The sequence below is a fragment of the Cavia porcellus genome, unplaced genomic scaffold (assembly GCF_034190915.1).
Source record: "Cavia porcellus strain 051 isolate PalLab524CR breed Dunkin Hartley unplaced genomic scaffold, mCavPor4.1 scaffold_3, whole genome shotgun sequence".
NCBI lineage: Eukaryota > Metazoa > Chordata > Mammalia > Rodentia > Caviidae > Cavia > Cavia porcellus.
This window is the reverse complement of record NW_026947486.1, coordinates 56,233,153-56,305,241: the sequence shown is the minus strand read 5'-3', so window position 1 is coordinate 56,305,241 and position 72,089 is coordinate 56,233,153.

Genomic DNA, 72,089 nt, shown 5'->3' with positions numbered 1-72,089 from the left:
ATAAGAGGATTCTTATGTTCTTAAGAATTAAGAACATAAAAGAAGTAGGGACACAAACAAATGGACTACAAAAGCTATTCACAGAAATAATCCAAGAGAATTTCCCTAATTTAGCAAATGGTAAAGATACTCAGATGTATGAAGCATACAGGACCCCAGCCACCTACAACCCAAACAGAGCTACACCCAGGCATATAATAATCAAAATTCCAGAAATCCAATATAAGAACAGAATATTAAAAGCCATCAGAGACAAGAAACAGATCACTTATAAGGGAACACCCATCAGAATTACAGCAGACTTCTCAGCACAAACCATCAAATCACAAAGAGCATGGGGGGAAATAATTCAAGCTTTGAAAGATAATAACCTCCAGCCAAGATCGATATATCCTGCACAACTGTCCCTAGAAATTGATGGAAAAACAAGGTGCTTCCAGGATAAAGAGGAACTAGGGAAATTTGCAACCACCAATTCAACTCTACAGAGAATACTGCAGGATATTCTAAAAAAGGAAAATACCAAGATTCCAGAAATAGTGGCAGAGAGGCCACAATGAATGGAGCAGAAAGTGAAATGAAGAAGACAAACTGACAACAAACGACAGAAAAAAGAGCTCAACAGAAATGAGGCAGAGAAGATCAGATGGTAGGAACAGCTATTTTAGAGAAAACAAGACATCATAATAGCTAGTGCTGATTTAGTATCATCTTGTCTTGAAGTCCCATCAAACTTGTATGCTTCTGTCTCCATCAGTCTTAAAAGGTTGTATCTTATTGGATTTTATTATGTATGATAATATAAATAAAAACTTTTATAGACAAGGAGATTATACAGAAACCATTGTTCATTTTCTGTTAATTGGTTCTAAATACCCTGTAATAATGTCATTCTCTTGAATGGTTTTATAGTGTCTTGATATGTTTGGTGCTACAGTATACGAAGTTATACTCAAAGATTTCAAGGAAAGAGACACTATGGTAACTATTTTTATGTCAGGATATCCTGTGGTGAAACACTATTTTGCTTAAATGATTTATGTTTTGACCTGCACTGTTTTGTTGTTATGCCCTCTTTAATCTCAATCCCCTTTTTTTTAATTATTTACTTTTTTCTTTTTATCTTTTTAATTAAGGGAAAAATAAATTTAAAAAAATAGCAGGATACATTATAGTAACCTACTTTGATTTCCAATTAACTTGATTTGAAATCCTGTATTGCCCTCACCATCTTGTTTTGATTGATTTTCCTGCATTCTGCTTTGCTTGATAGTACCAGGTTCGAAAGTATAGGCAAAACTGTGAAGACAACAAGATTCACTATGATGCCCATTCTGGTTGACTATTATCTTCTTTTAAAGTCCTGTAATGTCTCCAATGATTTGGTTTTATTCTATACTGTTTTGTTCAATTTTATTATAACTGGAAATTCTTCTTAAAATAGCAAGAGGCAGTATGGTAACCATTGTTGATCACCTTGTATTTTGTTCTTACATTATCTATTATGTCCACCCTTTTGATTTGACCGACTATGTTCTGTTATGTCACATTTGGTTTTACTCTCTTCCAAAAAAGTAATAAGAACTGTGGGAGCAATGAAACCCAAAATGTGTAATAGTCATTGTACAAAAGAGAGGAAAAGAAAGTGCTCTAAAGGTTATAACTGCATATATGTTTAAGTGTATAAGATAGATAACCATATTACTGAGTTTTTTTGGATCATTGAACAAAACTGTTTGCACTCTCACTGTTTGAAAGTCCACTTTATATGCTTCAATTTTGTAACTTGAACAACTATTTCTTAAGATGAGAATATGTAATCTATTAAGTAGTGATTTCTTATTGTTTATTTTTTAAATTTTGTATTACTTGTACCCTTTTTATGTTTTTTTTTCTTTTTCTCCTTAAATTAAAAAAAAATAAAAAAGATCACCATGGTTCCAGGAACAGCAACAGAGGAGGATTGCCAAACAAGACATGCAAGTGATTGAAGGGGAAAAGTGTAGGGCCAACAACAGGAGGATAGCATGGCAGAGACAGACCAATGTATGCTGGTTGTAACCACTAATGTAGGTGGCCTCAGGTCAGCAATAAAAAGAAACAAAGGGAGAGTGGATCAAGAAACAAGATCCGTCTATATACTTTATACAAGAAACACATTTAACTGGAAAGGAAATTCATGTACTGAAAATCAGAGAGAGAACAATTGCTCCAAGTGACAGGAGACCAGAAAAATAAGCAAGAGTAACTTGCCCATCAACCACAGAACAGATAAGAAAGATATGCAGTGGAAAGCTACCCAGCTATAAGGTAAGATAATCTCAAGACTCCTGTAGGTAAACAGACTCAACTGAGATCATGTTCATGGATGAAACATTTCAAACTCATATGCATGAACTCTAGCAAAAGAAGCAGAAGGAATTAATGGGATCCAAAAGCAAAAATGTTATTTTAAGAGTGATAGGTGAGGAAACACCAGGGAGGAAGAGATGCTAACTACTGTTAATTTCTTATTGTCTTGTCTTGAACTGTGGTATTGTTTTAACAATTTTGTTAGGTTTGGTTTTGTTCTGTCTTGTTTTGTTAGATTTTACTGTCTGGTATTAGGAGCAGCTATTTTTAATATAATGGGATATATTACGATAATCTTGCTTTCCTATTTTCTTTGAAGTCTTGTAATGTTTTCATTCATTTGTTTAATATGATTTTATTGTTTTGTTTGATTTTATTATGTGTGATGGCATGAACAGCTATTTTGAAGAAAATAAGATGTTATAGTAACCATTGCTGATTTCCTGTTATCTTGCTTTGAAGTCCTATCACACTTTTGTTCATTATTTTTTTGATTGGTTCTATTCTGTTGTGTTTTAATTGATTTTACTATATGTGATGGTACGGACAACTTTTTTGAGGAAAATTAGATATTAGAGTAGCCATTGTTTATTTCCTGTTATCTGGTTTTGAAGTCCTGTAATGGTTTCATTCTTTTGAATGATTTCATACTATTTTGTTACATTTGCTGTTATTGTGTGTGAAAGTATGGTCAATCATTTTGAAGAAAACAAGAAACATTATGGTAACCACTGTTAATGTCCTGTTGTCTTGTAAACTGCTATGTTGCTTGCATTGTTCTGTTCTAATTTGCTTTGTTTTGTTCTGTTTTATTTTATTATCTTTAAAATTTTTTTAAAAGATAAACTGTTGCATCTGGCTTCCCTTACAACCAAAAAAGAAACACAATACCTCAAAGGCCTATTTGTATTTTAGAGGCAACACATTCTTCAATAAGGTGTTTTACTTTATTTACCAAATTACTCACAAATCTGCCACTTTTGAGAGGCCTCCAGAATAAGAAAAGATTCTGAAACAAATTTATGGTGCTGTATAGGCTGCTCTGCCATAGAGGCCATATGATCCAGCAGATCTAATGTGACTTAAAGTTCAGTAGCAATTAGAGATGAGATTTCTAGTTTCTAACCAGCTCCCAGAAGTGAATTTAAGCATAGATCTTTAAGAATTTAGATTAAGACTCTGCCATCATCTGAATACATCTACTCTTTCTCTGTTAAAAAACAGTTCTTGACCTGCTAATGGGCATTAGAGGAAACCAAATGCTTGAGAACTGAACACCAAATTTACCTTGCAAACTGAGTTGCCTATCATGAGCTGGGCAATGTTAGATCCACTGACTCATAAATTTGGATGTGCACAGCAACAATCCTAAATCAAATAGAAATGATATGCATTTGATTGAGGCAGTGTTGGGGACCACAAACTGTAAACTGACATGGTGTCAGTCCTAGGCTGTCATAGCCCTCCCTGCCTTGTGGACTGGTTTTGAAATTCAGAAATCACTTTTCTCTAAGCCAATGAGATTATCACTTGGGTGTGGGGATGGATCTTGGCTTATTTTTTATCATGTGAAAATTGCCAATTCTACCACAGCCTCTGCATTCCAGGAAAAAATTATATCCTCTCTCTTATACCAGCTAATAAAATGGTGACTAGCTGGAGATTCTGAGCCTTTTGTTCCTAGAGAGAAACTCATGGTCCCAGATCCCTGCTATGCAGCCCTCTACTTTGTCTCTTGTTCTTTATTTCTTTTACAGTGTTTTTCATAACCTGGTCAGGAGATTGCAGCCCACTGTAAGGGTCTCCAATTACTGGGGGAGGATCTTTGATAGTAGAGCAGGTCTAGGGGGTATAAATAAATTACATAAAGAAATTATCTAGATTCCCATGGCTACTAGAATTTGTCTACTCCTGCTATATTGTCTTCTATTTCCCAACATTTACCTATGACCTCATGAGCTGTACCATTGTATATGAATGATTCTGTTCATTGTGCAGGAACCCCCACAAGTGGACAGCTGCAGTATTATAGCCCCTTTTTAGGACATCCCTGAAGGACAGTACAGAAGGGAATCTTCACAGTGGGCAGAACTTGGAGCAATGTGCCTGTAGTACCTTTCTCCTGGAAGGAACAATGGCCAGATGTGAGACTGTATAGAGATTCATAAGCTATAGCCAATGGTCTGACCAGATGAACAGGTATTTGGAAGTAAAATGACTGGAAAGTTGGTGACCAATTTATTTTGGTAAAGAGCATATGGGTAGACTTCTCCATATCAGCAAAGAATCTAAAACTATTTATATCACATGTAGATGGTCCACAAAATGTGACCCCAGCAAGACTTTAATAATCAAGTGGATAAGATGACTCATTCTGTAGGTAATGGTCAGCTTCTTTCTTCAGCCACCTCTGTGAGTGTCAATGGCCTCATGAACAAAGTGGCCATGGTGGCAGGGATGGAGACTATACATGGGCTGAGCAACATGGACTCCCATTTACCAAGGCTGATCTGTCTCTCCTGGATGCACAATATGCCAGCAGCAGAATCTAACACTCATTCCTCAATATGGCACTATTCCCTAGAGCGATTAGCCTGTCACTTGGTGACATGTTGATTATATTGCACTGCTTCCATCATGGAAAGGAGTGTAGCTTGCCCTTACTGTCATAGGCACTTATTTCAGATATAAATTTGTCTTCACTGCATGTAATGCTTCTAACAAAATGACTATCTGTGGACACAAAGAAGGCCTTGTCCACTATCATAGAATTTCACTCACAACTGATTCTGACCAAGGAACACAATTCTTGCCTAAAGAAATGAGGCAATAGGCAATGCTCATGGAATTGAATGTGTTTACCATGTTCCTCACAATCCAGAAGTGGCTGGATTAATACAAAGTGGAAGGATCTTATGAAGATACAGTTACCATGCCAGTTAGGTGGCAATAGCTTACAAGGCTGGGGGAGTTCTCCAAAAGGCTGCAGATGCTTTGATTCAGCATTCTTTACATGGCACCATTCTCCCTTAGCCAAGATTCATGTGTTGAGAGATCAAGGGTTGGAAATGAAAATGATATCATTCACCATTCCTCCTAGAGACCCACTAGTAAATCTTTGCTTCATTTTCCCATAACCTTATGTTCTACTGGCGTAGAAGTCCTACTTCCAGAGGGGGCAAAGCTTGTACCAAGAAGTACAATAATGTTATCATTGAACTGGAAGCTAAAATTTTCCCCTGGCCATCTTGGTCCCTTCATGCCTATGTGGAAAAAAACAAAAAAAGTGAATTATGGTGTTGGCAGGGGTCACTTATCAATACTCTCAAAGGAAAATTGAATTATTATTCCACAGTTCAGGAAAGGGAGAACATACTTGCAGTGGAGAAGATTTCTTAGGGTGCCTTCTTGTATTGCCGTGTCCTGTCATTAAAGTCAGTGAGAAACAAAAGTAGTACTTCAGTTCATAAAATTAACTTTTTCCATGATTCGGGTAATAAACTGAATTGGATAAAAAAATTTTTCTAAAGAGATTAAGACAAAACAGAACATGACAGAGCAGATCAGAACAGAACAATGTAAACTACCCAGTATTTTACCAGAAGAAAACCAGTAAGTAACAGTAACTACCACGGTGTCTCTTTCTTTGAAATAGTTGAGTATAACTTAATATACAATAGTACCAAACATAACAAATAGTATAAAAACATTCGAGAGAATGAGAGTATGACAGGACTTTCACAACCAAATAACAGAAAACAAACAGTGGCTACTATATTATCTCAATTTCCACAGGAAACTTGTTTATACTTTCACATGTAATACAATCCAATAAGGTACAGCACGATGCAGCCAATGGAAACAGAAGAGCAAGAGCATGGTAGGACTTCAGACTAAGATGATATATCAGTACTGGCTATTATAATGACTTGTTTCCCTCAAATTAGCTGTTCATATGATACAGATAATAAAATAAAAAAAACAGGACAAACACTTTACAAGAGCAATCATTATGAGGCTTCAAAACAATGTAATGGGGAATCATGATTACCCTAAACTCTTATGTACTCTTACTAATTGTTACACTAGAGGACTACATGGCATTTACAAATGTGAGTTTGATTTATTTCACTTATGAGTATGGTCTCAAGTTGTGCCCATTTATTAGTAACTAAATGCGATCATTCTTTATAGCTGAGTAGTACTCCACTGTATAAAAATACCACATCTATTTTATCCATTCCTCAGCAAGGAAGTTTCCAAGATCTAGCTATTACAAATTGTGCTGTTATAAACATGGGTGCACATATGTCACTGTGGTATGATGTTTTCAGTTCTTCTGGGAATATGCCCAGAAGTGGAATAGCTGGGTGGAATGGGTCCTCCAATATCAGCTTTTTGAGGAATCGCCAGACTAACTTCCACAATGGCTGCACAAGTCTGCACACCCACTAACAGTGGAGGAGAGTTCCTTTTTCCCCACATCATCTCCAGCACTTGTTGTTGGTAGTTTTCTTGATCCTGGCCATTCTTTCTGGAGTGAGATGCAATCTCAGTGTTGTTTTAATTTGGATTTCTCTAATGACTAATGATGCTGAACATTTTTCATGTATTTATTTTTCATTTGTATTTCTTCATCTGAGAACTGTGCATTCATCTCAGATGCCCAACTTTTGATTGGGTCCTTGAGTTTGGAGTATTTGATATTTTTAATTCTTTATATATTTTAGAAAGAAGTCCTTTGTCTGAGGGACAATTCACTAAGAAATTTTCCCAGTTTGTGGGTTTTCTTTTTACTATGCTGGAGATTTCTTTTGATGTGCAGAAACTTTTTAATAAGAGGTGATCCCAGTTATTGATTCTGGGAAGTAGTTCCAATGCAGTTTGATTCCCATTCATGAATTCTCTACCTACCCCTACGTCTTCAAGATGTATACCTACCATGTCTTCCAATAGAGTTAGTGTTTCTGTTTTAATATTCAGATCTTTTATCCATTTAGATTCTAGTTCAGTATATGGTGATAGGCATGGGTCTAGTTTAATTTTCAGCATATGGAGAGCCAGTTTTTCAGGCACCATTTATTATAGAGACTGCTGTTTTTCCATTTAATATGTTTGGCCCCTTTATCAAAGATAAGGTGGTTGAGTATGTTGGAAGTTGTGGTTGTAACTTTTAGTCTATTCCATTGATTTTCAGATCTATTTTTATTCCAATACCATGTTGATTTTATTACAGTACCTTTGTAGTATAATTTAAAGCCAGGGATTGTGATACTTCCTGCCTTGCCTTTGCTGCTTAGAACTGCCTTTGCTATTCTAGGTCTCTTCTGGTTCCAGATGAATTTTAGGAGTGATTTCTCTAGGTCTATGAGATATGTTGATGGTATTTTCATTGGGATTCCACTGAATCTGTATAGCAATTTTTGGAGAATGGCCATTTTCACAATATTCATTCTCCCTATCCAAGAACAAGTGGTGTCTTTCCATTTTCTGAGATTTTCTTTCATTTCTTTTCTAAGGGTATTATAGTCTTCCCTTACAGATCTTTTACTTCTTTCATGAGATTGATTCCTAAGTTTTTCCTTTTTTTTTTAGATTCTGTGTTAAGGGTGTGACTTCTCTTATTTCTCTCTCAATGATTTTGTCATTATTGTATAGGAATGTTATTGATTTTTGAGTATTGATTTTGCATCCAGCTACATTGATGAATTTATTTATTATATCTAGGAGACTTTCAATGGAATTTTGGGGTTCTTCTATGTAGAGTATCATGTCATCTGGAAATAATGATAATTTAAGTTCCTCTTTTACCTATGTTTAACCCTTTTATTTCTCTCTCTTGTGTAATTGCTCTGGCTAGTATTTCCAGTACTATGTTAGTGGTGATTAAGGACGTCCTTGTCTTGTACCTGATTTTAAGATAAAGGCTTTCAGTTTTTGTGCCTGATTTTAAGGTAAAGGCCTTCATTTTTAATATGAGGCTGGCTGTTGGTTTGTCATAGATGACCTTTATCATATTGAGGTAAAGACCATCCATTCCAATTTTCTGTAAGGTTCTTACCATGAATGAGTGTTGGACATTATCAAAAGCTTTTTCTGCATCTATAGAAAGGATCATGTGATTCTTACTTTTGGCTTTTTTGATATGATGGATTACATTTATTGACTTACGTATGTTGAACCATTTCTGCATGCCTAGGATGAATCCTTTGTGGTCGTGGTGTATAGTCTTCTTGATGATTTGCTGCATCCTATTTCCCAATATTTTAAGGAGGATTTTTGCATCTGTGCTCATTAGGGAGATTGACCTGTAGTTCTCTTTTTTAGTTGGGTTTTTTCAAGTTTTGGTACTAGCATTATATTTGTTTCTAGGAATGACTTAGGAAGAATTGCCTCCCTTTTGATTTCATTGGAGAGTTTGAGGAGTGTCTGCATTGTCTTCTTTTATTTCTTATAAAATTCTGCAGTGCATCCGTCTGGGCCTGGGCTCTTCTTTGTAGCTAAGGACTTAAATACATTTTCAATTTCATTGATAGAAATTGGGTTATTCAGCAGTTTTTCATCTTCTTGACCAAGCTTTGGTACTTTGTATGTTTCTAAGAATCTGCCTATTTGTTCTGTGTTATCAACCTTTGAGAGTAGAAGTTTTAAGAATATGTGTTGATCATCTTCTGTATTTCTATAGAGTCTGTAGTGATTTCACCTTTTTTGTTCCTTATTGCATGAATTCAAGCTGTTTCTTTCTTTTTTATAATTACGTTGGCTAGGGGCTTATCAATTTTATTTGTTCTTTCAAAGAACCAACTCTTTGATTCATTGATTCTTTGGATTGTTTTCATAGTCCCTACTGCATTAATTTCTCCTCTGATTTTTGTTATATTCTCCCTTCTTTTGGCTTTGGACATGACTTGCACTTCTTTTTCTAGATGATTGAGGTGTACCATCAGGTTGCTTATTTGTATTAATTGTTTTTCCTGATGTGGGAACTCAGTGCAATAAATTTTCCTCTGAGGATGTATTTCATTGCATCCCACAGATTCCGGTAAGTTGTATTTGTATTTTCATTTCCTTGTAGGTGTTGTTTAATTTCTTCTTTAATTTCCCCTGTGACCCACTGATTGCTCAAGAGTGTGCTATTCAATTTTCACTTCTTTGTGTGGTTTCTGCAATTTCTTTTATCATTAATTTCTAGTTTCATGCCACTATGATCTGATAACATGGATGGGATAATTTCAAATCTTTGCATTTATTTAAATATGTTCTGTGGGTTAATTTGTGGTCCATTTTAGAGAATGTCCCATGTACCACTGAGAAGAATGTATATTCTGATGTTATTGGATGGAATATTCTGTATATGTTTATCAAGTCCATTTGTTCACAAATGTGATTCAGTTCTGTTATTTCTCTGCAGATTTTCTGTCTAGTTGATCTGTCCTTTTGTGTCAGTGGTGCACTAAGGTCTCCTGTTATAATTGTGTTATTGTTAATATGATTTTTCATTTCTATTGATACTTGCTTTGAATAATTGGGTGCTCTGGAATTTGGTGCATATATATTTAAGATTGTTATCTATTCCTCTTTAATTTTTGCCCTAAAGGGAATATAATGACCTTCTTTATGTCTTAGGATCATTCTTGGTTTGAAGTGCACATTATCTGCAAATAGGATCACTATCCCCACTTTTTGGGGGTTTCTGTTGTGTGTAGTATTGTTTTCCATCCTTTGACTTTCAGTCTGTGTGTTTCTTTTTGGGTTAGATGGGTTTCTTGTAAACAGCATATGGTTGAATGTTGTTTTGATACATTCTGCCAGTCTGTTTCTTTTAATTGGTTAATTGAGATCATTTACATTAATGACTGTAACTGTTGTATATTGGTTTATTGTTCACATGTTATCTTTTTGCTGTTGCATCTTTATCTTTCCATACTGTTTAGTTGTCTGCCTTGTTTATTGCTTTTTTCCTATATGCATCTAAAATGTCTTTCAGTATACTTTGCAGGGTTGTCTTGTTGATCATGAAGTTCTTCAGCTGTTCTTTGTCATAGAAGTATCTTATTTCTCCATCCATTTTGAAGGACAGTTTTGCTGGGTACATCAGTTTAGTTTGGAAGTCATTTTCCTTTAGATCCTAAATACTTCACTCCATGCTCTGTTTGACTTCATTGTTTGTTTTGAAAAGTCTGCTGTGATTCTGATAGGCTTTCCGTTATAGGTCATCTGTCTCTTTTCCCCAACAGCTTTTAATATTCTATTTTTATGTTGGATTTCTGGGATGGTAATTATTATATATCTGGGTGTAGTTTCATTTTGGTTATGGCTATTTGCAGTTCTATATGCTTCATTAATCCTAATGTCAGTTTCTTCTATGTACATGGTTCCTAGGCTTTCTTGGGATGGGCTGGATGTTTGAAATTGTATTTTGGTCTTTCATTTTGTTATTTTCCTGCATTTCCATGTTTCAAGTGTTATTTCAAAGCTTCCTTTGGGTATATTAGAAGTTGTCTCCTATGTCCTGGGCTCCTGGGAATCCTCCGATAGTGTAGCTCCCTCCCTAGGCAGTGAGGCCCTGGAATTAAAAGAAGGTTGCCAGGCTCATCTCAAGTAGGCCTAAAGCCTCCTCATGCCACACAGTTCTCACCTCCGGCAACAAAGCTCCCCAGATTGAAAGAGGGCCACCAGGCATGTTCCATGCAGGCCTGAATCCTGCTAAGCCCAATCCAGTGTGGCTGCAAGCCGAGTGGGCCCACAACCACCTAGAGCACAGATCTCTAACTCTCCTGGTGATCAAATGTTGTGCAACCATTCACCTCTTTGGGTGGCAAAGCTCCCTGGGCTGGTCACCCCTATGGCCTAGGTAGGCCTCAAACCTCCTTCATAAGGCTGCTCCCTCCTCCATGCAGAGGCAGTAGTGCTGGTGCTCTCCAGGCCAAGAGAAGGTTACCAGCAAGGCACAAGCCAGTTCCCATGGCTCAGCTCAGCTCCCTCCTCCAGGCTGGGCTGCTGCAACATGCTCTCTGGGCAGAGAGAAGGTTACCAACAAGGCTGAAGCAGATTCCCATGGCTCAGCTCAGCTTCCTACAGTTCAGCCCAGCTCCCTCCTCCAGGCAGGGCAGTTGCAACATGCTCTCTGGGCAGAGAGAAGGTCATTGGCATTGCCCAAGAAGGTTCCGCAGCTCAGCCCAGCTCCCTCTTCGAGGCGGGGCAGCTGCTGCGTGCTCTCCAGGCAGAGCAAATTGGATGATAACTGAATCAATTTTTCCCATGAGGGTAACATAGGACTAACCATTGAATTCAATTCAATTTTCATTCAATTTGGTTTTCAATAAGAATCATGGAAAGAATTATGTTCATGAAACTAGGTACTACTGTACAAATCAGTCCATACAGAATAGCAAATGGTGCAGAACCTTGAGGGATGAAAATATTGGTCACTGCATCAGGGAAATAGCCAAGACCTTCTGAGGTGCTTCGTGAAGGCTGAAGGAAAATATGATGGATAGTACAATGAGAAAGTTCTAAATACTAGTAAGTAAAACCCTGATCAGCTACAGAAAGAAGGATTATAATTATACATTTCTATTTGTATACAGAATAGTTATAGTATGTTAGGTGTAAATACATACTTGTCTCTGTATCTGGAGACTGACAAAGAAATGTGTCTTATTCTCAAGTAGACAAGGGATGAAATGTGATAGTTAACTGACTGTATTAATTTGAATAAGAAATGCCTAAATAAATTGGTTCAACATAGTTCTTGTTGCAGAAGGCCCACTCTAGGGAGGATTGTCACTAGAATAATAATGACAGAAAATGAAGGGACAACAACAGCAACCAAAAAATAGAAACATGAGTAGAAAGGTAAAGAAGAACTCAAAAAAAAAAAAAAAAAAAAAAAAAAAAAAAAAAAAAAAACCAACTCCCTCAAAACTGATCCAGGGGAGCCCTGAAGAAAAAATCCAAAGCTATAGAGCTGATTTATTTGAAATGATGAAAAGGGATAAAAAGAAAAGATATAAATAATGTGTTCAGTGAGATCAAAAGAGATAAAATAATCAAATAATATACTTACTAAAGAAATCGTTCATAAAGTTACAGAAGACACTACTAGTTGAGCTCAGCAGAATGATACAAATTATGAATTACCAATTTGCCTAAGAATCAGAATCCATGTGAACAAATACAAATCCAGGAGACTAAAAATCTACTAAAGGTATGGGCTGCTCTACTGGCAAAACAATAATCAGAAACTCAAAACTAGAAGTCAGTACCAGTTAATGATAGACAACTTAAAAACAACAAATCATAAAAACTTTGTCTAAACACTACTAGAGGATGCCAAGAAGACTAAACTAACATAAATTAGTATTAAAGAAATATCACAAGACAAAAAATGGTTTAAAAAGACTGTTTACTGAAATAATAGCAGAAAAGTTACCAAATATGGAAAAATAATTTAACATAAATATAAATGATGTATATAAAACCTCAAATAGCCACAATCCAAAAAGATTCTCTTCACTGAGTAGGCCTGCAGTGGCCTCCCTGCTATCAGCCATGCTTGGCGGACTCTGGAGTTCTAAGCAAGCAAGCAGGAGCCATCAGTTCCAGAGGCTGCGTGGCCAGGGTTAAGTAGGCCCCGCACTTTCCCCCAAGACCAGCTAGTTTGGGACCCTCACTTGGCCCTGGACAGGGAACTTCACGGCTTTGGGGTGCACTGGGCCAATGTGGCAGGTCCTGAGTGGGCCTGCACCAGCCTCCCCCCTCCCAGTTGTGATTGGCAGACTCTGGAGTTCTAAGCAAGCAAGCAGGCACCATCGATTCCATAGGCTGAGCAGCCTGGGGTGAGTGTCCCCCACACTTTCCCCCAAGTCCAGCTAGGCTGGGACACTCACTCAGCCCCGTACAGGGAACTTCACAGCTTCCAGGTGGAAATGTGTCTTCTTTAGATTTGTTTGGCATCTCTGTCATTACTTTTATCCTTTCTTCTTTTACCTGGGAGATACTTTCTCTTTTGAATTCCTTTAAAGCTTCCTGGAGTTGCTTTGTTATTTTAGTTACTATTATTTCATGTATTTCAGTCATATGGCATATATTTTCTTCTGTATATATGGCATCTAGGCTTTCTTGGGATGGGTTGGATGTCTGAGATTGCATTTTGGTGTTTCATTTTGTCATTTTCCTATATTTCTGTCTTTCAAGTGTTGTTCCAAAGCTTCCCCTGGTCCTGTTATAAATTGTCTCCTATGCCCTGGGCTCCTGGGACTCCTGGTAGTGTAGCTCCCTCCTTGGGCACCGAGGCCCCAGCATTAAAAGAAGGTTACCTGTCACGGCTCAGGTAGGCCTAAAGCTTCCTGAAGCCATGCAGCATTCCCCTCTGACAGCAAAGCTTCCCAGGCCAAAAGAAGGCCACCAGGCATGGTCCAGGCAGGCCTGAATCCTGCTCAGCTCAATCTAGTGTGACTGCAAGCCATGCAGGCCCCCATTTGCCCTGAACAATGATCTGAAACTCTCCTGGGGATCGAATGTTATGCAACCCAACCTTCTTGTGTTGCAAGGTCACCCATGTGGTCTAGGTAGGCCTCAAACCTTCTCTGCAGGGCTGCTCCCTCCTCCAGGTGATGGCAGTGCTGTCCAGGCTGAGAGAAGGTCTCTGGCAAGGCCCAAGCAGGCCCACAGATCCCAGCTCAGCTCCCTCCTCCAGACTGTGGAAGCAGCTATGGTGCTCTCAGGATTGAGAGAAGGTTGCCAGCAAGGCCCAAGCAGGCCCACACCATTTCTTTTATTCTCATTTCCTTTTTCTATGCTTGGAAGTTTTCCTTAATTATTCCTCTGAATAGACTTTGTGTTTCATTTGCATTTACCCCTGCTTCTTCACTCACATTTTTTTTATTCTTAAGTTATAGATCCTCTTGTCATCTTCTAGCCTTTGTACAGTTACTTCTTGTTTCCTTGTTTTTTTAAGAGATCTTTCCTTTTGTGATCACATGTTGCAAACCTGTCTTCAAATTTTGATAGTCTATCTTTATTTTCTTTCAAGTAGTTTTGCTGAGTTTCAATGGAGTTTTTAATCTCCTGGCAGTCTCTTTGAATCTATTTCATGTATTCTAGATTTTTTATACTCTTCTTCAGAAGTGTCTCTCCTTTTTCTATGCCCCTCCATTCTTCCATCTGTGTCTTCTTGAATGATACTTAGCATTTCTTTTATTATTTTTCTTATAGCTTCCTTTACTTTTAGAATTTATGTTTTTAGTTCTTTTATAATGTTATGAAAATAATTCTTTATGTCAGATGCTGCTTTTTCAGACACTTGCAGGTGTGCAACCCCCGATCTCTTCTGTGTTTACCTTTCCTGAGCCAGTACTGTTTGGGGTGGAGGCTGGAGACTTCCTTTTGTTTCTTCCTTTTGTCATGTTTCTGATTTCTTCCACATGAGTGGATAATGGGGGTCCCTGACAATTCCCATATTGGCTTCGAATACTCTGAAGCATGCTGGATAGGGATCGCTATCCTCCCCAGTCTGCTGATAACCACTGAAGTACAAGAAGGGATGGGGCAGGCTGGCCCCTTCCTTCTGAGCTGGTCAAGCTCTGGGAGTCTTCACCACCTTAGTGTGTGCCACACAGATATGGCTGATTAGGGATAACTTCAGGGAAACCTCATCCTTGGCTATTGGATCATGCACAAGGGTGGGATTAAGTCCAAGCAATTCTCACCAATCTTGTCTGCACTAGGAGTGGCTGACTGAAGCTGTTGCAATTCTGGTTTTGGGCTTGTCCTGCCCAACTCCAAAATGTCACCCTGTCAATTGCCCACTCCCTCAGGAGGATTAAGTTCCTTCACACTCACCATGAGCTAGAGCAGATTTCTGAGCAAAGCTGGTGCTGTTCTCCACTCTGCTGCTCCCTGCCATGACCATGTCCTCCCACCAAGGCCCTCGGGCTTGCCAACCCCAACTTCACTGTGACTATGCATCTTCAGATTCCAGCAGCACTTTGTATAAGTGGGACTGGCTCTGGTGAGAGTGCATCTGGGTAGTCTTCTGTCCATGTTTTTCTTTCCTTTTTTTTCCCTTTAGTTTTTTTCCTGGGTTAAGAGGATCCATCTCCTTTCATCTGGTCTTCTCCAGGATGTTTTATTCCAGCATCTAAGCCATTTCTCTCAGATAGGCTCTTTATTTTGCTGCTTATTGAGCTGCCATCTTCCTCCCTCCTTTAAGTTGATTTTTTTGAGTATTTTGTCACAGAATTGGAAAGCTGTCATAGTCTTTAGCAATCAATAATGCCCTTCAAGATATAATACTTGCCTACCTCTTAAGCACAAACTCAAATCAATTGTGATTTGTACTTCCTAAACTACTTTTGGCATGTACACCTTTTTGTAGAAAATTATTTCTTGTTTTCAAAATTTATTTTTTCCTGAACTGTTTTAACCACAGGATCTTTGCATTTGTTCTCATTCCTTGGGATGTTTTTCACTCCAATTTCCATTAACTTTCTATCCACTTCATTGCTAGACTCATTTTACTCATCACATTGATATAGGGAATGACACTCCCAACCTACTATCTGGCTGATATGATTTTGTGTTTTCTAAAATTGAAGAATATATTTTAGGAAAAATGGAGATTAAGAGCAGAATATATTTATAGAGAAAGAAAGTTTCTTTCTGAGGGACAGAAGGAATCCTGAGTGGGTTGTCAAGGTCTCTGTCTTTTTAAAGGACTTTTATAGAGTAAAATCATGGGGTGAGATGGCTTCAAATGGATAAAAAGGGAACTTGTGACATAGACATAAGGTGGGACATAACTATGGTTAACCAATAAGATTAACTGCTCAGGTAAAATTAATTAAATCAGGAACAAAAGTTGAAGTTAGTCACATAGAAAGCAGGCATTCTTACAGAATGGTGATTCTTTGGGGGGGGTTGAGATGGTAACTCCTGACTTCCTCTGGGTGATAGAGAACTATTTAGAATACCAGTTTTTAGGATATGGGTGCATTTGTTTGATCTTTTGTCTTGAGCCTGATCCATAGCAGGAGGTGTCTATCTCCCCTACAGTTGCAAAGTATTTGGGCTTCTGCACTGTCTCCTTTGAGGACCTAGCCCCCTGTCATTGCCTATAATATTTCTAACTAATTCAGCTGCCTATAACAATATGAATGTTAATCTTTCATGGAGGTCTCCTTTGAGTCCTTAGATTGGTTAAATATTATCCATCTTTTCTCATAACACCAAATAATTTGCTTGACCAATCACTTACTATATGATCATTGTAACTGCAATGCTTATTTATATGTCTTACTCCAGTAAAATATAAATGTCCTGACAGGAGAATGTTTTGTATTATTTGATTTGATTTATTTTTGGTGCCTTTAAGAATATCTGGTGACTAGTAGGGAGAAAGAATGATTAAATTCATTTTTAGTTCTTTTTTTGCAAACGAGTTTGAAATCAAGATAGAGTTAACCTCAATATTCAGTCATATATGTAGTTAACAGTATGCTAACTTTACTACCTTTAATGAACTGATCTTATAATCTGGAATCACAACTAATCTTTGGTTTTAAGTATTTTTATATTCATACATCTTTCCCATATCAACAAGCTCTCACTTCTTAAAAGTATATTTTGCAAGAAATAGAGCTCAAAGTTGCTGTTAGTTTGGGATAGCTCAAGTATGCTTAAGTCCTTGAACCTATCATGGATGTAGCTATGATTACAGAACAGATATTTCCCACATTAATAGTCCTTATGTATGCATTAAACAACAAACCTACCATTCTACTTTTGCTTTTAGGGGTTATATTAAAGTTTTACCTTCATCTGTTATGTAAGAGAACACATAAAATTATAAAATATAGAAAAATTTCTGATATTTTTCCTCTCCTTTAGACAAAAAATTAAGTAAAACATTCAATTCCAGTTCATTACCCTGCTATAATGTTTTATTCTACATTCATAAGCATTTATTGAGAAGCCTGGTGCTTAGACCTCTTCTGAGTGGGACACACATTATTACAATAATAATAAATGGTTTCTATTTCAACATGTTTATCATTTAGAAAAAAAAGTCAGGTTCAATTTTTTAAGTAATATTTTATCCTTTTGTCAATAAGACCTTTAACCACCAGTATAGATTTCTAAATCTTTTGTCACAGCATATACCAGTAATGTGACTGGATACATATACATAATTGAAGGATGTTGTTTGTTTAATGATGACAGAGCTACTCATCTGTTCAGAGAAAACAGAGGTTAAATTCATATGAACTTGAATGGATAAACAGACTCCTCAGATGTCCCCAAATTTTCCATAGTGATTTACAGCTATTGATTGCAATATGATATAAGAAATCTATCAAGTATGAATCACTGATCTTTGTCAATCTAGTGGGCATTTCCATGCATTCTTGTCTCACTTATCCTTTCTACTCCCATTTGACAAAGGTGATGGCTGTTTTTATTCTTATTACCAAGTGCAGATTAATTAGGTTAAAAATCTCAATTAAATTCTTATCATTTATAGTGAGTATAGGTAATCTCAACTCAATTCACTAGATGTAGCAACTTTCAGCAAGACAAGCCTCTGTGTTATCCATGTTAGATGAAGGCAACTTGTTTTCTATAAGGGGATATGTAGTAAATATTTTCAGATTTGTAGAGTATACATAAATGAATGAGTATGTTTGTTCACACACAAAAAATCCCTGTATTTACAAAGAGAGGTGTTGGGTTAGCCTTGGCTTGTTAGCTATAGATAGCTATTGTCTGCTTACTTGTAGGGAGTGGAGCAACCACCCCACTGCTGTCTCCCCGCCTCTCCCTCATATGGGCACATAATGCACCTACATTAACCATAATCCTATCCTGCTCACGTCAAATACACAGACATGACGATGACCCATCAGAGATCACTCCATAGCCTCTTCCTGTCCCACCGGCCTGCCCCTGCCCTATAAAAGCCGTAACCACTTTCTCAATAATAAATGAGGCTTGATCGGACTTCCTCGACTTATCTCTGTTTCTCTGTCTCCTACCCTGCCTCTGTCAATCCTTGTTCTTTCCCCAGGAAAGTGCCCCATGGATCCAGATTGACCCACGGGCCAGGTCAAGTGGCACCCAATGTGGGGCTCCTGGCACAAAGGGCTCAATGAGGGAGCCGTCCTGAGACGTGCGTGTAAGAGTTTTGTGACCAATGCTACGCGGGAGCCTACCACACCACTAGAGTCATGGTAATGGACGGCGATCCTTTCCCTTTTTTTCTGGCATGGGTCAGGCATTAAGTGATCATAAATGCTTTGTGTCAGGTTTAAATAAAGCTTTAAAGACAAGAGGGATAAAGGCTAAAGAAAAAGATTTATTGCAGTACTTTCAATTTATTCATAAGGTTTGCCCTTGGTTCCCTTTAGAGGGCTCTATTGATGCAAAAAGATGGGAAAGAGTAGGAGATGCATTAAAGGATTACTATTGGGTCTTTGGCCTTGAAAAGGTCCCAGTTATGGCCTTTGCCTACTGGAACCTAATCTTGGATCTACTTACACAGTGCTGCTAAGACCTTCAAATTGACCTTCAAATTCACCATTCCCAAGGTGAAGCTGCCTTACGCACCTCCGCTTTGCCAACATTGCTCCCTTCAGGAGAGAAATCTAAACCTTCTTGCCCCTCCGATGAATCAAGTGATATGTTAAAAAAGCCCAAGATAGTGGCCCACCGCCATCCGTGCCCCTACCACCTGAGGCCCACCATAACTCTTTATATCCCAACCTCGCTCCTTTATAAGAGGTCAATTGGAAACAATTAGCAGAAGAAGCTAGCCAACATCACTCGGACCCTACCATAGCCCCAGTTTCCATAAAACCACTCCCTCACTACGATAAGACACCCAAATTGTTCTCTACCGTGTTCTCTACCGTGCTTCTCGACTTAGACTCAGAGATTCATGACTTGCAACATGTCCAATTAGAACAAGAAAAACAACGACTCATTCTGCAACTCCAAACTTTATGGATGAGCCATTTAGATGTCACCCCTAAGGTGGCACCAGCTTCTAAAATGGTGCTTGCCTCACTTCCACCACATCAGGGTGGGCCCCTCCCCAAAATGGCATTTCCAGTGATGGAAACAAATGTACCTCCCCAAGATGGCGCCACACAGCTGCAAGATGGTGCTGCGCTGCCAGCTCCACAGGTCATTAGGACCCATATGCCATTCACAGTGGCAGCTTTAAAAGAATTAAAGATAGCATTCGCCCAATATGCCCCTACAGCTGCTTTCACTCTTGCTGTTTTAGATTCTATGACCCAAGGTTGGATCATTCCAAATGAATGGAGGGATTTAGCCAAAGCTACTCTTTCCTGGGGCAATTATTTACTCTGGAAGTCTGAATTTATGGAACAACGTGAAAATATTGCTGAGATAATGCCACTAGACAAAACCCCTGGACCCTTCCCATGTTAATGGGAACTGGGGATTTTAACACCAAAGAGGCCCAAATGAGATATGATCCCGGCCTTTTTGCACAAGTTAATGCGGCCGCTACCAGAGCTTGGAGAAAGCTCCCCTCTGGGGTGATGTAACTTTCTCCCTCACCCAGATTAGACAAAAGCCAGAAAAGCCATTCTCTGATTTTGTTGACCGCCTCATACAGGTGGTCAAGTGCCTTTTTGGCACCATTGAAACTAATGTGGCCCTAGATAAACAATTAGCCTATGAGAATGCAACATCAGCTTGCCAAGCCGCAATTTGGCCTCATAAAAAGAAGGAAGATCTATCTGGCTACATATACCTATGCGCCGACATAGGCCGCACCTATCACCAGGGTCTAGCTATGGCCACTGAGGTCAAACAAGTCTTTCTTGCACAAAAATATAATGGTAAATGCTTTAAATGCAACCAATCAGAGCACTTTGCTCGGGACTGCCCTCAAAGCAAAAACAAGATCCAACAAACCCCACAAAAAAAAAAAAAAAAAAAAACAGGCCTCTGCCCTAGATGTAAAAGAGGGGATCACTGGGCCAATGAATGCCGGTGGAAAAGGATGTCCATGGTAGCCCTCTACCCCCGCAGGGAAACAGGGATCTGGATTGACTCGCAGGCCCGGTCACTTACTATTTATCTTAGTTAAGGGGCATCATCCAATTATAGTACATCTCTATGAGATTATATAGAGTCCTCTTGCCTCAAACCTGAGATATATATACAAAGCTACTTGCAAAACCACTCATTCCATTTCCCAAATTGCATTTAATTTGTACAATAGCAATCCCCAACATTTCTATTGAACTCTTGTGTGTATCAGAAAATTATGTTTAAAACAAAAAGTAAAAGTAAACAAGGTAAAGAGGGAGTCAAAGAGTAGTTTAAGCAGAGAAAACTATGCAAAGATCATAGTTTGAGAAAAGAGGTATTCATGATTGATACTTTTCATTGTTTAATGAATAATTGATGATTGATTCATTTATCATTTTTTGTTCTTGGGAATGAATCCAGCCTTTATATATATTAAGTAGGTGCTATCAGACTAAACCACATCATCAGCCACCCTCTTTTGTTATTCTTCATGAATTAAGAAAAACAACTGATACTCTACCATGTACTGTGTTGCTAGCATTTTCTCGATTCAGATATTCAATAAATTACATGAAATATTCAATATCTTATAAAATAAGCTTTGTTTTAGATGATTTTGCATAAGTGTAGTTTAATGTAATTGTTCTGAGTACATTTAAAGTAGACTTTGCTCAGCTATAATGTGAGGTAGATTAGGTATATATGCATTTTTGACTTACAATACTTTCAATTTATAATATGTTTATTGACATGTAGTTTTGTTGTTATCCAAAGAGCATGTGTACAGTTGATACTCCAAGAAGAGAGATCATCCCCGGAAGGTTGAATCAGTACGATTCAAGTTTGAGTCCAGCCTGGGCAACTTAGTGATTTAGTGAGATTCTATCTCAAAATTTAAAAAAAAATAACAAATGAGGGGCTGGGAAGCAGCACAGGAGAAGGGTTTGGGCTTGTCATTGTTTATGTCTGTGGTCCTCAGGCCTCAGGAGTTTAAACTGTGCATTTGTTATTTGGTCATTGTCTAGTGCTTGTATTGATGGTGTCAGTGCTCCACCCACAAAGGGGTGGAGCCAGGATGTGATGCAATGGCAGGAAGAAGGTGTGTCTTGCTCTTTGCTGATTCCTGCTTGCTGTTTTGCAACCACCATGAACTGCAGCCCAGCCATGCCTACCTGCCTTGGAGCCAACTGAGTGTGGACTGAAACCTCCAAAAACTAAGAAATAAACCTTTTGTTTCCCAACTTGGGCTTCAGGTATTTTGTCTCAGCAATGAGGAAGAAGTAACTAAGACAGGGTTCAATCCCCAGGACAAGAGAGGGAGAGAGAAAAAAACGGTAGGAATGCTGGGAGGAAGGGAGGCAGAAGGAAAAAGAGAGAGACAGAGAGAGAGACAGAGAGAGAGAGAGAGAGAGAGAGAGAGAGATTTTGTCTCTTTTTTCTGAACATGATTGAATAAAGTTTGTAGCTTTTGCTTCCATTGGCAGTCACTTTGCTACACAGAGGCTAGCCAGTTTTAACATATGGCTACATTGTAGAGAGGTTAGTACAAAGCTGGAATAAATTTAGGTATATTATAAAATGGGAGTAGTTACCAATTTCTGTCATACTTTGAGCCTGCCATACTTTTGGATCCCCAGTATTGAGTCCAAAAAATCCTTTATTATTAAAACTAGTTTGAGTTAGAGTATTCTGTGTCTGAGTCAACAGAATCCTAATAGAGTATTTAATGAACTGAAAGAAATTTTGTATAAAACTAAGGAAGAAACAAGATGGTGGAGAAGTATGCAGAGGCAAAATCTTGTGGATCTTGATTCTCCTGGCATCATATGTTAAACTTAGAATATCCATATAGAAAGAGTACTCCCAAACAGGCAGGCAAAAGAAATGAATGCAAAAAGTATGTTTATGACACGTAGAGCTTTATTAATCTACACACTATCTCTTAGTCCATTTAGGCAATAATATTTGAAATTACCAAGATAAATATAGGTATAGGTTTTTAACCCAAAGATAAATGAAATAATGATACATTTTTTTAAAAATCTACATATAAGAACATATAAAAACTTAGTATAGAAGTAGCTAACAAGAAGAAAATGTGAAAATATTGATGCAAAATGAACTTATAGGAGATAAACTAAAGTAACACCACTGAAACATCTCAGACTGAATCAACAAAAATGCAGCTACTTACAATTTATGAGAGACATATAAAATGAAATGACTTCATAATTTAATATGAGCAAATTATAACAGAAACTCACAGATGATAATAAGATTCAATAAATGAGAGAGTATTATTTTAAATTGATAAAAGTGTGTATGACTTACAAAAATAAGAGGCATCTGGCTTTATATAATATAAAAAATGTGGCCAGGAACTATCTGCCTTTTTCACATGCATTCACTAATTTAATATTCAGAATATCATTTTGATCAGACAGTTGAATGCAGATGGCTGTGCTTTGAGTGAACGAATTGGGGATGACAATGCCCAATGTATGCAACAGTGTTGCTCCCTGATTGACATGTTTTGAAATTTTGGTGTAGATTTTTTTCTTCTTTTTAGCCTTGAAATAAAATGGATTTGGAAAAAAAACAAAGCAACAACAACAACAAAATTTTTGAGATAGAAATGGTTGTCTTTCTGGTTTTACAAATAAACTTAAAAGGACACAGAGAAATTAAATAACTTACTCAAGGTTCTTACTGTTGAGGGCACAACTGAGATCTGAATACAGGCCTTTCTGGCTGGAGAACCTCTGCAACATTACACTAGTATATGAAATGTTAGTACCAATCAAAATTACCTGGGCTGCTTACTAAAAAGTGTAAACTTTTGACATCACCTAGGATGTACCCTAGAGCTTTGAAATTTGCATTTTAACATGTACTCCTGTTGATTCTTATGAATGCTGAAATTTATGAGCTACTCCATATTCTGCCTGCAAGAAAAATGGAAGAAACATGATTGAAGTAGAAATCTTTAATCATTCTTTCTACCTTAGACAAAGTAGAAAAAAATAAAGGGTTTAAATATTAATCAGGCTGTTATCACAAATTGAAAACACTATGGGATACTGTATATTACCTTCAAATAACAATTTCAAACCTTTGAAATTGATTGCACATTTATTCTGAAAAGAAAATAAGTTTCAAAAAATACTGTAAAGGCCATATTATTTAATTACAATATACAACTAAAATTTTTAAAAGTTAAGGAAAAGGATAAAATTAATTATAACTTCAAAAACACATTTCTAAATAACATTGTGAAAACATAAGACTATAACTGTAGAACTATACAAATACAATAGTCATGGAAACTTGAGTCCATTAACCAATAGCATCACAAATGTGAAAGAAAATGATAAGTATAGATGAGGATATATAGCCAACAAAATTCCCTTCCATTGCTGATGAGAATGCACAGTAGATGAAATCACTTTCAAACTGATTTGTCAGGTCAGTCCCAGAAACTGAAAGCATGCAAGGTGATTTTCAGCACACTCGCACTTGGGGAAAGATTTGGACTATCACTCTTGGCCATTAAGACCCTGCCCAGTGTCCCAAAGCACCAGAGATTGCACAGAAGGTACCCATGGGCCTGACTGGACCATGACCTCCATTCAGTCCTGGGAGCTGAAGGCATGTGAGGTGATTTCCAGGGCATGCAGGGGAAGCTTTGGAACATCACTCAAAACCTGGAAATATAGGGAAAAGACAAAAAATGAAAGATCAAAATTCAATCTCAAACCTCCAGCCCATCTCAAGCAAGCCTAGGAGCCATGTACATAGAAAAAAGTACCACTCAGGAATTACACCTGAAATTCCTAAAATGATAGCAACTTAAGTAAAGAAACAACTCCTAGAAGCTATAAGAGAACACAAATTGAGCTGAGCCAGCCACAGGGAACCTGCTAGGGTCTTGCTAACCACCTTCTCTCCACTCAGAGAGCACACGGCAGCTGCCCCACCTGGAGGAAGGAGCTGGGGTGAGCCGCGGGAACCTGCTCGGGCCTTGCTGAACACCTTCTCTCATCTGGATGGCATGCCACAGCTGCCCTGCCTGGAGGAGGGAGCTGAGCTGAGCTGGGGAACCAGCTCTGGCCTTGCCTGTGACCTTCTCTCAGCCTGGAGAGAACCAGCACTACTGCCACTGCATGGAGGGGGGAGCAGCCCTGCGGAGCAGGTTTGAGGCCTACCTAGGCCATAGTGGTGACCTTGTATCAGCTAGGGGAGCTTTGCCACCCAAGGAGGTGTATGGTTACACAATATCCGATCCCTGGGAGAGTATGAGATCCTTGCTGTAGGTGGTTGGGGTACCACTGGGTTTGTGGCCACACTAGATTGGGCTTAGTGGGATTTGGACCAGCCTGGACCATTGCCTGGTGGGCTTTTTCCATTCCGGGAGCTTTGCTGCCAGAAGGGGAAGATGTGCAGCTTGAGGAGGCTTTAGGCCTACCTGAAATGAGCTTGGCAACCTTCTTTAAATCTGGGGGTCTCACTGCCTAAGGAGGGTGCTACATTTCAGTAGGAGTCCCAGGAGCCCAGGGCATAAGAGACAATTATCAACACGCCCAGGGGAAGCTTTGGAATAACACTTGAAACATGGAAATATAGGAAGATAACAAAATGAAAGACCAAAATGCAATTTCAAACATCCAGCCCATCCCAAGAAAGCCTAGGAGCCATGTACATGGAAGAAAATACATGCCATATGCCTTAAATACCTGAAATAATAGTAACTGAAATAAAGAAGCACCCCAGGAAGCTTTAAAAGAATGCAAATGAGAAATAATTTTCCAGATAAAAGAAGTGACAAAAGTAATGATAGAGATGCTGAGCACCTCTAAAGAAGACACATTTAAAAAATCAAAGGAACAAAACAAAAAGATGGAGTCCCTGGATGAACAATATAGGAAACAAACAGAGTACATAAAGCAGATTCAAAGAGACATACAGGAAATAAAAAATTCCATTGAAAGTTGTCAAAACTGACTCAACGAAAGTGAAGATAGAATTTCAGGTCTTGAAGACAAGATTGCAGCTAGTGAACAAGAAAGGAAAGATCTCTTAAAAAAACAAGGAATCAGGAAATAACAATACAACAGCTGTAAAATGAATCAAAGAAAAACAACATAAGATTGATAGGGATAAGTGGAAAAGCAGGGGACAACACAAATGATACCAAAAGGCTATTCACAGAAGTCATAGCTGAAATTTTCCCAAACATCAGAATGGAAACTGACATTAGGATTAGTGAAGCATATAGAACTCAAGTAGTCATAACCAAAATAAAACTACAAGCACTGGAGATTTAGCTCAGCAGCATAAGCGCCTGCCTTGCAAGCAGGCAGTCGTGAGTTCGATCCCCGGTACTGACAAAAAGGAAAAAGACAAAATAAAAATAAAATAAAAACAAATAAAACTACAACCAGACATATAGTAATCACCATCCCAGAAATCCAACATAAAAATAAAACATTAAAAGCTGTCAGAGAGAAGAGACAAATGACCTATAAAGGAAAGCCTATCAGAATCACAGCAGACTTCTCAACACAAACAATGAAGTCAAGAAGATCATGGAGTGAAGTATTTAAGATCTAAAGGAAAATGACTTTCAACTTAGACTGATGTACCCAGCAAAACTGTCCTTCAAAATGGATGGAGAAGCAAGGTACTACCATGACAAAGCACAGCTGAAGAACTTCATGATCACCAAGCCAATCCTGCAAAGAACACTGAAAGACACTTTAGATGCACGTAGGGAAAAAAACCAATAAACAAGATGGACAACTAAACAATATGGAAAGATAAAGATGCAACAGCAAAAGCATAACATGTGAACAGTAAACAAATATATAACAGTTACAATCATTAATATAAATGATCTCAATTCACTAATTAAAAGAAACAGATTGGCAGAATGGATCAAGAAACAACATCCAACCATAAACTGTCTATAAGAAACCCATCTAACCCAAAAGGAAACTCATAAAATGAAAGTCAAAGGATGGAAAACAGTACTTCATGCAACAGGAGCCCAAAAAAGCAGATGTACCTATCCTGTTTGCAGATAATGTGAACTTCAAACCAAGAATGATCCTACGAGATAGAGAAGGTCATCACATACTGGTTAGGGGAAAACTTCAAGAGGAAGAGATAACAGTCTTAAATATATATGCACCAAATTTCAGAGCATCCAGTTGTACAAAGCAAGTATTAATAGAAAAGAAAAATCATATTAACAATAATACAATTGTAACAGGAGACCTTAACACACCATTGATATATAAAGAACATATAAAGAAATAAAAAAAATCAGCCCCCCATAATTTAAAGACATAATCCAGAAATGGGCATCTGATATGAATATGTAGTTGTTATATGAGGAAATACAAATGGAAAATAAATACATGAAAAAATGTTCAGAATCACTAGTCATTAGAGAAATGCAAATTAAACCCACACTGAGATTCCATCTCACTCCTGAAAGAATGGCCAGGATCAAGAAAACCACCAATGACAAATGCTGGAGAGGCTGTGGGGGAAAAAGGAACTCTCCTGCACTGTTGGTGGGAGTGTAGACTGGTGCAACCATTGTGGAAGTCAGTCTGGAGATTTCTCAAAAAGCTGGGATTGGACATCCCATTTGTCTCAGCTATTCCACTTCTAGGCATATTCCCAGAAGAACTGAAAGCATCATACCACAGTGATATATGTGCACCCATATTTATAGCAGCGCAATTTGTAATAGCCAGATCTTGGAAACAATCTAAGTGTCCATCAGCTGAGGAATGTATAAAATAGATGTGGTATTTTTATACAGTGGAGTACCACTCAGCTATAAAGAATGATCACATTGAGATATTTACTAATAAATGGGTGCAACTTGAGACCATATGCATAAGCAAAATAAATAAATCTCACATGAATAAATACTGTATAATCTCCCTAGTGTAAGAAATAGTACGAGTACATAAGAGTTTAGGGTATTCATGATTCCCCATTAAATTGTTTTAAAGGCTTATAATGATCGCAGTTGTAATTGGTTTGTTCTGGTTTTTTGATTTTCTTATCTGTGGTGGCATCAACAGCTAATTTGAGGGAAACAAGACATTATAATATCCAGTGCTGATATAATATCATCTTATTCTGAAGTCCTACTATGCTCTTCCTCTTCTGTTTCCATTGACTCTAACATGTTGTACCTTATTGGATTATATTATGTGTGAATGCATAAAAAATTTTCCTATGATAAATGAGATAATATAGTAGCCATTGTTTGTTTTCTGTCATTTGATTCTGAAAGCCCTGTCATACTCTCATTCTCTTGAATGTTTTTGTACTATTTTGTTATGTTTGATACTATTGTATATAAAGCTATATTCAACTACTTCAAAGAAAGTGACATCATGGTAGTTACTGTTAATTATGCGTTGTCTTCTGGTGAAATACTGTTTTGCTTACATTGTTCTATTCTAATCTGCTCTGTTATGCCCTGTTTTGTCTTAAGGTCTTAAAAAAAAAAGAACACAAATCAGAAATAATCTCCCAGGTAAAAGAATAAATGATAAATGTAGTGAACGAAATGCTGAACACATATAAAGAAGACAGTTAAAAAGTTAGGGGAACAGTGCAAAAAGATGAACAGTATAAGAAACAAAAAATGCATGAAGCCGATTCAAAGAGATACACAGGAAATCAAAAATTCCATTGAAAGTTGGTAAAACAGCCTCCACAAAAGTGAAAACAGAAATTCAGACCTTGAAGACAAGATTGAAGCTAGAGAACAGGAAAGGAAAGATCTTTTAAAAATAATAAGGAATCAGGAAATAACAATACAACAGATGCAATATAATGCAAAGATAAACAACCTAAGATGGACAGGGATAAACAAAAAGAAGGGACAACACAAATGATATTAAGAGGCTATTTACAGAAGTAATAGCTGAAAATTTGCCAAAAATGATAATGGAAAGTGACATACAGATCAGTGAAGCATATAGAACTCCAAATATCCATAACCAAAATATAACTACACCCAAACATATAATAATCACCATCCCAGAAATCGAACATGGGAACAGAATATTAAAGGCTGCTATAGAGAAGAGAGAGATCACTTATAAAGGAAATCCTATCAGAATCACAGCATACTTCTCAACGCAAACAATGAAGTGAAAAAGAGAATAGAGTGAAGTATCTCAAATCCTAAAGGAAAAGGACTTCCAACCCAGACTGATGTCCCCTGCAAAACTGTCCTTCCAAATGGATGGAGAAATAAAATACTTCTATGACAAAGAACAGCTGAAGAATTTCATAACTACCAAACCAGCCCTGTGAAGAATACTGAAAGACATTCTAGATAGACATGGAAAAAACACCAAGCAAGGCAGACAAACAGAATGGAAATGTAAAGAAACAACAGCAGAAAGATAAATCAATAATAAACCAATATACATCAGTTATAACCATTAATGTAAATGGCCTCAATTTACCCATTAAAAGAAACAGGCTGGCAGAATGAATCAAGAAACAATATGCAACCTTATGCTGTATACAACAAATACATCTAACCCAAAAAGAAAATCATAGACTGAAATTCAAAGGATGGAAAAAAATACATGCAACAGGAACCTGAAAAAAAGCAGGGATAGCTATTCTGTTTGCAGACAATATGAACATGAAACCAAGAATGATCCTAAGAGATAAAGAAGGTCAACATACTAGTTAAGAGAAAACGTCAAGAAGAAGAGATAACAATCTTAACTATCTATGCACCAAATTCAGAAGAACTCAACTACACAAAACAAATATTTACGGAAATGAAAAATCAAATAAGTAATAAAACTATTATAACACACAGGAGATGTTAACACACCATTGACACAAAAGGGCAGATCAACCAGAGAGTAAATCAGCAAAGAAATAGCAGACCCAAATCACACCTGTGAGTAAATGGACTTGATATACATATACAGAGTTGCCCACCCAACAATATCAGAATATATATTCTTCTCAGCAGCACATGGAAATTCTCTAAAATAGACCTTATAATAGCCCACAAAACATACTGCCATAAATGCAAAAGAATTGAAATTATCCCATGCATGTTATCGATCATAGCGCCATGAAACTAGAAATTAATGATAAAAGAAACTGAAAAAACTCCACAAACACATGGAAATTGAACTACAGCAATCAGTGGGTCAAAGAGGAAATTAAATAAGAAATTAAACAATACCTACAAGCAAACAAAGATACAAATTCAACTTACCAGAATCTATTGGATGCAGTGAAATCAGTCCTCAGAGGAAAATTTATTGCAGTGAATTTCCACATCAGGAAAACAGACTGAACACAATAACCTGATGCAACACCTCAAACATCTAGAAAAAGAAGAGCCAGGCAAGCCCAAAGCCAAAAGAAGGGAAGAAATTACAAAAGTCAGAGCAGAAATCAATGCAATAGAGACTAAGAAAACAATACAAAGAATCAATGAATCAAAGAGTTGGTTCTATGAAAAAATAAATAAAATTGATAAGCCCATAGCCAACCTTATTGAAAAAGGAAAGAAAAAACTCAAATTCATACAGTAATGAATGATAAGGTGAAATCACTACAGACCCTGCAGAAATACAGAAGATCATCAATACCTTTTTCAAAAACCTCTACTCTCATAGGCTTGATAACTCAGAAGAAATGGACAGAATCTTACAAAACTGTAAGTTACCAAAGCTGTGTCTAGAAGATGTAAAACTGCTGCATAACCCAATTTCAATTAATGAAGTTTAAAATGTAATTCAATCTTTACCAACAATGAAGAGCTCAGGCCCAAATGGATTCATGTGGAATTCTACAAGAAATACAAAGACTTAATACTGACACTCCTCAAACTCTTCAGTGAAATCAAAAGGAAATTAATTCTTCCTAAATAATTCCTTGAAGCAAATATTACTCTAGTACCAAAACCTAAGAAAGACCCCACTAAAAAAGAGAATACAGGCCAGTCTCCCTAATGAACATAGATGCAAAAATTCTCAACAAAATATTGGCAAACAGAATGCAGCAAGTCATCAAGAAGATTATACACCACAACCAAATGGGATTCATCCCAGGAAAGTATGGTTGATTCAACCTACAAAAATGAATAAATGTAATCCACCATATCAATAATAAGATCCAAATAAAAGATCCAAAAATAAAAATCACATGACCATTCTATAGATGCAGAAAAAGCTTTCAGTAATGCCCAATGCTTACTCACAATAAGCATCTTACAGAAAATTAGAATAGATGGTCTTTACCTCAATAGGATAAAAGCCATCTGTGACAAACCAACAGCCAGCATCATATTAAATGGCCCAAAACTGAAAGCCTTTACGTTAAAGTCAGGCACAAGACAAGGATGTCCATTATCACCATTCCTATGCAACATATTGCTGGAAATACTAGCCAGCAATTAGACAAGAGAGAGAAATAAAAGGAGTAAGAATAGAAAAATAAGAAGTTAAACTATTAAAAATATGTGGTAATCATGATTCCCCATTAGGTGGCCTTGAAGCCTTATAAAGTTTTCACTCATTAATTAGAAAGGCTTTATTCTGGGCTTCTTGATATGAAAATATTTGAAGCTAGAGTATATGAAGTTTTACCCAAATATTTCAAGGAAAAAGACACTATGGTAACTACTATTAAGTCAGGTTATAAGGTGGTGAAGTACTAGGTTATTGAAACAGTCATGCTGTGACCTCTATTGTTATATTGTTATGTCCTGTTTTATCTCAATCTCCCCCTTATTGTTTCAAAAAAAAATTATTTAGTCATTTCTTATGTTTGTCTTAATTAAAGAAAAAATTCAAAAAAAAAATTAGGATATATAAATAGTAACTCTTTTCGATTTCCTATTAACTTGTTTTGAAGTCCTGTAGTACTCCCATGATCTTGTTTTGACTGATTAGACTCTGTTCCATTCTATATGATAGTATCAAGTTTGAAGACATAGGCAACTACTTTGAAGACAATAAGATTCACTAAGATACCCATTCTGGTTTGACTATTGTCTTCTTTGGAAGTCCTGTAATGTTTACAATGCCTAAGTTTTATTGGTCTTGTTCTCTACTGTTTTGTCCAACTTTATAATATCTAATAAGATAGACAATTCTTTTTAAGGAAACAAGGGACAACGTTGATAACCATTGTTGATAAACTTGTACTCTGTTCTACACCATGTGCTACGTCTATCCTTGGTATTGACTGACAGCTTTGTTTTGCCATATTTGACTGTATTCTTCCCCCCCCCAAAGAAAGTAATAAGCACTAAGGAGTAATAAAATCCAAGATGTGTAAATTTTGTTGTAAAAAAGAGAGGGAAAAAAAAAAAAGAAAAGGAGCTCTAACGGATATAACAGCAAGTGTGTTTGGGGGTGTTAAATAGCTGACTTTATCAATGTTTTTGGAACATTGAACACAGCTGTTTGCAGTCTCCCTGTTTGAATGTCCACCTTGTGTTCTTTGATACTGTGATTTGAGGAACTATTTTCAAGAAAATAGTGTGTAATCTACTAGCAGGTAATTTCTTACTGTTATGGTTTTTTGTTTTGTTTTGATTTGTTTTGTTTTGTAGTTCTGTATTGCGTGTACCCTTACGCCGCTTTGGTTTGTTTTGTGTTTTTCTCTTTTTCCTCTTAAATAAAAAAAAAAAAGAAGTTAAACTATCATTATTTGTAGATAAAACGATACTCAATCTACATAGGAGATCCCCCAAACTCCATTGTAAGATTCCTAGGCATAATACATAAATTCAGTAATGTAGCCATATACAAAGTTAACACTCAAAAAACAATTCCTATGCACTAACAACAATATCACCAAGAGAAATAAGAGAAGCCACGTCCTTCACAATAGCATCAAAAAAAAAAAATGAAATACGTAGGAGTCAATGTAACAAAAGAAGCAAAAGGTCTATTCAGGGAAAATTATCATACCCTGAAAAAAGAAATCAAAGAGAATCTCAGAAAATGGAAAGACATCCCTTGTTCATGGATAGGAAGAACAAACATTGTGAAAATGACCATTTTCCCAAAACTGTTATACAGATTCAAAGCAATCCCAATAAAAATAACATCAACATACTTCATAGATCTAGAGAAATCACTCCTAAAATTCATCTGGGATGAGAAGAGACCTAGAATAGCAATGACAGTTCTAAGCAACAAAGGCAAGGCAAGAGGCATCACAATCCCTGACTTGAAGTTATACTGCAAAGCAACTGTGGTAAAGTCAACATGGTACTGGAATCAAAACAGAACCAAAGATCAATGCAATAGATTAGAAGATACAACCACAACTACACACTCAACCACCTTATCTTTGATAAAGGGTCCAAACAGGTTCACTAGAAGAAGGACAGTCTCTTTAATAAATGGTGTTGGAAAAACTGCCGAAAACTAAAACTAGACCCATGCCTATCATCATGTACTAAATTAAAACCTAAATGGATCAAAATCTGAATATTAATGCAGAAACACTAAATTTATTGGAAGACAAATTGGGTAAAAGTCTTGAAGACATGGGGGTAGGTAGAGAATTCATGAAAAGGAATCAAGCTTCACAGGAAATACTTTCCACAATCAATAACTGGGATCACCTCTTATCAAAAAGTTTTTACCTGTCCGAAGAAATCTCCAGTATAGTGAAAAAAAACCCACAAACTGGGAAAAAATCTTAGTGAACTGTCCCTCAGACAAAGGACTTCAGTCTAAAACATATAAAGAATTAACAAAATCAGACCTCCAAAATTTAAAGATCCAATTCAAAAATGGGCATCTGAGATGAATACACAATTCTCAGATGAAGAAATACGAATGGCAAATAAATACATGAAAATGTGTTCATCATCATTAGTCATTAGAGAAATGAAAATTAAAACCACACTGAGATTCTATCTCACTCCTGAAAGAATGGCCAGGATCAAGAAAACCATCAACAACAAATGCTGGAGAGGCTGTGGGGAAAAAGGAATTTTCCTGCACTGTTGGTGGGAGTGTAGACTGGTGCAACCATTGTGGAGGTCAGTTTGGAAATTTCTCAAAAACCTGGGGTTGGAAGTCCCATTTGTTCCAGCTCTTCCACTTTTAGGTATATTCCCAGAAGAACTGAAAGCATCATACCACAGTGATATGTGTGCACCCATGTTTATAGCAGCACAATTTGTAATAGCCAGATCTTGGAAACAACCTAAGTGTCCATCAACTGAGGAGTGGGTAAAAAAGTTGTGTATTTTTGTACAATTGAGTACTACTCAGCTATAATGTATGATCACACTGAGATGTTTATAAATAAATGAATGCAGCTTGAGACCATACTCATAAGTGAAATAAATCAAACTCACATATATAAATACCGAATAGTTTCCCTAGTGTAAGAAATGGTAAGAATAAATAAAAGTATGTGGTAGTCATGATTCCCCATTATATTGCTTTGAAGCCTTATAATGTTTTCATTCATTAATTGGAATGGTTTTATTCTGGAGTGTTTGATTTTATTGTCTGTGATGGTATGAACACTTATTTTGAAGAAAACAAGACATTATAATAACTAGTGCTGATTTAATATCAGCTTGTTTTGAAGCCCCATCAAACTTTTGTTCTTTTGTCTCCACCAGTTTTATCATGTTGTATCTTACTGGATTTTATTATATGTGATAATACAAACAATGTTTTTATAGTCAAGGAGATAATACAGAAACTGTTGTTCATTTTCTGTCAGTTGGTTCTAAATACCCTGTAATACTTTTACCCTCTTGAATGGTTCTACACTTTTTTGTTATGTTTGATAGTATACGAAGACATACTCAAATATTTCAAGGAAAGAGACACTATGGTAACTACTGTTATGTCGGGTTATCCTTTGGTGAAACGGTATGTTGCTTAAATTGTTCTGTACTGATCTGTGTTGTTATGCTCTCTTTCATCTTAATCTCTTCCTTATATATTTTAAATTAAATAAATTTGTAGTGTTCTTATACAATGGAATACTACTCAGCTATAAAGTATGATCATGTTGAGATATTTATAATAAATGGATCCAACTTTAGACCATACCCAGAAGAGAAATAAATAAAACTCACATGTGTAAATACCGAATGGTCTCCCTAGTGTAAGAAATGGTAAGAGTACATAAGATTTTTATGGTAATCATGATTTCCCATTATATTTCTTTGACATCTTACAATGTTTTTGTTTATTGGTTGGATTTGTTTTATTCTGTTTTGTTTGATTTTATTATGTGTGATGGTATGAACAGCAACTTTAAAGAAAACAAGACATTATGGCAACATTGCTGATTTACTATCATCATGCTTTGTAGTCTTATTAGACTTCAAAGTTGTGTCTTATTAGATTTTATTTTGTATGGTGGTATAAAAATTTTTTTAAGGAAAATGAGATATTATATTGCCTTTATTCATTCCAGTTATTTGGTTTTGAATGCCTTACAATGTTTTCATTCTTTTGAATTACTTTATATGATTTTTTTATGTTTGATATTATTGTGTGTGAAGTTATGCTCAACTATTTCAAAAAAAAGAGGCATTAGGGTAGCTACTGTTGATATCCAGTTTTCTTTTTGTGAAGTGCTGTGTTGCTTGCATTGTTCTGTTCTGATTTGCTTTCTTCTTTTATGTTTTGTTTTATTCTCTTTAATATAAAAAGAATGATTTGTAAATATCTAATTTAAACTATTCATATTCTTATCCTATAACATATACTCACCACAATACAAATGGATAGTTCCTAAACATTGATTTAGAATGAATGTATAAATTGTGGTATACTCAAGCAATTGAATATTAAAAAAAGTCTCCCCTTATCCCTAATCAGTATATCAAGTCATACACACACACACACACACACACACACATATACACTTACCTTTTTTTCTTGTGGACCTATACCTATAACAGAATTTAATTTATCAGGTAGCGTGAAAATTTAATAACACTAAAGATAGAAAAATTATGGTATACTGTATTGAAAGAAAAGTTATGTGAATATAGTGTTTCTTTAGTCAAGACAAATACTAGTGTTTTCAGGCTGCAGTTTACCACAGCTAACTAAAATCATGGAAATTGAAACAGTAAGAGAAAAGTATTGCAAGCAGTAGTAATATAGGAGAAAGAAACTTTTAACCTGCTAGAGGTCCAGGTTGAGTTCATTTTCTCTAAAATCAAAGAAGTCTTTGATTTCTAGGGACAATGGTGGTTAAGAACAGAATATGTTACAGTGGAAAGAAAGTTTCTGTCTGAGAGGGGTCCCAAGTGGGTTACTGAGGACCCTGTCTTTTCTAGGAATTTTTATAGTGGAAAACCACAAGTGAGAAAAAAAGAAAAATTATAAGGTAGGTATAAGTTAGAACAAATTTATGGTCAACCAGCTAGATTATGAGCATAATTGTGTAGGTAACATTGATTAAATGGGGATCAAATGGGGAAGGAAGTAATGGAGCAAGTGAGCAGGATACAGAACAGGGGCTTTTTCTGGAGCAGGTGGGTCAGTGACTCTTCTTGTATTTTCTGAGGTGATAGATACTATTTAGAATATCAATCACTATTGTTTATTCTTAGGGGAAGTATGTGGATGCATTTATTTCATCTTTTGTCTTGAAGTCTGGACTTCAGGGGATGCACCTGCTCTACAGTTGAAATTTATTGCAGCTCTGTATGAATGCCTAAAGTATTTCTACCTAAATTAGCTGCTATAATAGTAAGGTAAAGAATATTTTATGACTATATAAAATAATGCAGTCAGATGTTATAAATATAATGTATAAAAAACAGACCCAAATGCATACATTCTAAGAGACTTTATTTAAAAGACACACAAAAACAGTCTAAAGTAATATATGCTGTCATAAGACAGAATAGTGGTAATCTTGACAATATTGACTAGAAAATTTCAAGGGCTAGGAGGTGCTTCTGGACTCCTGGTTGTTTGCTTCTTGATCTGGATACTGATTACATAAGTATGTTGAGTTCAACATACTGAGAATTCATCAAGTAGCACACTTAGAATTTCTGTACTCCAGTGTATGTGTATTGTAGTTTAATACAAAGTTAATAAAAAATCTATGAAGGCTAACTATATTCCCATGTTTATCTGAGACAGATTTTTAGAAAGAAATAAGTAGAAAGTATACAAGTTAAGTAAAATATCCAAAATTAGAAGTTTGATAAAGATTAGTTTAAAAGGAACTAGATATAATGATTCATGGAGAGATAAGAATGAGCAAAGGGTAAAAACATAGAAAACAGAGCCAAAAATTCTATCACATTTAACTAAAATCCCAGATCGCTAGGTAGAGGAGATATTTAGAGAAACCTTGAGTGAGAATTTTTGAGAACTAATGAAAAATCTTAATTAGGTTAAGAAACCTAAACAAATAAAAAAGAATCTAAGCAAATGACAAATAAGATTAGAAACAATCCATACCTGTACATATAATGATAAATTGTATAATATCAATATCTATCAGTAATCAGATGAATGACTCAGATGAAGATACAGTACTTCCAGGGAACAGCAAACAACCTGATATCTGATTACTCAGAAGCAACAAGAGAAGTCAGAAGCCTTATTGATTATATTCTATGTGATAAAAATATCTGCCAATTATAGAATTCTACATGTGGCTAAAATGAAGTATTCATTAAGAATAAAGATAATATAAAATAGTTTTCAAGCAGATGAAATCTGAGATGATTTATGATCCTTGATGATAGATCAGGAGTAATAAAACCCAAAAAGTCTAATTGTTATTGTAAAAAAAGAGAGAAAAGGAAGGTCAACTAAGTGATATAACCCTTATATGTATGTTAAAGTGTGTAGGATGGAAAACCATATTACTGAGCTTTTGTTGGATCATTGAATGGAACTGTCTACAATGTTACTGTATGAATGTCCATTTTATATGCTTTAATTTTGTAATTTGGACAACTGTTTCTGGGAAGATAATATGTAACCTATTAACTGGAGATTTCTTACTGTATATTTTTTTTCTTGAAATTCTCTATTACTTGTACCCTTTTACTGCTTTGTTTTTTCATGTCCTTTCTTTTTTTCTCTGTAAATAAAAAAAGAAGAAATGGAGAGCACCAACCTTAGTAAGAATCTGGATAAATAGAAATAAAGACTAGTAGAATAAAGTAAAAAGTAATTGTTGCATAATAATGCCAAGGGGTTTATTAATATAGAACTAACATATATTACAAAATAGCATATAGACATTCCTGGTTTAAGGACCTAAGTATTCAATGACTGGACTTACCACCTAAGTGTGCTGTTCAGACTTATGACTTGCCATTTGGATGCATGATCAAATTTCCTTTTTATAGTTCTGTACATCTTGTTTATAGCATTTCAATATCGTTTTCATAATATACCTTTTTTATACAGTACAGTAATTTTTTGTTGATCTATCTGTACAGCACAATAATGTAACTTTATGTTGCTGTACATTACAGTGCTGTGTGTAAGAGTTATGCAAACAAAAACAAAATCATCAAGTTGGAGATTCCTTTGGCCATTTCTTTGTTTTGAATATCATAATGTGCATACTGTATACAGTTCCGCATTTAGTGAACAACTCATTTAATGATTTAGTTGAAAGAAAAGGCAACTGATTTAGATAGAAATATTATAGGCAGTCATACAGTCTTAGGTCATTGAACAAGCTGAGGCAGAAGTCCAAATACCTTGTAAGTGTGGGGGATATAGACACCTCCCATTGTGGGTTAGACTTCAAGACAAAAGATCAAATGCACCCACACCCTAAGGATAGACACCAGGTATTGATATTTTAAGTAGGTCTCTATCACCCTAAAATTCATTTTTCAATTTTAGAGAATGCAAATTGTTCTGGACATATAGTAGGCTGACAGTTTCTTTCCCCTATGTCAAAAAGAATTTGATCATTAAGAGGGATGTCTGTATAAATCAGGGAGTGTGCAGACGGAATTAAAAAGTTTGAAGGTCATTTTATTGTTTAAGGTAATATACTTGATTAACAGTAAAATTTAATAAATGTTTTAATATCTAGGTAGCAAGTAAAAATGTCATGTAACTTTCAAATTATTAAAAGTAAGAAATAAAGCAAACAAGGAAAATGTCACAAAGAATGGTGAAAAGAACAAAGAATATGTTGGAAAAACAGAATGATCTAGATATAAATCCCTACATCAGTTCATATAATAAATAGGTTAAGTGATCTAATAAAAAAGCAGCATCTAAATGGAGAGAAGAATTATGCAAGGCCTTAAGAGATACATTTAAAACATAAAGATGTAGTAAGTTTGATAATATAATGATGTACAGCTTTATTCTACTTAAATATTAAAAAAATACATACAGAATTGATTTTGTGGTTAAAAAAACTACTTAAAATAAAGACAGTTACTTCACAATGATGGAGATAATTTTTTCTTTATATATTGAGTCTGTGTTCTTCTAAACATGTACTTTTACAATTAGTATAGTTTTCTGGTATATTAAATTACTTGCCATTATGAAGTAACATGCTGCTAGAGAAAATATACTATGTGTGATGACAGGGATAAGCTAAATGGAGATGAGCTGGGATTGAGTGGCAGGGTTATGCTAAACTTCAGAAGGATCCCTCTAGTAGCTATTTGGAGAATAGAATAGAGTTCATGAAAACTAGAGACAAAGAAATTTGTTATGTAAACACTGTAACTATTCTAACCAGAATTAATGGTAGCATAAACTTAGGCAAGAATTATTAAGGATGAAGAAAACAGAACATATACAAGTAAAATTGTGAAGTATTCACCAAATTTATTGAGAGAATGAATGTTTTATTTCAAAAGATAGTCTCTGAAAACATTTCATCAATAATTCTCCTTTTATGATGTTATGTTAAGGATTTTTAAAATTATTCATGAGAATTTATGTGGCAGATATTCATAAACCATGTCAAATTACATTTTTAGAAATATAGAAAATATCCAACAGCTTCACCAATAGAGAAATGGTTAAATAAATTACAGGGGAGCCCTACAGTCAAATATTACATAGTATTAAAAATATTTTAAAAATGTAACCACATGGAGAGATTTTCAAAATATAAGTAGAAAAATAAGCAATATACAAAACTATTATAATTTAACATTTGGTCTAATTTTAGAAAAGATACACTTGGGGATATACATGAAAATATTTGCATGGTGGGCAGAATAATGCCAATTATACTCCAAGATGTGGTACCCTGAGTCCTTACTTGGCAAATGTAGCTTTGCAGATGTGATGATGTTTTAAAGGATCTTGAGATAAAGAGTTTTTCCTGGATTTTCTCAATGGGCTTGACTTAATAACATGGGTCCTTAAAAGTAGACTCTTGGCATACTATGATCAGAGGGAGAAATATATATTTAAGAAAGGCACAAAGAAGTGCAACGCTGTCAGCTTTGAAGTAAAAGACCATTAGCTAAAGGAATATGGTTAGCCTCAAGAAGCACAAAAAGACAGCAAAAATTAAGCTCTCTAGAAAGAAATGCAGTGCTGTCAATAACTTGATTTTAGCCCAGTAAGAGTATCCGATTTCTGATCTACATGACTATAAGATAATAATTTTTTGTTTTCAATCAGTAAGTTTGCCATAATTGATTATAACCTCAAACAGAAACCTAAAAACAGTTTCAAGAAGATGACACCCAGAATATTATTGGTGAGGCTAGAGCAGACTATTAACCTCTAATCTTGAATAAAAAAGCTGGACACACATTCAGTTATTTCCTGAAGATGAATTTCTTGAAGTGTCATTGCCAAGTCAAAGGGAACAAATATTTTTGAGACTCTTGAAAATTTAATGATTTCTTGATTCCCTTCAGAAAGTTTGTGCCAATTTATACTCATATCCAAAAATTTTCTTTAAGTTTTTGATGAGTTAGTTATGCTAGCTCTCTTTCATTCACTCTATGAAGCCTAAGAAAATAAATAACCCTAAATGTAGAACCAAGTAAAAGAAAGCACAAAAGAAATATAACTTAATGCTATATTGTTAGCTTGTGAAATACTTGGGGCCACTTCACCTTATAGAATGTGCTAAAGGATAGTTCTTAATCCTCTAAAAATTCTTTTATGATTCCAATTGATGATTTCTTACTTTTCCATTATTCTATTCAATTTCACAAGGCCCAGCAGCTTCTAAAAGATTTCATGTAGATTTTCTGGAGCATCTTGAAGTACTCGTCTTTATCAAGAGATGTTTCTTTGGGACATAAACTTACTTCTAGCTGTTTGTCAAATCATACCTCTCTTTCTGCCTGGAGGGAGAGAATCATTCTTCAGATGATTCCAACAAGATTCTCTGGCTGGTAAATAACTTTAAGATGCTTCTTCAAGGAACAAATAAATTTTGAAACAGAAACAAAATCTATATCATACTTATTATTTGCTGCACTGTCTTCCCCAAAACTATTAAAAAATAAATTAAATTTTCCATAGTAACTAATAGGTCTCTCTGTCTGAGAGACAACACAGTCATCATAGTGATGGTTCAAAACTGTGCCATGATAACACATAACTCTTTCTTCCCAGAAGCCCCTATGGTTCCCTCCCCAAAGTCCATGCCTAAGCTCATGCATGTAAAGATTTACCCAATACTCTGCACTCTCACAAAATAAATCAGCTCACTCTCACAAAATAAATTAGTACCTAGAGTTCTTCCCCTATCAGAACCTTTATCAGGCAGATCCTGCCCTTTTTCTATAGAGAGCCATCACAGCCTGCTTTGTGGTGATTCCCTCCATATCCTCATTAAACTCTTATCTAGTTGTCTCCTTTCTTAATATTCTGTGTTGCTTTAGGTTGAGTACAAAGTTTCAACTCAATAAATAACCCTCACTAGATGTGGCCCTCACTAGATGTGGCAGAGGGAGAGGACACTAGGAAGTCTCTGAAACTAAAGACTTAATTATTGGGGTTCAGTAATTTTGAAAATGATTTAAATTATAAAGAGATTGATAGTCAATTTAAAAGGGACTCAGTCCAAGATAGAGCCAGAAAAATAGGTGAGACAAACTAAACCTGTGTAGAGGATTGAGTTAGTATGAACTAGATCCTAGAGTGGAGATACCATGGCTAGGCATACAAGCTATACTGTGACTAGCTAGCATCATATGGTTCAATAAGGTTAAGCAATATAACAAGCACATAGAAACAACATGAAGAACACATATATGACCAGAACCTTCTATCATTCACGCTTACCCCTTTCAGAAATACCTTTGTTCTTCTCTGTTTTTTGTACCCTTGATGTGTACCTTGTTTTTCTAGTAGAATAATATTAGCTAAGTGACTATACTATAGGTCGATTATTGTTTGAACCAAGGTAAGCTATGATGTTGTAACCAGCTTTCTCTTGCCGTGGGTTCTTGTTCTGAGGTGGTGCAGAACAATAGAATAGACCAGTAATTATGGTGAATGGCCAAGTGTGTGGTTTATTAGAGGGAACAAAGAAAAGCCCTCACTAGATGTGGCAGGAGGAGAGGACACGAGGAAGTCTCTGAATCTACAGACTTAAGTGCAGCTCTTTGGAACAGAGGATGTGCAAAAACACTTGCTATATAACTGTTGCTACTTCATTAGGCTTCCTTCACCAGCAGAGTCCCTCAGTTCTTTGCCTTTGGCAAATCTAATTTTCCTCAAGGAAGATCTCTACCTTACCTTTAGTTTACTTTGTTTATTTACTTTTGCTCACTTTTGTTGTCCCCCCATTCACCATTTTTGATCTTAGTGTGATCTTATTGTTAAATAAAAACTCCCTCACAAAGTTCTCAGTGACAACACATTTTGGGAACCCTTCATGCCTTCCAGGAGCTGTCTTCCAATAAATTTTCCTACTCATTATTTCCTCTGTCCTCAGTTTTGTTCTGTGGTATCAGGAGAAATGAATTCAGTACATCTGACCTTTAACAGCTTTAGGCAACAGTATATAATAATTATGTATATTTTCCAAATGTTTCCTAAATGTGTATTTAGCACATAAAAAGCATGTATAATTATATTATTTAACCAAGAGTGTGAAAAAGCACATATTTCACATTTAGTTAATAATATTTTCTTTTTTTGAATGTAAAAGGCACATGAGGGAATGATTTTGATAACACAATTGTCTTTTGAAAATCTCTTCCAGTAATTTCCAACTGATGTCTTTTTCTTGATAAATCTCCTAACACTAAGTCGTGACATTTAAAATAATTCCTCTGACCTTAGAACTACTCCCCAAATACTAGATATTCAACAAATATTTGTTGTTGATGATGACTATAGTTATTAGAACAACAAAAACAAAACATTTTCAAATATAAGGGCTGATCCACAATTATTCCTTTCACCCTTGTTTTTCTATGTATTCAAAGTTACACATAGAACCAGTGAAACTTGGAGTGAAGCAGTGTCATCAGGCAAAAGCAAAGTGTTCCTAGTTTATATTTTTTTATCATTCTTCACTGCACAGTAGTGGATCACCAGTTCTAATCAGTGTGTTCATTTCAGTCTGATTTCTCTGAAATAGAAGATTTGAGCAGCTTGCCTGTATTCTCTGTGTTTGATCCTCTCCTAATCTCAATCTAGGCAAAATCTTTTTTCCTAATCAAGAAACAAACAAAACAAAGCAGTAGGTAGATGACTTTTTAGAAAACTATAAAATGAAAAAGTGATTAATACAGTACAATGTTCAGTGATTTCACAGACCCTTTTAGACAACCCAGCATGAAAAACAAAAAAAAAATAATTTAAAAATTATTTTTGAGACAAACCCTGAGAAAGTCACGCTTTGTGAAGTTATTAAAAAAATAAAACAAATGTATTTTCAAAATTGTATAACTTGCTAAACTCAACATAAAACAGCTTGTGATTGTGCTGGGAGCTTTGGAAAATACTGAATTTGTGGATACATTTGAGCAGAAAACAAAGGCAAATTTTTTTGAAGCTAGGTAGTGAGCATAAGCTGGATAGATTTTTGAAGAGATGTTAGTTGAAGCCTAAAGAATATATAAGACATGGCCTTTAAAAAGATTCAGGTGATAACTTAAAAGAAAATGGGAAAATGTTATTGAAACCAGAAGGAAAAAAGATCTTGTTATACAAATTTTGAGAGTTTACTTCACAGTTATATAAACTCAAGTACTTTGTCTCCAAAAAATGAAGAATAAATTTGAGGACAAAAAGAAGACTCTAGGAGAGTGATTACTAGAAATAATAAGAGTAGGCTCTTAATTAAGATCTTTTAGGAGAGGATTCTGAACCAAAAAATTCAGTCTGGTGTCTCTGTACTGATCTTTGCCTAAACAGAGCATAGGAAAGGCCTGGATTTTTTTTTTTTTTTTTTTTTTTTTTTTTTTTTTTTTGTCTTTTTCCTTTTTATCTGTACCGGGTCTCGAACTCACGACTGCCTGCTTGCAAGGCAGGCACTTATGGCGCTGAGCTAAATCTCCAGCCCCTCATGGTTTTCTTTCTAAAACAAATAATAATTTATGTTGACTATATTATTTATGTTTATGTAGGTTCTACCTTTTATCTCTCCTCCTGTAACATATGGGCTATTTATGATTTCTTGTCCCCCTTGTCTTTGAACGGGAAAGTCTAAGTGGTTGTCAATGCTCTGCTTGTCTCTCTGTGTGGTATATGAGGAATATGAAGAGCGTGTAGATTTTATTTGTGTGTGATAGGTAGTGAGCCAAGAGGTGCTATATTCATAAGGAGCTGCACATGAGGAACTATAATAAAGAAGCTCCACCTACAACTGTACATGATTTAGAAGAGATGATTCTCTGAGCTTATGTTAGAAAGATATTAAAAATTTTGAGGACTGGGAGTGTATGAAATGTAGTGTTCATTTAGGGGAGATATAAGTCTTTGGTGGCCAGAGGGAGGACTGTGATAACAGACTTCCAAAATGAGCTTTAGAGAGTTGTCTTTCTTGGTATGTATGCTCTTATGTAACAGACCCTTTACATGCTAAGGAGAGCTGATGCATGTACAGAATAATAGTGCAGAAATGACTGTGTGACTCTTGGGGATAAATTTTAAAAGATGTTGTGACTTTTACCTGCTCTTTGGTGGATCACTCAAGCAGGTGATCTTATTGAGAGCTTCTCTTAGGTAGAAACTGAGGTTTCCCACCAGCTGGCAGCATGATTTTCCAGTCCTGTGAGAGAGCCATTAGTCCACCCTCTAGCCTCAGTTAAATCTTCAGATGTCTGCAGCCCCAGATGACATCTTAATTGTAACTTCATGACAGACCTTAAACTATAACTACCAAAATAAGATTTTTCTAAACTATTGTTCCAGAGGTACCATATTTATTATTGTTATTTAAACCACTAAGTTTTGGGGTAATTTGCAGCAATAGATAACTTGCAGAAAAAGAAAGGGTATTTATATAAACTTTCTTTCTTTCTTTCTTTCTTTCTTTCTTTCTTTCTTTCTTTCTTTCTTTATTTATTTCTATTTCTTTCTTTTGGTGCCAGACACTGAACTCATAACTTCATGCTTGCCAGGCAGATGCTTGTGCCACTGAGCTAAATCTCCTTCTCCTATAAATCACTCCTTAACATTACACAAATGTGACTTAAGTCTAGAAAAATAAAAACACATTTTTTAATTAATTAACTTCCTGCTGTACTGTTATGACATCTCTTCTATGGTTTTCTCCTATGATAAGGAGTTTCTCCTTGATAAGAGTTAATGTTTTTAGTATGGTTAATTATTTTTTGTATTATTGACTGTACATATTTTCAGCCTCACAATGTATTATTGTTAAGGTCATGCATAGTTTTAAGATTTTAGTCAAATTTGAGAAACTTATGTAATTTATGTGCTATGAGATTTCAGACTGGCAGATAGGACTGGAAAAAATGGAGGCTTGATAGGTTATGGGCTATGAGATTTCAGAACATAGGACTGGAAAAAAATGGAGGCTTGATAGGAAGCTGGATAGAGACCTCTATAGGGAAAACAGTTCAGATGCTAGAACTTGACAACACGGAGAGGGCCAGATGATTGAAGAATGATTCTTATTAAGCCAGGAGGAAACTGAAGCAAAAAAATAAAATTGGGAAGAGGATGGAAAAGCATGGATGGAGAGGTGAAGCTTAACACACTCACTGAGACCCATTCAATGCTGTGCTGGGCATGCCCTAGAGTTGGATGATCCAAAGTCATGCTGAAGCCACAGCTATTGATAATGGGAGTTGATGAGTCCCAGGCCCTTGACAGGAGGATGAGGTGCAGTGTGAAATGGAGCCAAGGTGGAGAGCTTTATTGCCTCTTGGTGAGTACTGGAAATTGGGTCCCAGGGCCAGCAGGGCAGCTGGAACCACCTCACTGCACCAGAGGAAGCCACAGAGAGGACCATGTGCCTGGGTGCCAAAGCCAGGTGCTGAGCAGTTTTCTGAAGAGGCAGGATGCTGATCTAGATGTGGAAAAACCACATAAAGCTAGAATCTACCTCTGCAGAAGAAGGAAAAAGGCGAGTGGAGGGCTGAAGCCCTATGCACTCACTGAGACTGATCCACGTTGTACTAGGAGTGCCATGAAGTCAGGTGATTCAAGGTCGAGCTGAAACCATGGCTGCTGATAATGGAAATTGTTGAGTCCTGAGCCCTTCGTGGTAGGACATGGTGCAATGTGGACTAGAGCCAAGATGAAGAACTGCATTTATTCCTGGTGAGTGCTGAGGATTGGGTCCTGCAGCTGCTGTCGCTGGCTGGAGGACATCTTGGAGTTGGACAGAGCCCAGTGCTTCAGTGGCATCAGTTAGCTGCCCCTAGCACAGAGAGGACTGGTGGGCTCTGCTGGGGCTGAGCTATGCCTCTGGGTGAGACCCAGTAGCCAGGGACAAAAAGGTCATGACTCTGTGATGTCCACAAGGTACAGCCTAAGTCACTGAAGGAAATTGTGGGTTTACTGGCTCAGAGGCTCGAGGCTAGCCTGCACAATCCCTGTGTCCCTGCATGTACCTCAGATAACAGCAAATTGGGGAGGGCAGCAAAACCCCAGTCAGCACACTTCAGAAAGACACTAAGCAATATGGAGAGGGCCAGAGACCGCCAGGACACACATGTCTGAAAGAAACTAGAAACATGACAAGAGATAGAAATAAAAAAAAACCCTCTAGCTGCTAACTCTGGGAAAATAAGCCCAGGAGAGGTAAATACAGAAAAGAACCAGTGCAGTAATCATGCAATATTAGACACAGCATCAGCAGACATAAAGAAATAGTTTCATGACCTAATAGACGAATTTAAAACTACTTCTGATCCAAGTGAGGCAAAATATAAAAAGATTAATTAAAGAAATGATAAGCCCCTCCCAAGATAACACAGATGGAAGAATGGAGGAACTCAGAAAAGGCAAAGAAACCTTTGATGAAGAATATAACCAAAATCTAGAAAACATGAAACAGATCCAAAGAGATTACCAGGAAACTAAAAACGCCATTGAAAACTGGCAAAATGCCTTGACAGAAATGAAAGTTAGCCTTTTGAAACTTGAAGAGAGATTTATGATGTGTGATCATGAAAGAAAAGATCTCTTAAAAATAACAAGGAACCAGGAAGAAACAATTCAAAGGCTAGAAGACGACAAGAGGATTTATAACTTAAGAATAAAAAAACGTGAGTGAAGAGGCAGGAGTAACCACAAATGAACTACAAAGACTATTCACAGATATAATTAAGGAAAAATTCCCAAGCATAGGAAAAGGAAACGATATTCAGATAAATGAGGCATACAGAGCTCCAGCCACCTACAACCAAAATAGATCACACCTAGACATATAATAAAGATTCCAGAAATCCACCACAAGAACAGAATTTTAAAAGTGGCCAGCAAAAAGAAGAAGATCATCTACAAAGGAAAAATCATCAAAATAATGACAGACTTATCAACACAAACTCTCAAATCGAGAAGAGCCTGGGGGGATATAGTCCAAGCCCTGAAAGAAAATAACCTCCAACCAAGACTGATGTACCCAGAAAAACTCTCTTTCAAAATTAATGGAGAAATAAGATATTTCCAAGACAAGGAGGAATTGTGGGAGTTCATGGCCACCAACCCTACAAAAAATACTGAAGGACATTCCAGAGAGAGAGACGAAAAAATATCAGGATTCCAGTAACAGTGGTAGAAAGGCCTCAATGAACGGGCAGACAGTGGAATGAAGGAGTAAAGTGGACAAATAATAGCAGAAGAATAGAATAGCAGAGATGAGGCAGAGACAGTAAGCTATAATCTTTAATATAGATAGCCTTGATACACTAACAAAAAAGAAACACAGGCAGAGTAGATTAGGAGGCAGGATGAATCGAGATGCTCTGAATAGGAAATACACTCAATCTGAAAGAGGGTTAATAAACTGAGAGTCAAAGATGAGAAAACAATGCTACATGTGACAGGAAACCAGAGAGAAATAGGGACAACTCGTTCAGCAGCTGCAGATAGGTTGGAAAATTATGACACTTTTGTGCAGTGTAAAACTACACAGGTGGAAGGAAGGAAGAACTTGTGGCTTTAGTAAGTAAAGGAGTACATCTCAAAATTAAGCTCAGGGATAAAAAGGTTCAGCAACACTCAGATAGATAACAGGTTGATCCCCAGTCTACAAACTAAAGGAGCTAGTGGGACCCAAAATATACAAAGCATCCTGAGAAGGGTAAAGGTGAAGAACTGCCTAAAAAAGGAAGGCAGAGGACATGGTTAAAAGTGTATCAGCATTTAAAAGCCACAGTATTCTTATCACTCTCTTTAGTTTGATCATATTTTGTTCCAGTCTGTCTACTTATAGGAGATTTGAGGGCACAGACAGCTAATCCCAAAATAGCAGATTATACCGCGGTAACTATCCTTAATTTCCTATTAACTTAAACTGAAACCCTGCATTACTTACCCTGTTTTAGTATGACTGGTCTTATTTGAAGCTGGTTTGTTAGACTGCTATTTTTCCTTGACTGATTTTATTTGAATTTGGTATGCTTGATAGTATCAAGTCTAAGAGTAGAGGCAACTACTGAAGATGACAAGATGTAAAAGAATCCATTGTGATTTTGATTATTAACTGCTTTCAAGTCCTACAATTCTTCAAAATTGAGTTTTTATAAAAATAGCTATGTAATGCTTTGCTTATCTACATAATGCCTGAGGATGTGAACAATTCTGTTGAAAATAACAAGAGAAAGTATAGTAACTATGGTAGATCACCTAATATTGTGGTTTTATATGTCTTTTTTATTTCATGTTTTTCTGGGAATTTGTTTTATTGTCTTGTGTTGATCTGTTTTTCCCTAAAATACAGAAAGGATAGACATACATGTAGAGATTCACACATGGGAAGAATTTCTAAACTATTTATGGGAACAGATTATATAATACACAATGTAATGAACAGATACTTGAAGAAGAGACACTAAGAAACCCAGTGCTAATTCTGTAGCATTATGATATAATATCTAGCAATACTGTTATTCACTGTTCAGAGTGATATTAGTGTAGTCTATTATGTTCAATTTCAGCGTACATAAAGATAAAGGCAGCTACTATGAAGAGAATGAGAGACATTATGGTAGTCATTATTGACTTCTCCAGAATCAGGTCTTGAAGACCTAAAGAGCCTTCATCATCCTGTAATGACTTGATTAGTTCTATAGTGCTCAGTATATATTCAATGTGTGTGAAGATGGGGACAACTATTTTGAAGAAAACTAGAGACAATAAGATAGACAGTGAAGATCTCCAGTAGACTTGCTTTGAAATTTGTGTTTCTTTAAATTTTTTCCTTATGAACTGTTCTGTTCAGTATTGTCATGTTTAATTTTACCCTCTTTAAGATAAAAACAAATGTGTAGGACTGATAACCATATTACTAAGTTTTTGTTGGATCATTGAGCAGAACTGATTGCAGTGTCATTTATTTGAATGTCACTTTGTATGCTTTAATTTTGTAACTTGAACAACTGTTTCTAAAATGACAATATGTAACTTATCAACTAGTGATTTATTACTGTTTATTTTTCTGAAATTCTGTATTATTGCTACCCCTTTTTTCAAATCTCTTTAAAAAATAAAAATAAGAGATTTCAGAACATGTTTTTTGATATGGTGACTAACATCAAATACTATTTGAACTGATGATGCTATTAACCAGTTTTGAGTCAATGTATTTATTTTAGTGACATTAGTCTGATTTTTATGTTCCCTTCATGACAGTATTTTGTGTCAAATCAGCAAGAAACTTAATTTTTTCCCAATTTAGTCATATGATCTCCTTCAACTATTTGGAATCTTAAACAATTAAGAGCTTATTCACTACTTCTGCTGAAAACTTATTTCTTTGTCCAAAAGAATTATTGCTTTGGGCATAATCAGTAAAAACGATTTTACTTTTTATTGATTTTTATCATTCATCTTTATTCCTTTTGCTTATTTCATTAATTTTTTATCTGAATTTTTCTGTTCTTTAACAAATAAAGTTTATGATGACAAAACATATACATTTCATATTCAGATAAATAGGAGTTTTACTGAAACTTGTTTTAATGAAAGCTTGTTTCTCTTTTTTTATTGATTAGTACATGGTCCCAGTACATAACGGTTACTTTTATCTTAGGAAGTTGGGTGTACACAGTACAACTTAAGTCTTCTTTTTTCTTTTAATCACCTATTTCCTCTTTCTGTTCCTGTTCCTTTGGACTCTTGGTCCCATTTTCATTTTTAAAAAGCTATATTTGCATCATCATTTCCTCCCCTCAAATTGTTCCCATTACCTTTCCTGCCCTTTCTTTGCTTTCCTACTCCTTCATCTCTTGTTCACCACCTATTGGAAAAAGATTTCTCTACTTCCTCTTTATCTAGCTTCTGTTTTGGTCTGTCTGTCTGTCCGTCTATCTATATCTATCCATCTATAGCTATCTATCTATCTATCTATCTATCTATCTATCTATCTATCTATCATCTATCATTGGTTCTGTAAGTTTACTCTGGAGAACTCTGACTAAAATGCTTCAAGTCTATTTCCCATTATTACATTTATTAGTATATTTTTAAATGTTACAAAACCATATCATTAAGTAAATGCATTGCTAAGATCCACACTTAGAGTCTTAGAAGGGTCTACTTGACAAAGGAACCTTGAACACTTCATTTTTACCCATGTAGGCCCCTTTAAGTTCTGAAAAACTACACGCATTGTGATATCTCCTACTAAGATGAAAATGAGTATGGGTATAGGTATGGAAGAACACTAGTAATTTTTTTTTGACCTGTAAAATTTGAAGTATCTATTGTGAGGTGGTCATATAATTTCTGGTACAAGCCATTAAACCTTTCAGCACAAAAGTATATTCTATTTCTTAAAAGTATAAGTTCAAACTACTCCAAAAAATTGACATGCATAATCAATTTACCTTTTGAAAATTTAAGTAGAGATGTTGAATCAAGCAACTGCTAATGGAATGTTAGAATTTAGAGAGAGTTCTAGCCTGAAAATTCAAATTTGAAGGCAGATGTGGTGGCACACACCTGTAATCCCAAGATTGAGGCAGGATACTTGCCATGAGTTTGAGATCACTCTGGGTTATATAGTGAATTCCCTAAACTACATAGTTAGATATTATGTTTTAAAAAAGTCACAAAAATAAAAAAGGAAGATGGTATTAATAATTAAATGCTATTTATTGTCAGAACTAAATGAAATAACTCAGTGAAGGAATGTAGATAGAATGTAGATAGACAAGAGTACTGAGATTTGAGCTCTGGAATACTCAGCACTTTAGAACTCAGAAAGTAAGGATTAACCAAGTAAAGAAAGCTAGTAATACAGAAGGAAGAACAAAAAGTATAGTCTTTATGAAGCATGTCAAGAATATGCTTCAAGGGTGTCTGATCAGCTGAACTAAATGTTACTAAGTCTAGAGAAAAGAGCTCAGAAATGACCTTTGGACAAAGCCATCTATGGTATATAAGTTTTTATACATAGTGAGAAACTGAAAATATGTCTTTTTTTAAAAAAAGATTGTTAAGAAGTAGATGTCGACAGCCAAGTTTTAACCAAGCATGGTGCTCTTCTAACCATAGAGCCCTGAGAAACCTGAGCTCCATGAACCTGACCATGCTTTGGCAGGTAACTAGTGATAATCACAAGAGCAGTTTGAATGGAGTTGGTCAAATGAATGACCAATTTGACTGGTTTCTAGAAGGAACAACAAAGTAATGTCTGAATATCAAAGCAGTAATTCTTTTATGTTTGTTTGAAACAAAGCATCTTTATGTAGTCCAGACTGGACTTGAACTCACTATGTAGTCCAGGCTGGCCTCAAACTTGTGGCAATCCTAAAGCCTCAGCTTCCTAAGTGCAGGGATTACAGGCATGCATTACCACACCAAGCCAATGTAGACAGTTCTTGATAGGACTTTTTTCTTTTTTATACTTTAAAGCATTGTAGTAGAGAAATGTGGTAACCAAAAGAATGTTTCTTTAGATGAAAAGATAATAGGGTATTTGTATATTTATTTGAATAATACATTAGAAGTGAGAATTTTGCTAGTTCAAAATAATAGGGTAATAACAAGAGTAATGCCCTTGAGGATGTAATGGAATGGGACTCAGGACATATGGGATGAGGTAGACACCCTTTCCTCTCCAACAGGAGGAAAGACAGAGTGTATGGTAGAGGATGCAGGGAGGCTAGCAGATGTGCTACATCTTGGGTGCAACTACACACAAAGAGCATTCCAGTTTTTTCCTTTATACTGACAGGGTATCTCTGGACTCTTTCTTTCTTCACTTTCTTACAGACCCTCCATTTTAGTCACTGAATTTTCTTGACTAAATTAGTCTGCCATCTGTAGTTTCTCTCCTGTAAACTGTCTCTTACATTGATATATTGTTATGCCTATATTCCTCATAAAAGAATTCTGTTTAAATAAATGAATGAACAAAATAATGGTTTATACTAACATCAACAAATGGCAATTGCAATAAATTTCTTCACAGAAGAAAACTAAACAATGCAAAATGGGCACCTTAAGCTTCAGTTTTAAAAACTTTGTGGTATAGACACTGCATAGTTTGATAGACATCCAAAAATTAATAAGTAAAATTCTGTTACTGTCAGCCTTATGCCAGGGTAAGTTTGTTTTTCTCTCTAGAATGATAAAAATAAATGCTAAAACTAAGTTAACACATTTAGTAGTCATTTGAAAACAAGCAAAACATTTTAACATTAAGACTTAAAAAAAGTGCTGGGGTTATAGTTGAGCAGTACAGCACTTGCTTGGCAAATGCAAGGTTGCGAGTTTGACCCCCAGTACCAAAAACAAACAAACAAAAACAAATAATATAAAGGACTTTAAAAAAGTATTATTGCTTTGCAATTACAAAATGAATATGTGTATCATATGGTGTTCGCCACATAGAGTGAAACATAAAAGACAAAATTATACCACAATGAAGAGGCACTTGTTAACATCAGTGCTCATTTTTATGGTCATGTATTTGAAATTAAGCTGTATGCTCTTGTTATAATGTTATTCTGTTATTTTTATGCATTTGTATAGCTAAGTATTCTCTTCATTGTTAAATATTCTTCCAACACTATCATTATAGTGGCTACAGTGTACTTTATCATGTATTTGTATTGCAGTTCAAGTATTTATTCTTGCTCATTTATGCTTTCTTTTTTATTTGTTTTTATTGATGCCTTGTTGAGAACTGGCTCATGTTTATTACATAAAATAATTCATTTTCATTTTCTTTTCTTTTCCTTTTTTTTTTTTTTTTTTTTTTTTTTTTTTTTTTTTTTTTTTGGTACCAGGGATCAAACTCATGACTTCATGCTTGGCAGGAAAGCACTAGAACCACTGAGCTAAATCTCCAGCTCCATAATTCTTTTTTTATTCTCTTCCTCTGTTTTCTAAACCCTTCTTCCTTCTCTTGGTCTCTTTCCCTTTTTGTTTTATCTACATATTTCCTATTATCTATCTTTTATTTTGCTCTTTATTTATATTTTGGTTTTCTCATATAACAGAAAATGTGTTATTTAAAATTTTGTGTCTTATTTCACTTAAAATTATTATCTCAAGGAGCATTCATTTTCCTACAAGTAACTTAAGTTTATCTTTCTGTGAGGCATAGTATTACACTATCATTTTAATCTGTTCATGTGTTCATAGACATATAGATGGCTTCTAAAATTTAATTATTATGAGCTGTGATGCTATAAACATGGATATACTTGTATCATTATACTATGATGTCTTTAACTCTTCAAGGAAGATGCTTAAAAGAGTTGAATAGAATTGCTATTTTAAGTTTTCTGAGGAATTTCCATACTGATTCCATAGTGGTTGTACTAGTCATTCCCACCAGCAATGTTGAAGAACTTCTTTTTCTTTGTAGTTGCACCAGAATTTGTGATGACTGTACCTGTTTTCTGGTTGATAGCCATTCTTTATGAAGTAAGATGAAATCTCAGTATTGGTTTAATTTGCATTTATGTAACGATGAGAGATGTTGAACATTTCTTCACATATTGATTGGTCATTTGTACTTCATCTTTAAAGAAGTACCTATTCATATCAGTTGCCCATTTGTTGACTGGCCTTTTATTTTTTTTTGAAGGAGTATCTAATTTTTTTTCCAGTTCACCAGGCAGCCTAGTTATTAACCTGTCTGAGAAATAAGTGGCAATTTTTTACTGTTATATGTGTAATCTTTTCACTCTGTTGGTTTTTTTCCTTTGACCTACAAAAGCTCTTTAGTATATCAGCTCATTTGTTGATTCCTGATGTCATTTCTTCAGCATGTAGAGTTTTGTTCATAGTCTTTGCCTTCAGCTATGTTTGCAGGAGTTTTACTTATTTTATCTTCCAACATATTTTTTCTGTTTTATTCTTTAGAACACTGATGGAATTTTATTTTGGTTTAGTACGTAGTGAGTTATTTATATGGGCCTAGATTTAATCCACATGTGGATAGCCAGTTTTTCCAGTCTCATTTATTAAAAAGGCTTTCTTCCAATATATTCTTTGTCCCTTTTGTCAAAGACTAGATAAATGAATGTGCTTGGGGTTGTTTATGAATACTTTATTATGTTCCACTGGTGGACATATTTGTTGTTGTGCCAGTATTACATTGTTTTTAATCACTGTATCTTTGTAGTACAACTTGAAATTTGGGATTGCCTCTTGCTTTGTTTTTGTTGCTCAGAATTGCCTTTGTTATTGATGGTCACTTCTGCTTTCATATGAATTTTAAGAATATTTTGTCTAGTTCTGTGAGGAATGATATTGATATTTTGATTGGGATTGTGTTAAATTTGCAGAGAAATATGGCCATTTTCACAATACTAGTTTTCCTATCTAAAAGCAAGGGACATCTCTCCATTTTTCTGATGTCCTATTTGATATCATTTTTCATAATATTGTAATTTTCAGTACAGGGGTCTTTACTTGGTTAGGTTAATTCTCAAGTATTTATTTTTTGATACTATTGTGAATGGTATTGTTTTCCTAATTTCTGTCTCAGTAAGTTCATTTTTAATTTATAGAAACACTATTGATTTTTGTGTGTTGATTTTATGTCCTTTTTTATTTTAAAGAAGGTAAAATTAAACACAACAAAACAGAACATAAGAAAGCAATGTAAGAGACATAATCTCAAAGCAAGACAATCAGATAACTTCACTACCTACCGTATTGTCTCTTGTTTTCTTCCAAATAGTTGTCCATATCTTCACATACAGAGAATTCACATGAAACAACATGGCACAGAACTGATCTGAACAAGATGAGGAAGGCATTTTAGGTCTTCAAGGTCCAACAATAAAGAAGTCAACAGTGGCTGTCATAGTGACTCTCATTCTTTTCAAAATAGCTGTCCACACCTTCATGTGTGTTGAAATTAAACAAACAAACAAAAAAGCCAACAGGCTAAAGTCACTCTGAGCAAAGAACAATAGTACTGCTGGATTTCACATCATAATGCTACAGAATCAGCACTGGGTACTCTAGTGTCTCTTTTTTTAAAAGTAGTTATTTCATCATGCATTATATGATCAGTTTTCATAAATTGTTTATAGGTTCTGTGCATGCATTAGTCTGTACATGTATTTCTATCTTTTTTGTATTAGAGTGAAAAACAAAACAAAGCAAGACAAACCAAAACAAATTCCTATAAAAACATGAAATGAAAAAGTTATATAAAACCACAGTACAAGGTGACCTACAATGGTTATTGTGTTGTTTCTTGTTATCATCAATAGAATTGTCTATATCATCAGGCAAAGTATAATTGAATATAGCAGTACATAATAATAATAAAAATAAAGCATTTTAAATGGTGTAAAACTGCAAAGTCAGGTAATAATTAAGCCAGAGTGGGTATCCTAGTGAATCTTGTCATCTTCAGAATCGAGAGTTGTCATATTCTCAGACTTGATACTATCAAACATACCAGATTTGAATAAAATCTGTCAATACAAAACAGCAATCTAACAAACCAGATTTAACTAAGATCAGTGATGATAAAACTGTAAGTTATACAGGGATTCAGATTAAGTTAATAGGAAATTAAGGATAATTACCATATTATATCCTGCTATTTTGGGGATAGCTATCTGTGCCCTCAAATTTAGTACAAGTAGACAGATTGGAACAGACTATAATCCATCTAAACAGAGCAGTGTGAGTAATGTGGGGTTTAAATCCTGATGCACTGTTAACAATATCCTCTGCCTTCTTTTTTAAGACTATTCCTCCTCTTTTACTCCCACAGGGTGCACTGTCCATTTTGGGTTCCACCAACTCCCTCAGTGTTTAGACTGGGAGGGCAACCTACTATTTACTTAAGTGGATCCGAGCCTTTTCCCTCCTGGACTTGATCTCAAGTTGCATTCCTTTACCTACAAAAGCTTCAAGGTTTTCCTTCCTTATTGGAACTACTTTCCAAAGTAGTTCTCTATTGCACCTAAGTATCCTGTCTTTCCAACCTATCTGCAGGTGCTGGTTGAGTTGCCCGTATTTCTCCCTGGTTCCCCGTCACATAGAGCATTTTTCCCTCATATTTGATTTTTTGTCCATAAACCCTCTTTCTGGTTAATTATATTTCCTATACAAAGCATCTCAGTGGACCCGACCTCCTGATCTACTCTGCCTGTGTTTATTTTTTTTAAAGTGTATCAAGGCCATTTATGTTAGAGATGATATCCAACCTTCTCTGCCTCATTTCTGCTATGCTATTTTTCTCCCATTGGTTGTCTACTTTTCTCCTTCATTCCACTGTCTGCTCCATTCATTGAGGCCTCTCTACCACTGTTCCTGATGTCCTGGTATTTTTTCTCTCTCTAGAATGTCTTTCAGTATTCTCTGTAGGGTTGGATTGGTGGTCATGAATTCCCCCAGTTCTTCTTTATCATGGAAGGATCTTGTTTCTCTATTAATTTCTATAGACAGTTTTGTAGGGTACATCAATCTGGGCTGGAGGTTATTTTCTTTCAGGGCTTGGAATACTTTGCTCCATGCTCTTCTTGATTTGATGGTCTGTGTTGAATAGTCTGCCATGATTTTGATGGATTTTCCTATATAGATGATCTGTTTCTTTTCTCTGATAGCTTTTAATATTCTGTTCTTATACTGAATTTCTGGGATCTTGATTATTATATGTCTGGATGTAGATCTGTTTTGGTTGTAGGTGGCTGGAGTTCTGTATGCATCATACATCTGAGTATCATTTCCTTTTCTTATGCTTAGGAAGTTTTCCTTAATTATTTCTGTGAATACCCTTTGTATTTCATATGTTGCTACCCCTGCTTCTTCATTCACACTTATTATTCATAAGTTTTAGATCCTCTTGTTGTCTTCTAGCCTTTGTATTTCCCTGCCTATTTCCTTGTTATTTTTAAGACAGCTTTCCTTTCATGATTATACATTGCAAACCTGTCTTCACGTTTTGATAGTCTATCCTTTGTTTCTTTCAAGCAGTTTTGCCAGCTTTCCATGGAGTTTATAATTTTCTGGTAATCTCTTTGAATCTGCTTCGTGTATTCTAGATTTTCTTTATATTCTTCATAGAACATTTCTCTCCTTTTTTTGTGTTCCTCCATTCTTCCATCTGTGTCCTCCTGAGAGTGCCTAGCATTTCTTTTATTAATCTACTTATATCTTGCTTTACTTGAGTTAATATTTCACTTTTGAGTTTGTCTATGAGATCACGAAGATCTCTCTCTATGTCCACTGATGCCTATCTGATACAGCATGTTTGTTGCCCTCAATCTATTTTGCATTTGCCTCTCTTTGATCAATATTCTCAGGGTTGGGGGCTTGTAGCTTTTTCTTATTTCTTTGTCTTGTCATATTTTTGGTTTCTTTCATACAGGTATATAGTAGAGGCTCCAGCCCCTTTCCTTGTTGGTTATGGTTGTTTTGAAGCGTGCTGACTAAGAATCTATCCTCTCCAGTTTGCTGTTGGTCACTGAGGTGCAAGCAGGGTTGGTGTAAGCTGGTTCCTTCTCCCCAGGCCAGTCAATCTGTGGGAACCTTCACTGCATTAGTGTCTGCCTCACATATGGAATTGGTTTGGGATGACTTATTGGGTCCTGACCAGGAGCATGACCCAGGCCAAGCAGATCCCATCAATCTGCTCTTTGAAGGGGGGTAATCAACTGAAGTCACTGCCATTTCTTATTCATTCCCATCCTGCCCAATTCCAAAATGTTGTCCAGTTGGTTGCCCCTTTCCTGTGGGAGGGTCTTATTCCCTGCACTCACTGTGGGTCAATTCAGGTCTCCATGCTGCCTCTGTTCTCCATTGGGCTCGCTGACCTCCAACTTCAGCATGACTGCAGGTCTTGTGGGTTGCAGCAGCACAAGTTTGGGTGGCTCTAGTAAGTCACAGTGGTGTGAGTTTGGGCAGCTCCAGTGAGAGTGCCATAGCCACAAATCTTAACTGCTACAATGGTAGCCCCAGAACTGCATATTTGACCAGCTTTTTTCCCTTTAGTTTATTCCTGGGTGGAGAGGATCCATCTTCCTCTGTCTTGAACCTCTCCAGGATGTTTTATTCTGGCATCTGGTTTGTCTCTCTCAGGGAGCTTCTGTACGCTGATGCTTACCAATCCTCCATTTTTGTGAGAGCTGATTTTGTGTCTTTCATTTGAGTGAATTTGACTATTAATTCTAGGTATGTTTTGGTGGATTTGGGGAGATCTCTACATAGCACATTGTGTCATCATCATATAATGTTGATTTGACTTCTTTCTTTCCTATACATATTCCTTTTTTTTTTCTCTTTATTGCTTTCTCTAGCTAGTGTTTTGGAACAATGTTATATTGAACAGGTGTGGTGGGGCTTGGAAATTAGTTAAGTGACAAAAGCACTTGCCTGGCAAACATGAAGTCATGAGTCCCATCTTCAGTATCAAAAAAAAAAAAAAATAGAACAGATGTGGTGATAGCAGACATCCTTATTATATACCTGTTATTGTTTGTGTCTGGATGTCCCTCCAGAGCCTCATGCAATTAAGGAATAGGCTTCTTTTGTGATTGATTCATGGTCCTATGCTGAGATTATGAGTCTGAGTGCTGGAATGAATAGGCTACATATAATGTAAGGAATAGAAAAAGCCTTCTCTCCATGTTCCTTCCTTTTTGCTCTTGTTGCTTTTGCTGTTTTATGCTGTCATGAACTGTTACGCTCTGCCATGAGCTACACTGCCTTGGACCCAGCAGATTATGGACCGAAACCTCCATGAACTCTAGAAACCTGTGTCCATGACCACCTGAGGCTTTGGGAGGACATCCAGACATAACACATAACAATTCCTGATTTTAGAGTGAAAGTTTTCAGCTTTTTCCTATGTAATATATTGGTGGCTGTTTTTTCATAAATGGCTTTTATCAAATTGTGATGAAGTCCTTCTATACATATTATTTTTATAATTTTTATCAGGAATGAATGTTGGCTTTTGTCAAAGTTCTTCATATATTGAGAAGATCTTGTCTTTTTTATTGCTTCCCTTTATGTTATATGTAACACTTGATTTGCATATATTGAGCCAAACTTTCATCCCCACTTGATCTTTTTTGATGATTTGTTGCATTCTATTTGACAATGCTTTTTGAGGAGTTTTACATCTTTGTTCATTGAAGACATTGGCTTGTAGTTCTTTTGTTTTTTTGATTGGTTTTTTTGTCTGGTTCTAGAAATGAGGTAATGCAACTTCCAAGAATGACTGGAATTATTCTTTCCCTTTTACTTTCATTAAAGAGTTTGAGGAGTATTGATGCTAAATGTTTTCTGAATTCCTTGTAGAATTAAGCTGAAAATCCATTAGAACCTGGGCTTTTCTTAGTTTGTAAGTTTTTTTATTACTGCTTCAATTTTATGGCCTGTTATTGGATTATTCAGAGTTCTTAAGTATATTCATGGCTCAGTTTTGTGATTCACATGTACCTAGAACTTTAAGTAATTTTTTTTGAATTTTCCAACTTCTTGATGAAAATATTTGTGAAATAGTTGTTAATAATCTTTGGATTTTAGTAATATCTGTTATAATTTTACTTTATTTCTTTCCTTTTTATTTGAATTGATTGGGCTTTCTCTTTTTTTTTTTCCTTTGTGAGGTTGGATAAGGGTTTCTCTTATTTTTTTGTTCTTTTGAATAACTGTTAGTGTTCACACACTATAAATTGAGTCTAGGGGACATCCAAAACTGTCCTCCTCTCACCCTTTGAGCCAGATTATGATGCAGGAATGCTCTGCTCTTTTGTGGCCATAGCTGGAAGCCCTAGAGCTAGTGACTGTTGTGGTGCCCACAGGGCAAGCTAAGACCTGTGAAGACTATAAGGCATTTAGGGAAACTAAGCTCCCTCTTGTACGTACAAATATGCTTTTTTCTTATTACTATGCCACTGTGGCCACCAACACTTTTCCTGGAAACACTAACTGCCCTTCATCCATTGTCCTTGATTCAGATGTAATTAATAAATACCAAGGTCTGGCTGCCTCTTGATCTTTTGTTTCCCTTAAATAACAGGTTATCTCAGATCCCTTTTACGACACTGTTTTTTCTCTTTCTCTTTCTCATGTGCTTTAACACCTAGCTGGTGATCTCTGATAACTGGCACTGTGGAAATTGTCTCTGATAATGTGTCAGGTCACCAATGAAGAACCAGATTTTTGACCCATTGATTCTTTGTATTGTTTTTACATCTCCATTTCATTGAGTTTTGCCCTCATTTTTATAATATCTTTTGCACTAGGTTTGGATTTAGATTGCTGTTGCCTTTATATGAGCTTAAGATGCATCATTAGATTATTTATTTGGCCTTGCTCTATTTTTCTGGTGTGGACATTCTCAGTCATAAACTTCATTTTTAGGATAATTTTCATTGTTTCCCATTAGTACTGTTATGTTTCCTAGGTATTATAGTTTAACTTTAGATTTTATCTTATTTTTTCCTTGGTTTCTTTTGTGACACATCAATTATTCAAATTTATATTATATAATTTCTGTGCTTTTGCATAATATGTGTGATTTCTTTTGCCACTGAGTTCTTCCTTCATTGTGCTATAATCTGACAGTATGCTTGATACAATTTAATTTATATTTTTTATTTTGCATTTTATTAAGCCTTGTTTATTTGCTACTATGTTGTCCATTTTGGAGAAAGTGCCATGCGCTGCTGAGAAGAATGGAAACTCTGTTTCTCTTGGGTGGAACACATTTAGATGTGTATTAAATTCATTTGAAGGTCTCGTTCATCTATGATATCTTTTGATTTTTGTCTAATAATATGTTTGTGATTGTGTCTCTTTGAGATCCCCCACTCTAATTGTGTCTAAATTTATCTAGTCTTTTATGTCAAGTGTAAATGTTTCATGGGTACACTGATGTTTGGTGCCTGCTATCTCTCCCTATTGATTTATTTTTGGTACCAGAAAACAAACTGAAGACCTTGCATTTACCAGGCAGGTGCTGTGCCACTGAGCTACTACATTCCCATGCCTTGAATTGATTCCCTTTCCAGCATGTAGTGACAGTATTTGACGCTTGTGTCAGTTTTAGCTTGAAATGCTGTTTGTCAGAAAATAGAATAGTTAGTATTACTTGTTTTCTGTTTCCTATTGAGTAAAATATTGCTTTTCAATCTTTAATTTTTAGCCTGTGAATTTCTTTTTGAATTAGATATTTTTGCAAATAGCATGCCATTAGATTTTCTCCTTTATTCTATCAATCTGTATCTTTCAATTGGAGCACTGAGACTATTCACATTGCATGTTATTGTTTATTGTTTGTTTTGCTTTATTTTGTTTTTGGTACCAGGGATCGAACTTATGACCTTGCACTTGCTAGGCAGGGACTTAAGCTGCTGAGCTAAATCCCTGGCCCTTTGAAAGCCATTATTGAAAGATAGAGTACTGACTAATTCTTGTCATTGCTTTTTTTTTACCATTCCTGATCCCCTTTCCCCGCCTTTTAATTAACTGCCTATCCTATCTGGTGTATTCATTTCATTACACTTTTTGTTATTGTCAACATCATTGCCTCTGGTAGGATATCCTTGAGAAAATTTTTGGCTTCTTGTTCAGTGGTCATAAATTTCTTCAAGTGGTCTTTTTCATGGAAATAATGTATTTTTCTATCAAATTTGAAAGACAATTTTTCAGGATATATCAGTCTGTGTTGGGAGTTTTTTGATTTTCAAGACTTGAAACACTACACTCAAAGCTCTCTTGGACTTTATAGTTTCTTTTGAGATATCTGCTTTAATTCTAATGGTAAATTCAGATTGCGTTCTTATGCTGGACACCGGTTATAAGTATGATGTGTTGTGAAGAGATTCTTTTTTTAAATTTTATTTAAAGAAAAAAACAGTAAAAGAGTACAAATAATACAGAATTTCAAAAAAAACAGTAAGAAATCACTAGCTAATAGATTACACATTGTCATCTTAGTAATAGCTGTTCAAGTTACAAAATTAAAGCATATAAAGTGGACTTTCAAACAGTGATATGGCAAACAGTTGTTTTCAGTGATCTAACAAAACCTTAGTAATATGGTTATCTATCTTACACACCTAAACTTGCAGTTGTATCCTTTAGAACACTTTCTTTTCCTCTCTTTTTTACAATAACAATTACACATTTTGTGTTTTATTACTCCCACAGTTCTTATTGCTTTTTTTTGGAAGAGAATAAAACCAAATGTGACAAAACAAAGCAGAGTCAGTCAAAACAAAGGATGGACATAGTATATGATGTAAAAACACAATACAAGGTAATCAACAATGGTTACCATATGCCTCTTGCTACCTTAAAAAGAATTGCTTATGTCATCAGATATAATAAAATTGAACAAAATGGTACAGAACAAAACCAATAAAATCTAAACATTGGAGACGTTATAAGATTTCAAAAGAAGATAATAGTCAAACTAGAATGCACATCATAGTGAGTCTTATTACCTTCAAAGTAGTTGCCTATGCCCTCAAACTTGATACTATCAAACAGAAAAGAATAGAGTAAAATCAGTCAAAACAAGATGGTGAGAGCAACACAGGGCTTCAAATCAAGTTAATAGGAAATCAAAAGTTTCTATAATATATCCTGTTATTTTTTAAATTTTTCCCTTAATTAAAAATAATAAAAATATATAAATTTTAAAGACGGGAGATTGAGATAAAAGAGGCCATAACAACCTAATAATGCAGGTCAGAACAATTTAAGCAACATAGTGTTCACCACAAGATAACCTGACTTAATAGTAATTACAATAGTGTCTTTTCCTTGAAATATTTGAGTATAACTTTGTATACTATACCATCAAACATATCTAGACCGTGTGAAACCATGCAAGAAGATGAAAGTATTACAGGGTATTTAGAACCAGGCAACAGAAAACGAACAAAGGTTTCTATATTATCTCTTTGCCTATAAAAAATTTTGCTTATACTATCACATATAATAAAATCCAATAAGATACAACATGCTAAAAACAATGGAGACAGAAGAACAACAGTTTGATGGTACTTCAAATCCAGATAATATTAAATCAACACTAGTTATTATGATATTAACTCAACACTAGATATTAGTTGTTTTCTTCAAAATAGCTGTTCATATCATCACAGACAATAAAATCAAACAGCCCACAATAAAACCATTCCAATTAATGAGTGAAAACTTTATAATGCTTCAAAGCCATTTAATGGGGAATCATGATTACCACATACTTTTATGTATTTATATTATTCCTTACACTAGGTAAACTATTCAGTATTCATACATGTGAGTTTGATTTATATCACTTATGAGTATGGTCTCAAGCTGCACCCATTTATTTATAAATATCTCAAAGCAATCCTTCTTTATAGCTGAGTAGTACTTTATCATATAAAAATACCACAACTATTTTATCCATTCTTCAGTTGATGGACACTTAGGTTTATTCCAAGATCTGGCTATTGCAAATTGTGATGCTATAAACATGGGTGCACATATATCATTGTGGTATGATGCTTTCAGTCCTTCTGGAAATATGCCTAGAACTGGAACAAACGGACTTCCAATCTTAGCATTTTGAGAAATCTCCAGACTGACTTCCACAATGGTTGCACCCGTCTACACTCCCACTAACAATGCAGGAGAGTTCCTTTTTCCCCATATCCTCTCCAGCATATGTTTTTGGTGGTTTTCTTGATCCTGGCCATTCTTTAAGGAGTGAGATAAAATCTCAGAGTGGTTTTAATTTTCATTTCTCTAATGAGTAATGATGATGAACATATTTTCATGTATTTATTTTCCATTTGTATTTCATTATCTGAGAAGTGTGTATTCATCTCAGATGCCCATTTTTGGAATGGATCTTTGAATTTTGGGGGTATGATTTTTAAAAATTCTATATATGTTTTAGACAAAAGTCCTTTATCTGAGGGACAGTTCACTAAGATTTTTTTTACCAGTTTGTGGGTTTCCTTTTCACTATGCTGGAGATTTTTTTGGCATGCAGAAACTTTTTAATAAGATGTGATCCCAGTTATTGATTCTGGGAAGTATTTCTTGTGCGGTTAGGGTCCTGTTCATGAATTCTCTACCTACACCTATATCTTCAAGATTTTTACCTACTTTGTCTTCCAATACATTTAATGTTTCTGTTTTAGTATTCAGATGTTTAATCCATTTAGATTTTAATTTAGTACATGGTGCTAGGCATGGGTCTAGTTTTAATTTTTGGCATATGGAGAGCCAGTTTTCCAACACCATTTATTAAAGAGACTGTTTTTCTTCCAGTAAAATTGTTTGGCCCTTTTATTAAGATAAGGTGTTTGAGTGTGATTGTAATTGTGGTTTTATCTTCTAATTTATTCCATTGATCTTCAAATCTGTTTTGATTCCAGTACCATATTGATTTTACTATGGTTGCCTTGTAGAAAAACTTCAAGTCAGGGATTGTGATGCCTCCTGCCTTGCCTTTGCTGCTTAGAACTGTCTTTACTCTTGTAGGTATCTTCTCACTCCAGATGAATTTTAGGAATGATTTCTCGAGATCTATGAGATATGTTTGATGATATTTCCATTGAGATTGCATTGAATCTGTATAAAAATTTTGGGAGAATGGCCATTTTCACAATATTTATTCTCCCTCTCCATGAGCAATGGATGTCTTTCCACTTTCTTAGATCCTCTTCAGTTTCTTTTTTCATTGTATTATTATTTTCTCTGTTGATGTCTTTCATTTCTTTCATTAGAGTAATTCCTAAGTATTTCATTTTTTGATTGCTAGTGTGAAGGTGTGATTTCTATTATTTCTCTCTCTGTGATCTAGTTGTTAGTGTATAGGAATGCTATTGATTTTTGAGTATTCATTTGTATCCAGCTATATTGCTGAATTTATTTATTATATCTAAGAGTCTTTCAATCAAGTTTTGGGGGTCTCCTATGTAGAGTATTGTTTCATCTGCAAACAATGATAATTTAACTTCTTTTCCTATCTTTACCCATCTCTGCATGCATGGGATGAATCCCACTTGGTCATGGTGTGTGATCTTCTTGATGATTTGCTGCATCCTACTTGCCAATATTTTATTGAGGATTTTTGCATCTGTGTTCATTAGGGAGAAGGGTCTGTAGTACTCTTTCAGCTGGGTCTTCCTCAGGTTTTGATACTAGAGTAATATTTGCTTCTAGGAATGATTTAGGAAGGATTGCTTCCCTTTCAATTTCATTGAAGAGTTTGAGGAGTGTTGGCATTAGGTCTTCTTTGCATTTCTTGTAGAATTCTGCAGGGGATCTGTGTGGGCCTGGCTCTTCTTTGTAGGTAAGGACTTAATACATTTTCAATTTCTTTAATAGAAATTGGGTTATTCAGCAGTTTTACATCTTCTTGACCTAGGTACTTCATATGCTTCTAGGTATCTGTCTACTTCTTCTGTGTTATCAAACCTTTGAGAGTAGAGGTTTTCAAAATAGGTGTTAATGATATTCTGTATTTTTATAGGGTCTGTAGTGATTTCACCTTTCTCATTCCTTATTGCATGAATTTGAGCTTTTTCTTCCCTTTTAAAAATAAGGTTGGCTAGGGGCTTATCAATTTTATTTATTCTTTCAAAGAACCAACTCTTTGATTTATTGATTTTTTTATTGTTTTCTTAGTCTCTATTGCATTGATTTCTGCTCTGATTTTTATAATTTCCTCTCTTCTTTTAGCTTTGTGTTTGGCTTGCTCTTCTTTTTCTAGATGTTTGAGGTGTAACTGGTTATTATTTGTATTCGTTCTGTTTTCCTGATGTGAGAACTCAGTGCAATAAATTTTCCTCTGAGTACGGCTTTCATTGCATCCCGCAGATTCCGGAAAGTTGTATTTATTTTTTTGTTTGCTTGTAGGTATTGTTTAATTTCTTCTTTAATTTCCCATGTGACCCACTAATTACTCAAGAGTGTGTTGTTCAGTTTCCATGTGTTTGTGGGATTTTTGCAGTATCTCTTATCATTATTTTCTAATTTCGTAGTGCTATGATCCAGTAACATGCAAGGGATAATTTCAACTCTTTTTGCATTTATTTAAATATGTTCTGTGAGTTAATATATGGTCTATTTCAGAGAAGGGCCCATGTACTGTTGAGAAGAATTTCTATTCTGATATTGTTGGATGGAACACTCTGTATATGTCTATCAAGTCCATTTGTTCACAGGTGTGAATCAGCTCTATTATTCCTTTGCTGATTTTCTGTCTGGTTGTTCTGTCCCTTGCTGTCAATGGTGTGTTAAGGTCTCCTGTTATAATTGTGTTAATGATTATTTGTTTTTTCATGTCTGTTAATACTTGTTTTATATAACTGGGTGCTCTGGAATTTGGTGCATATATATTAAAGTTTGTTATCTCTTCCTCTTGAAGTTTTCTCCTAACCAGTATGTAATGAACTTCTGTATCTCTTCTGATCATTATTGGTTTAAATTTTACATTGTCTGCAAGCAGAATAGCTACTCATGCTTTTTTTGGGTTCCTGTTGCATGAATTATTGTTTTCCATCCTTTGACTTTCAGTCTGTGAGTATCCTTTTGGTTTAGATGGGTTACTTGTAGGCAGCAGACACTTAGGTTCTGTTTCTTGATCCTTTCTGCCAGTCTGTTTCTTTTAATAGGTGAATTGAGACCATTTATCTACATGAAAAGTTATAACTGTTATATGTTGGTTTATTGTTGACATGTTATCTTCCTGCCGTTGCATCTTTAGCTTTCTGTTCTGTTTAATTGTCTGCTTTGCTTAGTGGTTTTTTTCTTAAGTGTATCTACACTTTCTTTCCATATTCTTTTCAGGGTTTGCTTGGTGATCATGAAGTTATTCAGCTGTTCTTTGTCATGAAAGTATCTTATTTCTCCATAGATTTTGAAGAACAGTTTTTCAGGGTACTTCAGTCTAGGTAGGAAATCATTTTCTTTTTGGATTTGGAATACTTCACTCCATGCTCTTTTTGACTTTATTGTTTGTGCTGAGAAGTCTGCTATGATTCTGATAGGTTTTCCTTTTTAAGTGATCTGTCTTTTCTCCCTGACAGCTTTTAATGTTCTGGTTTTATGTTGGATTTCTGGGATGGTGATTATTATATGTCTGAGTATAGTTTATTTTAGTTATGAGTATTTGGAGTTCTATGTGCTTCACTGATCCTGATGTCTGTTTCCAATCTTATGTTTGAGAAATTTTCAGCTATTACTTCTCTAAATATCCTCTTGACATCCTTTATGTTGTCCCCTTCTTTTTCATTTATCCCTATCAATCTTATGTTGTTTTTTTTTGTGTGTGTGTGTGTGTCATCTTGTAGTACTTGAATTGTTATTTCCTGGTTCCTTGTTATTTTTAAAAGATCTTTCCTTTCTTCTTCACAAGCTGCAATCTTGTCTTCAAGGTCTGAAATTTTATCTTCACTTTCATTGAGGTGTTTTTTATAGTTGTCAATGGAATTTTTGATTTCTTATCTCTTTGCATCTGCTTTATATATTGTATTTGTTTCTTATGTTGTTCATCCAGGGATTCTATCTTTTTGTTTAGTTCCTCCAATTTTTAAACTGTGTCTTCTTTAGATATGTTCAGCACCTCCTTTATTTCTTTCTGTCTCTCTCTCTCTCTCTCTTTTTTGTTTTTTTTGTCTTTTTCCTTTTTATCAGTACCGGGGATCGAACTCATGACTGCCTGCTTGCAAGGCAGGTGCTTATGCTGCTGAGCTAAATCCCCAGCCCTCTCCTTCATTTCTTTTATCATTTCCTCTTTTACCTGGGAGATTATTTCTTGTGTGAATTCCTTTAAAATTTCCTAGGGTTGCTTCTTTATTTCAGTTTCTATTATGTCCGATATTTCAGGTGTTTGGGATATATTTTCTTCTATGTACATAACTCCTAAGGTTTCTTGGGATGGGCTGGAGTTCTGAGATTGTAATTTGGTCTTTCATTTTGTCATTTTCCTGTATTTCTTTGTTTTGAGTTTTATTCCAAGGCTTTCCCAGGGTCTGTTGGAAATCCTCTTCTATGCCCTCTGCTCCTGGGACTCTGGCCACCCAGTTCCCTGGATTGTGAGAGGGTTACTGGGGGTGAGGCAGGCTGGCTCAAGCCCAGCCTCTGGAACCTGTGGCGCCCACTTGCTTAGAACTCCATTGTCCAACAAGCATCACTGGGAGGAGAGAGACCATTGCAGGCAAGCTCAGGCCTCGAAGATCCAGAGGACGCTTTCAAATAACACTTGAAACACAGAAATATAGGAAAATAACAAAATGAAAGACCAAATTACAACCTCAAACCTCCAGCCCATCTCAAGAAACCCTAGGAGCAATGTATATAGAAGAAAATATATGCCATTCACCTCAAATATTGGACACAATAGCTACTGAAATTAACAAGCAACTCCAGGAAGCTTTAAAGAAATTCAAACTCGAAATAACCTCCCAGGTAGAAGAAGAAATGATAAAAAAAATTGAAAGAGATTCTGATTATATCTAAAGAAAACACAGATAAAATATTGGAGGAACTAAACAAAAAGATAGAATCCCTAGATGAGCAATATAAGAAACAAACAGAATACATAATGCAGATGCACAGAGATATACAGGAAATAAAAAACTCCACTGAAAGTTGTAAAAACTGCCTTAATGAAAGTGAAGATAGAATTTCAGACCTTCAAGACAGGATTGCAGCTAGTGAACAGGAAAGGAAAGATCTTTTAAAAATAACAAGGAATCAAGAAACAACAATTCAACAACTGCAAGACGATGCAAAGAAAAATAACATAAGAATGATAGGGATTAATGAAAAAGAAGGAGACAACATAAAGGATGTCAAGAGGATATTTAGAGAAGTAATAGCTGAAAATTTCCCAAGCATGAGATCAGAAACCGACATCAGGATCAGTGAAGCATATAGAACTCCAAATAGTCATAACCAAAATAAAACTACACCCAGACATATAATAATCACCATCACAGAAATCCAACACAAGAATAGATTATTAAAAGCTGTCAGAGAGAAAAGACAGCTCACTTATAAAGGAAAACCTATCAGAATCACAGCAGACTTCTCAGCACAAACAATAAAGTCAAGAAGAGCATGGAGTGAAGTATTCCAGATCCTAAAGCAAAATGATTTCCAACCTAGACTGATGTATCCTGCAAAACTATCATTCAAAATTGATGGTGAAATATGATACTTCCATGACAAAGAACAGCTGAAGAACTACATGAACACCAAACCAACCCTGCAAAAAATATTGAAAGACAGTTTAGATACACAAAGGAAAAAACCACTAAGCAAAACAGATAATTAAACAGAACAGAAAGATAAAGATGCAACAACAGAGAGATAACATGTCAACAATAAACCAGCATTTAACAGTAATAACCATTAATGTAAATGGTCTCAATGCACCAATCAAAAGAAACAGACTAGCAGAATGGATCAAGAAACAAAATCCAACCATATGCTGTTTACAGGAAACCCATCTAACCCAGAAGGATACTCACAGACTGAAAGTCAAAGGATGGAAAACAATTCTTCATGCAGCAGGAATCCAAAAAAAGGCAGGAGTAGCCATTCTGTTTGAAGACAATGTAAACTTTAAACCACCAATGACCATAAAGGACAAAGAAGGTCACTACATACTCGTAAGGGGAAAACTCCAAGAGGAAGAGATAACTATCTTAAATATATATGCACCAAACTCCAGAGCACCCAGTTATATAAAACAACTATTAACAGAAATGAAAACTCAAATTATCAGTAACACAATTGTAACAGGAGGCCTTAATACACCATTGACACCAAGGGACAGATCAACCAGACAGAAAATGAGCAAAGAAATAACAGAACTGAATCACACCTGCGAAAAAATGGATTTGATAGACATATACAGAATGATCCACCCAACAACATCAGAATACACATTCTTTTCAGCAGCACATGGATCATTCTCTAAAATAGACCATATATTAGCTCACAGAACATATTTAAACAAATGCAAAAGAGTTGAAATCATCCCGTGCATGCTATTGGATCATAGCGCTCTGAAATTAGAAATTAATGATAAAAGATACTGCAAAAATCCCGCAAACACATGGAAACTGAATAACACACTCATGAGTAATCAGTGGATCACAAAAGAAATTAAAAAAAATCTAAAAGAAAATGAAAATGCAGATACAACTTACCGGAATTTGTGGGATGCAATGAAAGCCATCCTCAGAGGAAAATTTATTGCACTGAGTTTCCACATCAGGAAAACAGAACGAATACAAATAAATAACTTGATGCTACACCTCAAACAGCTAGAAAGAGAAGAGCAAGCCGAACACAAAGCCAAAAGAAGAGAGGAAATTATAAAAATCAGAGCCGAAATCAACGCAATAGAGACTAAGAAAACAATCCAAAGAATCAACGAATCAAAGAGTTGGTTCTTTGAAAGAATAAATAAAATAGATAAGCCCCTAGCCAGCCTTATTTAAAAAGGGAAAGAAAAAGCTCAAATTCATACAATAAGGAATGAAAATGTGGAAATCACTACAGACCCAATAGAAATACAGAAGATCATCAATACCTATTTCGAAAACCTCTACTCTCAAAAGTTTGATAACACAGAAGAAATAGACAGATTCTTAGAAACATATGAAGTACCAAAGCTAGATCAAGAGGATGTAAAACTGTTGAATAACCCAATCTCTGTTAATGAAATTGAAAAAGTAATTAAGTCCTTACCTACAAAGAAGAGCCCAGGCCCAGATGGATTCACTGCAGAATTCTACAAGAAATACAAAGAAGACCTAATACCTACACTCCTCAAACTATTCAATGAAATCGAAAGGGAAGCAATCCTTCCTAAGTCATTCCCTGGAAGCAAATATTACTCTAGTACCAAAACCTGAGAAAGACCCAGCTAAAAAAGAGAACTATAGACCGATCTCCCTAATGAACACAGATGCAAAAATCCTCAATTAAATATTGGCAAATAGGATGCAGCAAATCATCAAGAAGATTATACACCATGACCAAGTGGGATTCATCCCAGGAATGCAAGGAAGGTTCAACATATGTAAATCAATAAATGTAATCCACCATATCAATAAAGCCAAAAATAAGAATCACATGATCATTTCTATAGATGCAGAAAAAGCCTTCGATAAGGTCAAACATTTATTCATGATAAGAACTTTACAGAAAATTGCAATAGATGGTCTTTACCTCAGTATAATAAAGGCCATTTATGACAAACCAACAGCCAGTATCATACTAAATGGCCAAAAATTGAAAGCCTTTACTTTAAAATCAGGCACAACACAAGGATGTCCTTTATCACTACTCCTATTTAATATAGTACTGGAAGTACTAGCCAGAGCAATTAGGCAAGAGAGAGAAATAAAAGGGGTAAAGATAGGAAAAGAAGAAGTTAAATTATTATTGTTTGCAGATGACATGATACTCTACATAAAAGACCCCCTAAACTGCATTGAAAGACTCTAGATACAATAAATAAATTCAGTAATGTGGCTGGATACAAAATCAGTACTCAGAAATCAATAGCATTCCTATACACGAACAACAAAATCACAGAGAGGGAAA